This window comes from Pinus tabuliformis, chromosome 1_1, assembly GCF_031772625.1.
Source record: "Pinus tabuliformis cultivar Carrire ecotype Pingquan chromosome 1_1, CPIR1, whole genome shotgun sequence".
Classification (NCBI taxonomy): Eukaryota; Viridiplantae; Streptophyta; class Pinopsida; order Pinales; family Pinaceae; genus Pinus; species Pinus tabuliformis.
In genome coordinates this window covers 190932345-191004433 of record NC_142297.1, presented here as the reverse complement: position 1 = coordinate 191004433, position 72089 = coordinate 190932345, and positions in this window count along the sequence as shown.

Here is a 72089-nt window from a genome sequence, read left to right as displayed (position 1 = left end):
TAAGGTAGAACTTTTGAATACCCTTTCCTCAATCAATACTGACAAGTCTCATCTGCTCTGGATCAATGGGGGTGACTTCAACATGATAACGAAAATGGAAGAAAAGTGAGGAGGAAGGAATAAGCTAGACAAGGAAAGTAACAATCTAAAAGATTACATTCAAAGCAATTGGCTTATTGACATTCCATTCAACAATGGCCTTTTTATCTGGAATAACAAAAGAGCTGGTTCACACCAAATTGCGTCTCGCCTAGACAGATTCCTAATCTCTGACAACGCAATCCACTTAGGGGGAGACCTTTCAGCTTCAATCCTGCTGTTGACAGGCTCAGACCATTGGCCAATTTCTCTCCAATGGTCTCGACCAGGCAATGCTACCTGCAGGCTATTTCGCTTCGAGGCTTTTTGGATGACACATTCGGATTTTTTCAATCTGGTAAATTCGGAATGGATCAACTTCTCTTCACCAAATGGTACAAGCATGTTCAAATTTCAGTAGAAGCTTAAATACCTCAAGAGTAAAATAAAACAATGGAACCATTCTTCATTTGGTAACATTTTCCAGGCTCAGACTGCTCTAGATCAAGATATGAAACAGTTGCAGCAATGGATCATCACAGAGGGAAGATCAGAGGAACTTTCGGAACAGGAAAAGTCTCTTGAAACTCAGATCTCAGAGAGGGCCAAACAAGAAGAAACACTCTGGAGGCAAAAATCAAGAATCAGGTGGCTAAAGGAAGGGGAAAAAATACAAAAAAATTTCACCGTTCCACTATTCAACGCCGAATGAATAACAATATTACTCACATCCAAAATGAGCAGGGGGTAAAAGTGGAAAAACATGAAGAAATCGAGCTCGAACTTCTCAACTACTTTAAGCAAGCTCATCAAGAACCACAGGTGGACAGAATGCAAGCTATAGGAAAAATCACAGAGAACATCCCCAAACTCGTCACAGAAGAGCACAACCAGCTCTTACTCAGACCGGTCGACTTACAGGAAGTGGAAAATGCAGTTCATCAACTGAAAGAAGGCAAGGCGCCGGGGCCAGACGGATTTACCTCCAACTTTTTCCATAATTTCTGGGAGCTAATTAAATTGGAAGTCTGGCAGATTGTTGAGGAATCAAGAACCATGAGGTGGATGCTTCCAGCTATGAATGCCACATTCATAGCCCTTATCCCAAAGGAAGCTCATTCTAACACCCCTGACAAATTTCGGCCCATTGCCCTGTGCAACGTTATCTACAAGATAGTTTCCAAAATCGTAGCTTCAAGACTCAAATCGCTGCTACCACTTCTCATTTTACCGGAGCAGTCAGGATATGTAGAAGGCAGGCAGATTACAGACGGCATAATCCTCACTCATGAAATCATCCACTCCCTGAAGCACTCCAAGAAATCAGGTATGCTACTTAAAATCGACCTCTCAAAAGCCTTTGACAGTTTAAGTTGGATGTATATTCAAAAGACCCTATCTGCCTTTGGTTTCTCCCCAACTTGGATTCGCTGGGTCATGAGTCTCATCTCTTCCTCTTTTTTCTCAATTTTGATCAATGGTATCCCCTCATCTCCTTTCCAGCCTTCCCGGGGTATCAGACAGGGGGACCCTCTTTCCCCCTTCCTCTTTGTGTTAATGGCGGAAGGTCTTGGCCGCAGTATTAAAGCTGCTCTGTCTTCTCAGAAACTAAGAGGCCTGTCATTTCCTAACACTCCAGCCTTCACTCATCAGCAATTTGTGGATGATAATATGCTTTTTGGTCACCCTTCAGTCCAGGAAGCTCAACAATTCAATTCACTATTGACGGACTTTTCAGAGGCCTCTGGCGCAAAGATAAACAAGGCCAAATCTCAAATCTTCTTTTTTCATACCCCCGCTATCACCCAAGCTTCTATAGCTCGTATTCTTGGATTCTCAATTGTTGTTCTCCCTTCCAAGTATCTTGGCACTCCTATGACTGACTCAGCTCTGAAACACTCCTCTTGGAGAATGCTCTTAGAAAAACTGGAGGCTCGATTATCTTCCTGGACTCATAGGGCTCTCAATATGGCCAGTCGCCTTGTCTTAATCAAGGCGGTTCTGCAATCCATGCCGTTGTATCTCTTCTCGATCCTAGCAGCACCCAAATGGGTTCTCAAAGAGATCAAACGCCTACAGAGATCCTTCCTGTGGGGCAACTCAGATCAAAAACGCAAATGGGCCCTAGTCAAATGGGACACAGTTTGCCTGCCAAAGCTTGCTGGTGGAATGGGTCTGCGTGATCCTTATCACAACAATATGGTTATGGGTGCCTGCATCTGGTGGAAATGGCTTACTATGCCATCCACCCCTTGGGCATCCCTATGGACTGCAAAGTATGCCAACAATCGACCCACAGAAGAATTAATCTGAATTTCAGAAGTCAACCCAAGTTCCCTAATCTGGAATGCAGCCAAGCAACACAAGCTCTTAATTCAGCAACACAACTTCTGGGAAGTGAAAGATGGCAATATAGCAAGATTCTGGGACGACTCTTGGCAGCAGCAACCCAAACTAAAGGATTTGATCTTACCTCAGCAAATCCCGGAACAAGAAATGCAAACCTATAATACTATCAAGCACTTCTGGCTTCCTTCCACATTGCAAGGGCACATGCAATGGTGTAGCATGGACCACATAATAAGACAAGGAACGGACTCAACTCAACAGATTCTCAGTACTGAATTAGCAAAGAGAAGAATACAATACTCAGAGGAAAAAGATATTCTTAGATGGGGCTATGAAGAAAAAGGATCCTTCACAACTAGGGAGGCCTATCACATCATCATGAAGGAACACATTGTCAAGGACCCTCTCTGGAATAAAATATGGGACCCCAAGATTTGGCTGAAAGTCTCGACCTTTCTTTGGCTTTTATGTCACAATAAAATCCTTACTTGGGACAAGCTCAGGAAGAGGAGCTTCCAAGGCCCCTCCATCTGTCCCAACTGCAAGCAAGAAGAGGAAACCACTCAACATCTTATGAACTCTTGTCCATTAGCGCACAAGCTCTGGGAAAAGGTCATCTTTAGATGCCAAAAGGATGGAAGGACACAAGGAGATATAGTTTCCATTGTTCGCAACTGGACAAGGAACCCATTCAAAAGCAAGCTGTTAAACTCCTTATGGAAGCTTATACCAGGTTTCCTCATGTGGACACTTTGGAAGGAGAGAAACCAGCAAATCTTCAAGGATCAAGCTATGCCCTTGGATTCTCTATGGAATATAGTATGTCAAAATATCAGGGAAACAATACTTCTTCAAACATGGTCTAAGGAAGACTTTCCCTCTCTCTCGTTGGAACGAACCATCTGGACAAATTGGAATCTGCAGTGGAACCAAGAAATGATAATCAACGGAAAAACTCAAGCAAGAAGCAGGACACCAGATAAGTGGATTCCTCCTCCCTGTCACATGTTCCAGCTAAACTTTGATGGAGCCTCGAAAGGAAATCTAGGAAAGTCTGGATTTGGAGGAATATTCAGAGATCATAAGGGAACTCCTATTCTAACCTACTTAGGCTCAACTAGATGGGACACCAACAACTCGGCAGAGTTAGAAGGGTTATGGCAGGGACTCATTATAGCCCAAAAACAGGGTATATTCCCACTTGTTATAGAGGGAGATTCGCAAATTCTCATAAATATGGTCACCAAAATGCTGCAGGGAACAACCTCAAGTAAGGTGAGCAACAGCTGGAGAATGGAGAGTCGACTAAAACTTATCAAAATCTGGCTCTCCTCCCACAAAGCGATCAATCTCAAGCACATACGCCGGGAGGGAAACAAAGTAGCTGACCTATTGGCAAATATAGGAGTGGAAAGCGGAACAGATCTCCATACAGGTATACTCTCTACTCTAGCCACTGAACAACAGATGCTGGATTATCAGGAATTGGTAAAGAATGAAATGGCTCAGGAGGAAGAAGCGCACCCAGAGGCGGGTGATCTCCAAGAACATTAATGGCCACCCAACGGACCGTCGACGGTCGCAGAATGGGGGGACCAAAGGGCAAGACCTTTACATATAGCAATATGCTATTGCGATCAAATCACATCGCAATTTTGCATCGGTGGAACCAAGGGGCGGAACCTTTACATATAGCAATTTGCGATTACGACCGGATCGCATCGCAATATCGCATCGGTGGAAACCAAGGGGTGAAGCATTTACTTATAACAATATGCGATTGCAATCAGATCGCATCACAATATCGCATCTGCGGAATCCAAGGGGCGGAGCCTTTACCCTTCATATGTGTGATGCGATAATGCGGACCCGACGATATTCTAAATATTATTTGATAATATTTTTTTTTGCTGTTTGTATGATTGACCAGCGGGTCTGTCGTTTTGTTGTCGATTCTAGTGGTGTTGTGTTGAATCTTTTTCGGGGTTTTGCTTCAAAACATGGATCTGAGTCCTATGTATGGGTTTCCTTTGATGACAGTCCCAGGATATTTGATTGGTCTTTTCGCCATGACAAACTGGTTTCCCCAATCTGGGGCAGTTTAGACCTTCTTGATGAACTCTAGCAACAATGGTTGAGGCGGGGCCTCGGTGTAATTATATTTTTGTTTTTATTAATAGAATTAGCCTTACATAGAAATATATATATATATATATATATATATATATATATATATATATATATATATATATATATATATATATATATATATATATATATATATATATATATATATATATATGTAATATGAAATATTGTTAATTAATTATAAACAATAAAAATATTTAAAATAATTTAATTATTTAATTTATATGAGTTTTGAAGGATAATTTATTAATTTATCTCTGATACTACAAAACATCAATGAAAAGATAGTGTATGGCTTATCCGTCACATCAATCACATAAAGGAGCATAGGAGGCCAACCCACGCCATCTAAATCACCAATCTCACACTGAATTCCACCCTCAGGATGATACTTGCCCATTCCAAGGCAAGGAGGATGGTCTTGCCTCCAAATACATTGTTGAGCTTTTCTGCTAGCCTGTTGTCACCTTAGTTGGCATGTTTGCATGCTGAATTGAATCTACGTTTTGCCAAGACTTTTCTTCGTTGTGAAGGTGGCTTCCCTCACCTCTCATGAGGAGGTTCCTAGTCATCCTCGGGGCATTCATGCAAAGAACCATTAAATGACCCATCATGTGTCGAGGTTTGAGAATGTCCTTGGAAAAATCAAGGTCTAGTCTCTATAGGAGAGCCATAAGCTTTGATTGATGTCTCAGCGTCCAGTTAACCCGCTACGGTCTATCTTACATATTTTTTGGGGGGCACATCTTAGCTTGTTTCTTTAGTTCTATATGTCTATTAGTCAACTAAGTTTTTCTTTTGAATGCATTTGGATTTCCAAACCATCTTAGCTAGATATACTTTTGCAACTTGTATTTTTTGCTATGTGGTCTATTTTGGCTTGAAAAAAAGTTCTTCTGTTGCTAGTCTGGTTTCCCTAGTGACAAACAATGGTAGGAAAGAACTATGATGTACTTTGACCTCTAGTTTATGAATGGAAAGTTCATTAAAAAAAACCCAAACTTAAAAGTGTTTTTGTTTAGTTAAAGAAATATTTTTCTCATATATAAAGAAATAAAGTAATGGTCCAAGATATCCACTCAAGTGAAAGCTTATCCTTTTATGAATCATTAAGTTATCTAAAATAGTTTTATGAATAATAGTGATAAGTCAACTTACATTTTAATAATGCAAGATATTTGACAAAGTAAAAATTTACAACTTTATGAATCATTAACTTATTATTTTAAATAACTTAATTTTATTTACTGACTTGATTCCATTTTTTAATAATAATAATGAATCCATTTAAATTTGTAAAAATAACTAATAATAATTATCCTATTATCAATTTTATATATATATATATATATAGATATATTTTTCCATAATTCTTTTGGATATGGCTATGGATACTGTGAATCAATGATGAGAGCCCTGATTCAGTGATGGAAATCCTTATCAAGATTCTATATCCTCCTTTCACGTGGCAATAATTGATTCCCTATGAGATAAAGAGCCATAATTTTGTAATTAATGAAACCATATCGCATTAAGAGTTGCTTTATCCTCCACCGATTGGATTATCGATTTCAATGCTCGGTGAGTTGTCCTTATTAAAAGCAATGAACAGAATCTAAATTCAAGAAGCGACGTATATGAATAGACAACTCAGCCTCTGATGCTTTCGCACCCATTCCACTATTTTGGTATCTGTTTTTTCCCGTCTGAGGTATCTGATCGGCGAATCAATTCTTAAATGTGCTTCACTTTGCAATTCTTTTAAACAGTGATCATAACATAACATCACTGATTGCACATGACGTGCATGATGTAATGGCTGGGGCAGATGGCTTTCGCACCCTCCAACCATGTTTGATTGCTGTGGAGGCACATATTTGATGGCCTCCACGCTATGGAGATGTTTGAACGATATTTGTAACGGCTATGCCGTAAAAAATTCTGCTGGCTTCGGCCATATTGATTGTAAAAATCTGCGAGCTTCGGCCATATGATGATTTCTCATAAGAGGGCCCATGATGCTTCTGTAGGGAACTAGCCCCGCCTATTTTAAAAAAAACATAACATCACTGATCACTGTTAATATCATAACATTAACATAAATTTTTAAAAGTCCCAAAAAATAACTTATTAAATATTTCATTTATTAAAAATGCACTGAATCAAATGTCTTCTATACCCTTGAGATAAATCATATTAAATCCACAAATCTCAATTACATTGAAATTCCATCAAGTTTGGAGAATCTGCTAGAATCCGTGCAAAGCCTAAGATCATTCTGGAAATGAAGTAGATGCAAAAGAAGTGCAATCCATGAAAAGAAGATATGACAAACATAAAGGTAAGCTACCATTTTGTTGTACTTGTGGTAGAATAGGTCATCTTGCTTCTAGATGTCCAAATGTGATTTTAGAAAATAGTTGTAGCAATAAAGAAGAACACAAAGATAACATAATATTTTATAAGCATAAAAAGGAAATATGCCTAAGGAAGAAAAGCTTTTATTCAAAATAATGTGGTGTCTCATTAGAATAAAGTAATGAATATGCATATAATAACGACAAAGAATAATTCTTACTTGTGACCATGGAGGCTCAATATTATACTGATCAAGAAGATAAAGACAATTAGAAAGAGATATCCGATTTGAAGGAAGAAGATGTTAATGGAGAGGTAGATCTTGACGGAGTACTTATTAGTACCTTAGAACAAACAAAAAGAGTTAGAAGAAAGTTAGAAAAGTAGAAGGATCTATTGCAGAAATATGAGAAAGAAAACAATCGTGATAATGATGAATCATCAATCTCTCTCATGAAGTTACAACTAGAAGAGGCAAAGAAAACGAAAGAAATGTTGTGAAGACAACTCGTAGAAAATGAAGGACATTGTGAGAAACTAGAAGTTGAGATTGTTGCCTTGAGAAAGGATTTAGAAAAACCCAATGATTAGTTGAATCAAAATTTGATGTTTGGAAAGAGTACTGAAATATTATATGATATTCTTAATTTTCATAATATCCTTTTATTAAAACATGTCTTGGTTATCATGGAACTGTTAAGGGAGAATCAAACTCAATAACATTATAAAAGAAATGAAAAGAAGATTTTGAAAGCTATGCTAATGTGCTCAAAGGATTTAGAAGCAATGGACGCAGAGTGAGAAATAAAGTCAGGGATGAACAAGAACATGACCCTATCATCAATACTAACAACACCAAAAATGAGGTAAAGAATCATTAGAGATCTCATTTTCCTCACAAAAAGAGTCAGAATGGGTTCAAAAGAATTCCCCCCCCCCCGCCCCCCCCAAGAAGGTCCTTCTCATCCAGGTATCAAAATTTATTTTATGGCTATTTCTTTTCATGTAATAATTTTGGTCATAAGGCAATAGATTGGAAATCCTATCCAATGAATGACTATATGAGGAAAAGAAACAAGGGATCATATAAAATCTCAAAGATTGGTTGTGTGAGCAACAATATTAGAAGTTTTAATGAGAATACTATCAAAAATTACAATTAATTTTCCCCCTTATTAGATCATGTTGAATGTTTCAAATCAAAGAAAATCAAAATTATAAGAAATAGAAATCAAAGAACAAATGTATGGATAAGGAAGCAAGAAAAGCAAGAAGAATGTAGTGTAGCTCTATATGTTCAAAGCAAATAAATCCAATGGTGTATAGACAATGGATGTTCAAGTCATATGACAAGAGATAAAAGAAAAATTATCTCTCTAAAGGAAGTCAAATGAATTAGTGCCATTCTTGGAAATAATAATTGGAAAAGGCACAATCAGCCTTGTTGATGGAAGAATGAAAACACATAATGTTCTGCGTGTTGAAGGTTTAAAGAACAATCTATTCAGTGTAAGTCTAATGGTTGAACAACTGTATGATCTCACATTCCATTCGAAAGGATGTGAAATAAGAAAAGCAGGGTCACAAAGATTTGTAAAATACAACCAGGTCTCTAAAGAATGTATATGTCCTTAATAACATTAAAAGAAACACAAACTTCTCTATGGAAGTAATATCACTAACAACTCATCAATAAAAGAGAGTATAACTTCAAATGAAACAAGAGGTGACAAGGCTTATCAAGAAAATGGATGCATTATAATGTACGGTTGTAAGAGAAGAATGGTGATATGAAAAGTTTGCAAGATGTGGACAATAGATAACATTTGAATAAAGTGAAGTAAATGATGTATTTTGATTAATATCAATGCATAAGTTTAGGGGGAGCAACACCTTTCCCTTGATATCAAAAGGGGGGGAAGTTTCAAATAGAGGAAGAGTTGTGGAAAATAAGGAAATTTGTAGACAAAAGAAGAGTTACATATAAAGAGAAGCATCAATTAAGGGGGAGCACCCATTTACAAAAAAAGAGAAGTACATATGAGAATAATTGTAAGGTCAAAGGATGCAACCATTTGATGTCAAAGGAGAGTTAAATTGTAAGAAAAGGAGAAGTTGTAGATATGGGGAGTAGTCTTAAAAGGAGAAGAATTTCAAAAGAGGAATAATTGCAGACAAGGATAACATTTGTAGCAAAAAAAAAATTGCTAACAGGGGGAGTCAAGTTGTGGTCAAAGGAGCTACATACAAATGCATACTTGCAAACAAAATGAAGAATTATAGAAATTGCAGACATAGCGAATAGTTGTTGGCAATGGAGGAATTGTAGAAAAAGTAAAGAATTGATACTAGTTAGATAGGGGGAGTTAGAAGTATAAAAAATCTCAGCCATCCAAGGGAAGTTCTACAATAGTGGTAGATAGAGTGTGATTGATCTAATAATCACCCTATGAGTGACATCAGTTGAAGATTTATTAAACAAAGGTATTACAGACTCATGTGCTGGTGTGTGTTCTGTGTTATTTAAGCAACAGATCGATCAGATTGCCAACACACAAACATTTAAATGGAAAGACAACAGAGAAATACAGTAAGCAAACACAAAGACACAAGAAATTTTAATAAGGAGTTCACCCTATTCTCCAGGGCTACATCTCCGGTCCAGCTTTCAATGGTGGCCTTGTTTTATTGTGCCTTTAAGCAGAGAATTACAATGCAGGGACTCAATGTGAGTTCCCTTGAAGCAGGTTTCACTAGGCAGTGTGGTTCTTAGATTCCCCAAGCCACGAGAGTGCACAGACTCTTTTTCTTCCTACCCACTCTGTGACCTTCTGGTCTACAGTGGAAAGAGCCAAATGTGGTGCTCAGTTTGGATAGATCCTCTATGGGATGGCTTGAGGTTTCAAGCTCTCTAGTGCTAGATGCTGCCACTGGTCAGCTCGGCCCTCTGTCTCTTTCCGCTTTGCTTTATTGTCTTCTTCTCTGGTTTCTGTCTCTCAGTGTTCAGTCCTCCTCTTGGGATTCACTCTGACTGACTCTCATTGTGTATTCTGTCTTTGTTCATGGCTTTTAGCCCTTTGTTCCCGTGCCTGTTTGGTTCCTCTTCTGCCACTGTCGATTCACCTTCTGCAGTTGCACTTGGAGTTCCCTGTTCGGCGTTATTATGAACGCTCAAGGAGTGGCCACATGTCCTCCTCTAAACAGCGCCGACCTGCTTCGTCGGCTCATTTCTTCAGTTATGTCGTGGATGAAGTCTTTCCTCCACCGTGGCGGTCAAACGGATTCCAAATCCTTCTATAACGCGGCTCATTCTTTTGTCGATTCCGCTTCCCCCCATCAGGTGCGATCTTAGTCGTCCGATCTGGGGCCTTCAGATCCGACGCCATACACATGTCCTGCGCAGTTGACTTGCTCGTCCAATAGCACGCGATCAACGGTGGTTTTCTCTCACCTACACTTGCCACGCATCGATCGATGTATGGGATCGCTCCAATTTCTCTAGAACCGCTTACCGTTTGAGGGCACCCCGATCAATACCGCCGGTTTTTCAAAGCGCGGGTCCCGCCTTTGTACTTTTAGTGCTTTTTCCTTTTCACCAACGGTTCTCTGGCTCACCATGCGTCCGTGTGCTCGAGGCTCCTCCATTTTGGCCCTGTTCGCGCAACGATGCGCGATTAGCGCTTAGAAAATCCACCCCCTTTTCCTGATCCGGGGCTCCTAGTGGCTACTTTGACCTCCTATGCAGTCTCCATGGGCCTCGGTCAGCGCGCTTTGACTGAGGTCCTTGTCGTTCCACGCTGGCTTCCATGGCCACTGGTTCAGGGGTGTTTTTGATCATTGTTTTGGAATTTTTTAGAGATTTGTCCCAACCTGATACAGTCATGGTTCTTTGACAGTTCTTGATGGATCCAATTCGGATCACGACCTTCCCACTAAAAAGCCTTTGGACCACCAAAAGTTGGTTTTCTTTTAAGCATCGACTAAGTGAGGATATTGTTGTCTCACTTGTCCGATCTCAATCCGCTTTGCACTGCTCGGCTTCGAACCTTTGAGTCCAATTTTGAGGTACTCACCATCTCCTTTGTGCGTCGTCCCCATCTTCCTGTCCAAGACTGTGTCTTCCTGCAATTCATTAAGATATTCAGGTAGCAGGTCATCAATAGAAGGCAATTGACTTTACTCTTCAGGGTCCTCAATCATTGAAGGTTCAAACAATCTCAAGCAATCCGCATTTATGACTGAGTAGATGTGCATGTAAGCTGGTAGATCAAGGCGAAAAGCATTTTCACCAATCTTCTCAAGTATCCTAAAGGGTCCATACCTGATAGGTTTTAGCTTTTTACCTTCACCTTGCATCCTATCCTTGTTGATATATAGCCAGACTTGGTCTCCAACTTGAAAACTATGCTCCATCCGATGCTTATCATGCCTAGCCTTGTACTTGGCCTGGCTCCTTTCCAGCTGTTCCTGTACTACCTGGTGGATATTCTGGATCTGTTCAATGAACCTAGTTGCCTTGTCCACATCACTGTGTCTATCAACCGTGGTATCTTTACCAAAGACAAAATCCAAAGGTGACCTTGGTGTGAAACCGAAACAGGTCTCAAAAGGAGATCTCTGTGTAGAAGAGTGTTTGGCTCTATTGTAAGCATGCTGCACATAACACAAGTGTTCATCCCAAAGCTTAGGATGTTTGCTGCAATATCTTCTCAGTAACTGGATCACTGTCCTGTTGACTACTTCTGTCTGACCATGTGTTTGTGGATGAAAAGTTGTGCTTTTCTTCAGTTGGGTCTCCATCAGTTCCCACAGACTTGACCAAAACTTCCCCATGAATCGGGTGTCTCGATTAGATACAATAGAAGTGGGTAATCCAAAATGAACCCATACATGTTCAAAGAATAATTTTGCAGTTTGTCTAGCTGTAATCTGTTTATTACAAGGTATCAAAATACACATTTTTATGAACCTATCCACAACCACATATAGATAATCATGACATTTCCTAGATTTAGGTAGTCCTCCAACAAAATCCATGGAAAAACTTTCCCAAGGGTGAGAAGGAACTAGTAAAGGAGTGTACAAGCCTAGTTTTCTATTGTTGGGCTTGCTTTTAGCACACATAGTACACCCTCTTACATATCTAGAAACTGTCTCATTCATTTTCGGCCCATAACAAAATCTTTACAGTTGTGCAACTGTTTTACTTACCCCAAAGTGACCTGATATCAGAGAAGTGTGTGCCTCCCTAATTATCTTTACTCTCTCTGTTTTTGGAATGCAGAGTTTCCCACAATGATATAAGATTCGGTCCTTCACATTATAGTACAATTCTTCTACCTTCTTTCCTTGACTCAAAGTTGCATATACATCTTTAAAGTCTATATCTTGATCATATTGTTCAATGTAACTTTCATGTAGTACAGAATTATGCTTAAGTATAGTAGATGCATTTATAATGGGTCTAGATAACATGTCTACAACTTTGTTATGTATGCCCTTTTTATATCTGATGACTAGATGAAACTGTTGTAGAAAACCCATCCATCTGTAATGCCTTGATTGCTGCAACTTAGTTTGGGAGTGTAGATATTGAAGTGGTTGATGATCAGTATGTATTACTATCTCTTTGTCCATTAAGTAATGTTTCCACTTTTTCACACTCTAAACTAATGCATACAATTCTTTATCATATGTAGGATAGTTAACTACTGCATGATTAAAAGTCTCAAAATGATAACATATGGGTTTACCGTGCTATGTCAACACTGCTCCCATGGCATAGTCACTGGAATCAGTTTGGATCTCAAATGGTCTCTGTAGATCTGGCAGTGCTAATACAGGTGTTGTACTAATCTTTTCTTTCAAGGTGTCGAAGGCTTTTTGATGTTTGCCTCCCCACTGAAACACCTTACGATCTTGTCAAAGCATGTAAGGGAGCTACAATTGAGGAAAAATTAGAAATGAACCTCCTCCAATATTGTGCTACTCCTAATAAGCTTCTCACTTTTGTAGCAGACTTGGGTTTAGGCCAGTTTACAATGACTGCCACTTTAGAGGGATCTATTTTCAATTCACCTCCCCCTACTATATGACCCAATTAGTTTAGAGATGTTTTGCCAAATTCACATTTTGAGAGTTTAACATAAAAAAAATTGTCTTTTCAAAACATCTAATGTCTGCTTAACATGCTTTAAATGTTCTTCCCACATTTTACTAAAAATCAGAATGTCAACTAGATACACAATAACAAAATCATCAAGAAAAGGCCTGAGTACATCATTCATTAATCTCATGAAAGTAGCAGGAGCATTGGTCAAGCCAAAAGGCATAACTAGCCGCTCATACAATCCCTGCTTTGTTTTGAAAGAAGTCTTCCATGCATCTTTCTCTACAACTCTGACTTGATGGTATCCATTGTGCAAATCCAGCTTGGTGAAATAAACAGCTTCCTTCAATTGATCCAAAAGATCATCTATGCGAGGAAGGGGATAATGATTTTTGATTGTTATCTTATTCAGTGCTCAATAGTCAATGCACATTCTCCACGAGCCATCTTTCTTTCTCACTAAAAAAATTGGTGACCCACTTGGTGATGTGCTAGGCCTGATCAATCCCTTCTCGAGCAACTCCTGCACCTACTTCTTGATTTCAGCATTCTCTAAAGTAGACAACCTATACATCCCAATGTTAGGAAATGGAACATCTTGTTGCAAAATAATATCATGTACTATTTCCTTTTTGGGTGGTAGACCTTTAGGTTCCTAAAATAGGACATCATACTCTGAAACAATGTTTTCTATATCAGCTTGCTACTGAGCATTACAACCCTCAAGTACAGTGGTTTTATCAGGTTTCTTTTCCTTTACAACCATTAGTAAGAATTGTTTGCATGAATTTATCATTCTTTTCATCTGCCTAGAATTTATGAGAGTATAATTATTCTTGAGCTTGTGAGCTCTTACAAAGTATTTGATTCCATCTTTAACAAGTAGATACTTGTTCTCAGCCCTATAGAAAATAGCCTTTCTATCATACAAGTAAGGACTTCCTAAAACAATTCCACATATATCCAAAGGAATTATGTCTAACTCAACCTCATCTACAAATGCTAACCCAAAAGAAAACTTGAGTTTGCACTGTCTAGTCACTTGTATTTGTGCTTTATCATTCAACCATCCTAATGGGTATGGTTTCTTGTGAGGTGTAGTTGCTAATCCAAATTTCTTTACAATTGCTTCAGAAATCAAATTTACTTGTGAGCCAATATCAAACAAAGTATCAATCTTTTGATTTTTGGAAATAACTCGAATATGGAAAAGCTCATGTCTTTTTCTCTCATGTTCTTCATCAATAACAGATTGAGCAGAATTACTAGTAGATGCTTCAGAATTCTTACCTTTTATACTTGTGGCTGCAATGATTGTTTCATCTCCCGAGTTTGACCTCAAATCTTTCTGAATAGTTGTAGCAGTCTTCTTCTTCTTTCCCTCGGACTTCTTAGGTCTCAGCTCTGGATGCAAAATCCAATAGTGTTCATCAACATGCCCCTCCTTTTTACAATGAGTGCATGAAGATTTGCCTTTCTATGCAGTGTTAGCCTTCCTTGCTTTCCACTCTTGCTTTCTTTTCTCCTTGCTCTTGCTTGCAGTGGGTTTGGATGGTTCCCCAACTTCTGGATTTCCATTCTTTCCTCTAGCTTCTAGATGAGTAGCTTGTACAGATACCTCATCTATACTAGTGGGATTAAACATGAGGATGGTATGCCTCATGTAGCTGTGTAGACCACCAATGTACTTCAAAAGAGTCTTTGGTGAGTCTAATGAGATACCCAACATCAATGCTCTCTTTCTGAATTCTTGAGTATACCCTTGCACACTTTGCCCTTTCAACTGCCGAAGAGTTTGCCAACTCATCATGGCTTGTTGCATGTAGGCAAACGGATAGAACTGCTTTTTGATTGCAGCAACAAATTCACTCCAGACAGATATGGTCTTACCATGTCTTTTCATATCAGCTTGGGTTCTGCCTTCCCACCAAACCAAGGCAGTGCCTCCTAGGCATAGGCTTGCCAGCTGAATCTTACTCTTATATGAGTCTATGTTTTTTACTCTGCAATACACATCAATTTGTCTAATCCAATTGTCCATCTTTTTAGCATTTAACTCTCCACATATATAGGAAAATCAAATTTAACATCTAGCTTAATCAAAGATGCTTTCTTATTATGCACAAGGCTATTAGGAGGTTTGAGAAAGCTTTCCTCTTTCCCTTTTTCTTTTGAGTGGTCATGGGAATGAGACTCATCTTCTTCTTTATCTTGTTTAGAACCTAATGAATCTTCATCCTTGTGCTTTCTAAAGTCCTTATACATTTCTTCTACCATATAATTTATAGCTAGGAAACTCTTTATGAATTGAGGGTCCGACCCCATAGAACCTTCCTTTGACATTGTCTTCCGAGGATAGACTCTCCCAATTTTAGGATTAGTTTCGACCAACTCTCCTTCTCCTAATTTGAGCTTTGATCTAGTGAGCATTCAATAGCTAAACAACACAAGCTTGTCTAACCTTACAGCCTAGAGCTCTGATACCACTTGATTTGATAATCACCCTATGAGTGACATCAATTGAAGATTTATTAAACAAAGGTATTACAGACTCATGTGTTGGTGTGTGTTCTATGTTATTACAGAGAATTACAATGCAGGGACTTAATGTGAGTTCTCCTGAAGCAGGTTTCACTAGGCAAGGTGGTTCTCGGATTCCCCAAGCCACGGGAGTGCACATACTCTTCTTCTTCCTACCCGCTCTGTGACCTTTTGGTCTACAATGGAAAGAGCCAAATGTGGTGCTCAGTCCGGACAGATCCTCTATGGGATGGCTTGAGGTTTCAAGCTCTCTAGTGCTCGATGCTGCCGCTAGTCAGCTCGACCCTTTGTCTCTTTCTACTTTTGCTTTACTATCTTCTTCTCTGGTTTCTGTCTCTCAGTGTTCAGTCCTCCTCTCGGGGTTCACTCTAAATAACTCTCACTGTGTATTCTATCTCTATTCATGGCTTTTATCCCTTCGTTCCCATGCCTGTTCGGTTCCTCTTCTACCACTGTCGATTCACCTTCTGCAGCTGTGCTTGGAGTTCCCTGTTTGGCATCATCATGAACGCTCAAGGAGTGGCCACATGTCCTCCTATAAACAGGTCGGTTCATTTCTTTAGTTACATTGTGGATGAAGTCTTTCCTCCACCGTGGTAGTCAAACAGATTCCAGATCCTTCTAAAACGCGGCTCATTCTTTCGTCGATTCCACTTCCCCCTGTCGGGCGCGATCTCAACCGTCCAATCTGGGGCCTCCAGATCCGACGCCATATGCATGTCCCACGCGGTTGACTTGCTCGACCGATAGCACGTGATCAATGGCAGTTTTCTCTCACCTTCGCTTGCCATGTGTCGATAGATGTATGGGATCACTTCAATTTCTCTAGAATCGCCTACCCTTTGAGGGCACCCCAATCAATACCGCTAGTTTTTTCGAGCGCAGGTCCCGCCTTTGTACTTTTAGCACTTTTTCCTTTTTGCCCACGGTTCTTCGGCTCAGCATGCATCCGTGTGCTCGAGGCTCCTCCATTTTGGCCCTATTCGCCTAGCGATGCATCAAAATCCACCTCCTTTTCCTGATGCGGGGCTCCCAGGGGCTACTTTAACCTCTTGCACAGTCTCCATGGGCCTTGGTCAGTGCGCTTTGACCAAGGTCCTCCTCGTTCCACGCTGGCTGCCATGGCCATTGGTTCAGGGGTGTAGTTGATCGCTGTTTTGGAATTTTTTAGAGATTTTTCCTGACCTGATATAGTCATGGTTCTTTGATAGTTCTTGATGGATCCAATTCGGATCAGTGATTCATTGAAGAAAATATTATATTGAAAATTAATTGTAGATAGACATGTGAATTTATGATCGTGGATGGATAGGAAGCATCTCATCCTTAGTATATATAACAATTTTCCATTGATGTCAAAGGGGGAGAGATTACATATAGGGCAAGCCCTTTTTCATTCAACAAAAAATCCCAAATGTCGGGGATTTCTGTCAATGAAAAAATGGGAGATTGTTGGAAAATGTGTTGTCATTGATGTTGATTCCAGGGGGAGCATAATTGGATGCATAAAGCAAGTAGCTTGGATTGGTCAATCACAAGAGTGTGTAAATTGTTTTTTCAATGATGATTCCTAAGTGGATACATTCCCAAGTTAAGAGGAAAGGGTTCAAGCCACAAGAGAAAAGAATAGATGTGAGGTCAAGTAGCAGAGGAGTGATGAAGGTGTGATAAGAGGAAAGCAAATAGTGTTGAAAAGTGTAACTAGGTTCGGTATTCATAGTGACATGTAAATATGATTTTATGAATTGAGATGTAAATAAAGAAAAATGAAATTATTTTAATGACTTGCTTCATGGGTTTCTTGAACAAAGGTTTTTGTTTTTTAGTCAAGACTCAAATTGAGAGTCTTTAGGATATATTTGTCATCTAGTCATAAATTGTAAGATTCATTGTCATGTAAATGAAGTCATGTTGCACTTTGTAAAAGGTCAATGTTATCTATGTAAAGTATCCTCCAAGAACTTGTCTCCAAACCTCTTCAAGTCGGCCTACAAATGATAAGGAAGCTGCTAGATCAAGTCAGCCTAACTCCAACTGTCAAGTCGGGCTAGGGAAGCGAAGGATGTGTATATATATCCTAACTCATTCTGCATTTGAATACAATAAACTAGACTTACTTGAGATAAGAAAAGGTGCGAAGATAGTGTTAAAAGGAAGAGCGAAGAAGGAGCTCAAAGAGGAGTACAAAATAAAGAAAAGCAAAGTCTCTTTTGGGCTATATGAAGACAAGAAGGGTTTCTTCTGGGTAGCAGAATCTTCTGGGACAATTAAATTTCTTCTAGGCAATAAAATATTTTGGGGGAGTGCGAAGTCTGGGCATCAAAATCTTCTTGGAACTGCAAAGTTAGGGCAGCTAGAGAAAGACCCTTCTGGGAGGTCGAAGTATAGACCTAGATACCAAAGTTCTCTAGGGAAGCTGAGGAGAAGCAATAAGAAGGATAGAGACCAATTTTCTCTAGAAGAAGCTGAGGAAAGGAGTGTGAGAAAGGTAGAACGAAGGAAGAAGTAGAGTATCAAGGTTGGTGACAAGGTTCTTGGAAGGATACTAGAGTCAAGGGTTTGTGTAATGGTCTTGTTACTTCTCAATTAAATATCTAGAAGAAGAATTTTGATCGGGGATTTCTCTCAAGAGGTGAGAGGTTTTGGCCCAGGTTGGAGAAGCCTTTATACTATGTCACTTGTCTCTTTTGTTATTGCATATTGGTAATTGTCTTGATGAAAGAACACATTAATAAGATAACGAATAATTTATTATAAGATTAAGAAGAAAAAGAGCATCACGTGCAATTATCAAGAAGATAAATTGTTATTTATTGAATTCCCTAGATCTCTCAACATGGTATCAGAGCTTAGGTGTTGAAGACAAGAAAGGGAAGTCAAGGAAAGTGAGCACACAAGAGACAAAATCAAAGCAAGTCAAAGTACTCCAAGAAAGAAATCTAGATCTTCATCAATCTGAACCCTAGATCTACATCTACTATATTGAAGTCATCTTCAAGAAGGAAGATCAAAAACCCTAGAAGCACTTCAGAGATCATCACTTATACTTCATCAAAGAAGTAGAAGCTCTTCAAGAAAGAAGGAAATCTAAAAAATTTAAGAAAGATCACGAATCAAGATCCCCATCATCAATCACTCAAGAAGCAGATCCTCTATCAACATCAAGATTAAAGAGGAAGTAAGAAACAATCACTCAAGTAAGTATATGACTATATCTGATAATATCAAAATGTCCTTTTGCAAGGAAAGCAATAAATTAGTTGGGTTTCTAAATTACTTTGCATGGAAGAAAAGGACATATCTAAATCTGATTGAAAATGAGGTCATGATCGCATCAAGGGATCAATAAACCAACCTCCAAAGGAATATACTCAAGCACATGATAGATACATTAACAGAGAAGTGAGAGCCCAAAAGATTCTTATAGAATCTATAAAAGACTCTAATCCCATATGTATCAAAGTTGGAAACTGCAAAATCTATATATGAGAAATTGGTAGAGTTGTTTTCCGTGAGTACTTGTTGATGCCCCGAAAATCGTTGCAACAACATTGGGGAAACCACCCGGTCCGGACCTTAGTGCAGCTCCTTTTCCGTTTGGAATAGTGGTTCCGACTGGGGATAATGGGACCAGTTTCCCAAGAATTATAAGTAAACGGGATGGATGAGTGACTTATGACATAAGATGGTAATAAGCGGACAGCTAAACTATAAGTGAAATGTAATAACTATAATCTAATCCCGGGACTTATCACTTGGTAAAGCGTAGCGTTTGATGATATGTGCTTTAAGGCAGGCATATAGATGACTCTAACACTTTAAGCATAGATGTTTAAACCATTTAAAATTGCTCTGCATAATTAGTTATGCAGAGCGATTATAGCGAATTACTACACTTAATCATTTATATCATTGATACATGCATGGGTGAAAGAGATAAAAAATCACCAAAACATTCAATAGTGAAACGAAATGAAGATTCGATGTTATATCACATACATGCATTCAACAATAGCAAAGATAATAACACAGTAATTCATATAATAAGAAAGAACACAGATACAGATAATAGTACCATGTAAGCTGCTCGATCAATCCAGTATATTAATCACTATGTCGCAGTCCTTCCTTCAAATCAGAAAGCATTCCAAACAACAGACAGTCGTGCGCAATTGTGTAAAACAACCTTCTAATCAAAATTAAGAACCGTTGGTCGAGTTTCACAAAAGAATATAGACTGAAGCACAATAGTGCAAACTTCAGCCTTTAAGTCTATTACAAAATTTTACGACCCCTTCCAAAACAATGAAAGGGTCTATAAATACTATACTAAAATATCTAAACAACTGAAAAGCTATTAAATTGGCATCAATAAATGTTTTTTCCATCTTTCTTGGTGATCTGGCAGTTGGCGGCAATGCTTCATTCGGTGGGTTCTTTGCCTTTACTCCTTAGCTGACATATCGCCAGCATTGGCTCTACTTCTGGTGGAGTGTTGAGACGCGAAGTTAGCTGGGCATCATATGTAGCATCCTGAATGTCAGGGATCAGGCATCCGAGGGCATCTGTTAAACATTTGAGAGCAGACCTTTGAGTATGTGGCTTGACTAGAAAGAGCCAATATGCTTCAGAGGTTAAAGTATTTACTCCGGTAATTAACTTCCTCTGTTCCTCCAAGCCATGATAACTTGCTTGTTCAAGCATATCCGCTGTTGTTATGCTTCCAGGTGTGCACTTGGAGATCATGTTTGCCAAATAAAGTGTATCATTGACTAGGTCGATCATATTGCTGGCAATTATTTTACACCTGGAAGCCGCCCTTTTTGCTTTCATTACCTGAATGTTCCATTCCGTGAAGAGTATGTCCTTGTACGCTTCATGGATTTGGGACAAATTCGCCACTTTCCCTTCTTCAGTGTCTTGCCACTCAAGATAATCGGATATGGCATCTTCGGCCTGATCTAGCTCATTTCTGGCCTTCTCTATTTGCTCACACACTGTTGTAGATATTTCGCATAATGGCTCAGCCTTAGCAAGTTGTTGACATAGAAGTCTGATCTGAGACAGTAATGCGCTATTTATTTGAGTTGCCTCTACTCTGAAATTTTTTACATTCTGTGTGCTCTTGATACCTTCGAGCTGTGCTGATAGTTGAGCTATTCGCTCATCTTTCGATTTCATCATCAGCTCATTTGATGCTTTCAACTGTGACAATGCCTCCGACAATTCTTTTGCCTTCTGCGTTTCACTTTGGTTTATCCTTTGTCTTTCAATTTGCAGTTGCTGGGTTAACAAATTGTTTTCCTGCTGTTGAGCCAGCAACTGCTCTTCCACCTGTGCTGCTTTGTTTTTCGCTTCAATTACCTCTGCCTGTAATGCATATATTTCATGGTCCTTAGTCTTCAACAGAAGACTTACCTCTGATGCTTTGTCGATAGTTGCTGCGGAATAAGCTCCCGCGAATTGAGACAGCTTTGTTAGATCATCGGAGGGATCCAAATCCTCCTTCCAGACCATATTGCCCGTGACTGTTTGCTCAGGCAAGATAGAAGGTTGATCAAGCCTTCGTCTTTTCTTAGAGCGCTTAATAACGGCTCTATGCTTTGGGCTGTAGAAAATATCCAGGGGAGGAATTTCTTCCACCTGGAGAACAATTTGATCGGAAGGGTCCTTATTGATTACCTCGACATCCTGTGAAATGGGTGGGCCGTTGGTTCCTCCTAGAACCTGAGAAGAAGTGGTATCGGGCGCATCGCTTGTTTTAGAGGCGTCTGTGTCTTTGGAGCCTTCTTTACCACTGATAATGGAATCGAATTGGTTCCATTGTTTAATCAATTCAGGATCGATGGAGGTTTGCTTATGTTGCTCTGTATGGGCTTTGCTCCGTTCTTTTTCTTGTTCTAACTTCTGCTGTTCTTCAAGTGCTTTTCGCTGTTGCTCCTCTTGCGTTTTCCGCTGCTGCTCCTCCTGCGTTTTCCGCTGCTGCTCCTCCAATTCCTTTTTCTGCCTATCTGCTAGTTCTTTCTTCAGTTTTTCTTCTTCCTTATTCTTCCTCCGCTCTTCTTCCTTCTGTGCCTTTTGCTGTCGTTCTATCTGCTCCTTTTTCTACCTCTCTGCTTGCTCTTTTCTTTGCTTCTCAGCCTGCAGCTTCTTCTGCCTTTCCTCCTATTGTTTATCCTGTTCTTTAGTTGTAACAGGAGGTGAATGTATCTGTTGCCGACCAGGCTCGCTTGAGGAAGACGCTGGGGATGTGGATAATAAATCTAGAGGCAGAGTTTGCAACCTCTGCTCCCTAAGTTTATTAAACTCTGTCAATGCCTCATCATTGTATTTCATTCTGGCAAGCTGTTTGGTTTGGCTTATTGTATCGGCACCTACGAACAGGTCATCAAACATATCCTCTTGATGATCAACTTTTGTTAATTTTGCTTGTTCTATGGCAGTGTAGGCAGTTTGCTTTGGATCATAGAGTCTGTTTGGGATAGTGGCCAGGGATAAAGTTTGGAGTTTTGTCGCTTCTTTTTCTACATGCTTGTAATTAAGCAGAGTAAAAACCCCAATTCTTAAAGGAAAAGAGGGCCAACCTTTCTTCTTCTCCTCTTTGAGAGTTTGTGTGACACTCTCGGCCATAATCTAGTAGCAGATTTCCCGGGCTAACAGCTTGTCTGGGATATATAAAGGGAGGACATGTGGCCTAGCCTTACTCCCAAAAACTCTGATATAGGTGAAATTCTCTTCCCCGAACCAACTCGCTACGGCTGGTAAGTCAAAAGAAGCTTCATAGGAAATTCTGGAAATGGGTTTGTCATAAATAGAATAGTAAATGGGCACCATGAAACCATTACAAATTTGGTACAAATGGTCCTTGTAAGAGGACTTCCACAATTTCTGATGGTATAAATGAATGGGTGTTGGATCTTGGGTGGTCCATCTCCAACCGAGGACAGGAAACTCAGAATTAAAACACAGGGTATCCATAATGTAAGCAGTATAATAAAATGGCGGGATTTTCCTTTCGGTGACTATAGTTTTGGCTCTAAATTCACGAACAGCTACAACCAACTTATCAGAAAGAATAGTGGCCCAATCCATAATTATACTATTGATAGCCGCTTCCATTAGGGGAACCATGTCAATATTGATATTAACGGAGTCATGTAATCCCCACAATCTACACATCATAATCCCCGCATAGCAATAGGGAGAAGCCAAAGAAACGTTGGAGTACTTACCCGAACTTTCATGCTTGTGTTTGGCTGGGTTCTGCCTCCAATCTCGGAGGGGTTCGGATGGTGATTCATTTTCTTTTGCGAATTTCTCCATGAAGGCTCTGTTATAGACTAGCTCCGGTTCAGGCAGATGATACATTTGCCTCAGGTCATCAGGCTTGAATGACCCGAAAATCCTTCCATCCCTTGTATGAAAAGTTCTATCAGTGATGGGGATTTCTTCAATTGCCCAGCACACCACATCTGTGTAAGGGAGAACCTGCTCTCTGGCCGCTATTCTGTGTAAAAAGGAGTCGGCCAAGTCTTTGAGAGTTGCATCAGACTTCCTTAGTACATCTACACTAGCCGTTCTCACTGTCACTTTTGGTTGCTCGGCCTCCAACAGATTATATGTGCCCTGCCATGTGGTCCTAGCAAGACCAGTGCACGTAGTGTCCGAGATTAGGCCTTTCTTCGAAATTGTAGCAGCTTGACCTGCAACAGGTGTTGTAGTGGAACCAGAAGACCTCTTATTTTTCTTCCCCATCATGTTCAGGCTTTTCTCAACAAACGAACTCTACACAAATGCAAGAGAAATCGTAACACGAGGAATAATGAAGACAAAGCATAATGGGAAAGATATATATCACTTGAAGCGTGGCGCTATTAATTTTCAAAAAGTGGCTGCGGATCCAATCACTGGTAAGAGATCGCATATGCATTAATGGTGTTTTTAAGGCCTGCTACCCATTAAATGACCTTTACACTGTTATTCAGTTGAATGACCTCCTAACGCATGCAACAGATATGATAATGCCTTAGACGCAAGTATTCGTTAATCGAAGGGGCAAAGTTATTAAATATGCATGTATTACCTTATCCATGCATTTAACGACATTTTGAAATCTGCGCTTTATCAACCGGATTTAAATATAACTTTAAAGCTTAAAGCAATCACTTTTTGAAAATGCCGATTACCGATGAACAATGTCGCATCGCATCGGGGGAAAGAGTTACACTATCGTTTGAAAGTAGTCCTGGCGAACGCCGATTGCGATATCGCATCGGACTAGCATGTGAACACATTACCAGATGCATATTAAGTGATTTGCCGACTTCCGATAGCGATATCACATCGCATCGGGGAAAGACCTGAGCGCCTTATGAGAGTGCATGGGATACCGCCGACGGCCGATAGCGATATCGCATCGGGTCGGGGTTTATAACTTAAAGCGTTTTCCCACAAGAGGCAGTGCCGATAGCCGATCGCCGATATAGCGTCGCATCGGGGTATAAGATATGTGCTCTTTTTGTGTATGCATTGAATACCGCCGATCGCCGATAGCGATATCGCATCGGCAAAGACCGAAGTGCCGTTTAAATGCGTCTCTGTTGTTATTGCGATATGCGATCTTGCGATCGCTTTATTGCAATAACAAAAGATTGTTTTATTTTGGGAACATTGTTATTCGAAAAAGGCTTCAATTCACAAACACATTTGATTATCATACCTTTTTCGAACAAATTCATTAATACCAATTAATTTTTTAAAAGGGACCCATTTCATATGTTGATTGTTTATAAATACAGATGATATGAAATGGGGGGTTGTTGTAGGGCACAACAGTACTACAGGAGAATTAATCTCATTAAGGTAGGAACTATACAAAATAAAAATGTCCAAGGAATATGGAATAACCTCATACTTCATGAGGATATCAGAAATTTGAGATCAACTACAAGAACTAGGAGAATCCATGTTTGATAGAGAGATGACCACAGTGGTACTAAATGCACTACTGGAAGAATGGGGTAACTTCACTTCAAGCTTATATGGGAAGAAAGAGACTACTCCTTTTCAAGATATATGGTCACTCTGTAAAATCGAAGAAATCAAACTAAAGGAAAAGGAAGATGTTGGACCAAATGAGCAGAATCAAGCATATGTTGCTATGACAAGAAGAAAAGGGAAATTTGGAAGGTTAGGTCCTCAAAAGAAAAATAGGAACATGGATAAAGTAAGATGCTATGGATGTCAATAACTTGGGAACTATAGAAGAGATTGTCCTAAATGAAGTAAGGACAAGAGAAATAGGGAAGAATCCCACATCACTGAAGAAGTGAAAGAGCTTGAGTCAAAGAAATGTAAGAATGAAGAAGTAAAATATCTCTACTGTGATTGGGATGATCTTCTTCATTGAAAGATACTTTTCACTTGTAAATTTATAGATAGAAAACAACGTATATAGTATAGGATGCATCTAATTAGAAGGTAGAATCATAATAGAAGAATTAGAAGTAAGAGCTCATGACATGGGAAGCAGAAAGTATGTCTGGTACAAATTATAATTATTATAAAGAATAGGAAGCTCTTAAAAAACCTCATTCGGGAAGTAGAGGTCATTATTGACTAGGATCATCATGGTCAATAAGGAAACATCTATCGGGTGAGGATATGAAAGATCCTGAATTCTATCTTATGGAATCCTCATAAAAGGATTCACCGATCAAGAAAGGAAGCAAAGGTTTTCATCAGGAATTCCAACTCATGGGATTTAAGGAATGATGGTATGATGAAAGAACAAGAAAGAAGGTATGAAGGATAAAGTCTATAGGAAGTCTGGATGACCGAAAGGAAGATGAGGTATGTATGCTTACATACATTATTATGAAAGTCATGTCATATGGTTGCAGATAATATGGATCACTATTTCCATCTTGGGAAATATGATCAAAAGAAGAAATAATGTCCTCCTCCGAAAGATTGCAGCAAAGCATAAGTCACACTAGATGAAACCAACATAATAATGAAGATGACTACAATTAAGGAAATTTGATTGGAAGCTCTTGGGGAATGAAGTGTGTGAGAAAAGATAGGAATAGATCGTGATAATATGCAATGAAGGTAAAAGGCACTCAACATCTGAAGTCCAAGAAAATTTGACTAGAAGATCTCCAAGAAGGATGTGAAGACTCTGATGGAAGATGAAAAAATATAGAGACCCTTGACAATGAATATCAGTGAGATATGTGTCAATATGAATGTAGGATTTTGATACCTATAGGAAGATGTCATGGTGAAATATCATCACGAAGGTAATTTTGATTTAAAAGTGTTCATTAATATTTTAACTAATATCTCGATGGGCTTATGTAGGACTACCAAAGGGAAATCTGTGGATGACTTTCAAGAATACCATATAGAAGGATGTAATGTCCTTCCTTGAAATATAGCATGAAAGTAGAATGACATGAAGCAAAGCCAGATGGAAAATCTGATGGATCACTTGAGTTGAGGACATTACTAACTCACGGATAAAAGTTATGGATGATCTGTGCCCTATGTAGAATTTCCCAAAAGATGAAGACTCCCTGAAGAAGAAGAAATTCATGACATCAAAGGAAGGAGTTCTTCAAGCAGCTGATTGTTCCAGGATCTCCATATGAGGAGCTGTGGTTGGTCCCTAGCTAAGAGGGAGCCTGAAAAGAAGTTTCTTACTTGTAATAAACTTGAAAAAATCCTAAGAAAGGAACTTAGGTACATTCTTGTATGATAGGAATGAGTAAATTCATTTAATGGAATATGTCCTCTTGGTTTGAAAAGGAGAGATAGAAATGTCATTCTGGTCTTCATCTGGGAAGACAGAATAGAAGATTGTGTAATCATATGGAATATGATACTCTTTTGGGATGAGATAGGGCATCCCATGAAAGAGAAGTCAAGGAGGACCGATATTCTTCGAGGACTGGGGAGTCCAAGATAAGAATAGTCCTCATGGAGCATACCCGGAGAGAACCCGGGTGGGGTATGTTCTGAGAGAGACAATGATGAGTATGTCTATAAATCATTGGTCTCGCCAGCATTGAGCTCATATCTTGTGGAGAGATGGAGTTTTTAGTCAAGGTCTTGCTATGTAACAATGTTGGTTGATATGATGCTATACAAATGAGATACAAATTCAAATTATTCTTAAGAGATTCTTCAGATTGAGAAAGTCCAAGGTACCATTATGAATACCTCCCTAGTTAAGAGGAGTGTTGAAAAGTGCAACTAGGTTCGATCTTCATAATGACATGTAAATATGATTTTATGAATTACGATGTAAATAAAGAAAAATAAGATTATTTTATTGACTTGCTTCAAGGGTTTCATGAGCAAGGGTTTTTTTTTTTGAGTCAAGACTCCAATTGAGAGTCTTTAGTATTTATTTTTAATCTATTCATAAAATGTAAGAGTCATTTTCATGTAAATGAAGTCATGTTACACTTTGTAAAAGGTCAATATTATCTGTGTAAAGTATCCTCCAAGAACTTGTCACCAAACCTCTTGAAGTCGGCCTACAAACGATAAGGAAACTGCTAGATCAAGTCGGCCTACAAACGATAAGGAAACTGCTAAATCAAGTCGGCCTAACTCTAGCTATGTTGGCCTAAAGGGTAGTGAAGGATGTGTATATATAGCCTAACTCGTCCTCCATTTTAAGACAAGAAACTTGACTTACTTGAGATAAGAAGAAGTCTGAAGATAGGGTAAAAAGGAAGAGTGAAGAAGGAGCTGAAAGACGAGTACGAAAGAAAGAAAAGCAAAGTTTATTCTGGGCTATACGAAGACAAGAAGGGTTTCTTCTGGGACAACAAAGTTTATTCTTGGTAGCAGAATCTTCTGGGACAACAAAATTTCTTCTGGGCAGAAGAATCTTATGGGACGACGAAATTTCTTATGGGCAGCGAAATCTTATAGGGCAGTGCGAAGTCTGGGTAGCAGAATATTCTGGGATGTGCGAAGATAGGGCAGCTAGAGATAAACCCTTATGGGAGGTCAAAGTAAATACGTAGAGATCGAGATTCTCTAGGGAACCTGAGGAGAAGCAGTGATCTGATATTGATCATAAACTAAACTGAAGTAGAATTGATTATTTGCCAACAATATATGTTGAATGTGGAAGACCGAAGGAAAGATGTTGATTCAGGACTTAATCAAGAACTTAAGAAACATAATTAAACATGAATTTGCAGCAAAAACATAGATAGAAGACAATAAACATTGATTACGGAGTTCGTCCCTGATGAACTACATCTCCGGGTCTACTTTCAAGATGGGCGTTTGCTTTATTAGGATTGATCAAAAGAGGTATTTTTACACAACAAAAACACCAGACTAAATGTGTACGCAAGAAATTTTGGTCTCTATCAATAGCTATCTCTCTCTCCTAACTTTCCAACGCCTATCTTGGTTTCCAATTCCACCTCCGAAAAGCCAAGATACACTGAAAACAACAACCGCCTCTCTGGCTCAACATCTGTATACAAGTCTCAAAATTAATCTCTCCCTCTCTCTATGTGAATAAAAGGATGAATTTATAAGCTTTTAAGGTTCACTCGAACTCCCTGATGTCAAATTTAGGCATGAATGTGCTTCTTTTAGTGTGGAATGTCTCGGTCTTGTTACAAGAGGAAACATTAGGATAAGGTTACATGGTGATCCAAATTGGATCCTTAAACTCTCTTAAAGTTACCCGAAGTCTGTAAAAACTCATGCTAAAGTTTCAAAGTCTTATGGACATCAAGCTTATCAGAAATAACCTCTAAACAATGGCAATTTGTGGTCAGCACGGAGCAACGAGGACCTTCGGTCAAAGTGTGCAGACCGTTGGCCCATGGTAACCGCGCGCTGGCACAAATTGACAAACGGGAGGTCAAATCCAGAAACAAAGGTAGTTTCTGATATGCGATTAGTGCTAAATCGCGTACCGCAAGGCGTCCCCCTCAGTGAAGGAAAGCCCCCAAGTGCTCGGTCACGGGTGAAGCATAAAACCATACGGAAATTGCTGATTCCATCAGAAGGTAGGTCCCACACTAAAGCTAGCAGGATATCGAAAGGGCTTCAAGCTTTAAGCGGGTTCGACCGAGTCTCGCCTGATGCCATACACTGGGTGACATGCGTCCGGTGGATGAGAGAGAAAACTGCTCACATTGAACGGGTAAAGGTCATGTTACTTACCCGCCCGATATGGACAGAGACCACAAGATCTGGAGGCTCCAGATCAATGGTGGAGAAATGATCCAATGGATGACCAGATTCGACGGGGAAATAGGCTGAGTCACGTGAGATTTGAGGTCTAGTATGACCGATGAGTTGGCAGAGGAATCAGTTTTGCGAGCAATCTTGGAGCAATGGAAATAACGACTGTTCAAAGAGAACTGACACTTAGCTCATGAGGAAACAGGTGGCCACCTCTCTGTGAAGTGTTACACAGTGATGATGACGTAGAGCAAGGGAATTCAAGCGGACAGATGCAGGAGATCTAGGGAGCCGGGAAGCGAAAACGAACAGTCAGGGAGCGGATTGTCTTTAAGCCATGAACAGATAGAGAGTAAGAGAAGCAGGTAGAAAGAGAGAGAAGCAAAAAGTCGAGAGGCAAGAGAGAAGAAAATTGCAGAGAACAGAGAAGCTAAGCTGACCTGTAGAGCAAAGGTAGCATCGAGAAGACAAAGACAGAGAGAGTCTAAGAGTCTGTGAACTCCAGAGAAGGCTTGGAGGTTCAAGCAACTCTTATGTGTATACCTGTCAGGTATTGAGTACCAGATTGGACTCATACCACTGAGACCAATTAAGGGCGAGATTCAGTAAGGGGAGTCTATGTACTCTAGAGACTTGGGGGATCCAAGTACAATCCTGCTGATCATCATCTATTAAGTGGGACTCAAATTGAGCTCATTATTGTAAAAACTCTACTTTTAAGACACAATAGAAAGGCCACCACTGAAGGCTAGACCAAGAGACGTAGCCGAGGAGGATTGGGTGAACTCCTTATTAAGCTTGTTGTGTTTTATGTGTTTGCTTACTATGTTTCTCTTACTATTTCAGTGTCTGTGTATTTCGCAATCTTATCGCTTTGTTGCATAAAATAACATAGGCACACCCCAACACATGAGTCTGTAATACCTTCATTAATTCTCTAAGGTCATTTACGAGTGATTTCAGATCAAGTGGTATCAGAGCTCCTAGGTTATTAAGGTTAGAAATACTTGTGTTGGAATTTGTTGTTGAATGCTAACTAGATCAAAGCTTAAATTAGGAGAAGGAGAGTTGGTTGAAACTAACCTAGAAATTTGAAGAGTCTATTCCAAGAAGAAAATGTCATAAGAAAATCCCTTGGAATCAAATTCCCAGTTCATGGATAGTTTTATGACCCTGAAGTCAATGGTGGACGAAATGTATAGAGACTTTAGGAAACATAAAGATGAAGATTCATCAAGCTCCAAATAGACAAAGGAGTAGAAGAATCTCTCCTCCATGACAACTCTAAAGGCAAAGGGAAAGAAGAAAAATTTCTCACACCTCCTAATAGCCCTGAAAGTAAAAAGAAGACATCTTTGATTAAATTAGATGTTAAATTTGATTTACCAATATATGATGGAGAGTTGAATGCAGAGAAGCTGGATAATTAGATCAGATGGATTGATGTTTATTGCAGAGTGCCAAACATTTACTCAGACAAAAGTAAGATTCAACTGGCTAGCCTATGCCTTGGAGGCACTACCTTGGTATGGTGGGAAGGCAGGACGCAAGCTGACATGAAGAAACATGGTAAGATTCTTTCTGTCTGGAGTGAATTTGTTTTTGCAATCAAAAAGAAGTTCTATCCACTAGCTTACATGCAACAAGCCATGATGAGCTGGCAAACTCTTTGCCAATTGAAAGGGAAAAGTGTACAAGGTTACACCCAAGAATTTAGGAAAAGAGCTTTGATTCTAGGAATTTCATTAGACTCACTTGAGACTCTGTTGAAGTACATAGGTGGTCTACATAGCTACATGAGGCACACCATCCTCATGTTTAATCCCACTAGTATAGATGAGGTGTCCGTTCAGGCTACACATATAGAAGCTAAAGGTAAGAATGGGAACCCAGAAGTTGGGGGATCATCCCAACCCACTACAAGCAAAAATAAGAAGAAAATAAAACAGAAATGGAAAGAGAGGAAGACAAACACTGTACAGAAAAGCAAGTCTTCATGCAGTCATTGTAAGAAGGACGGGCATGATGATGAGCACTACTGGATTCTACATCCGGAGCTGAGACCTAAGAAGTTCGAGGGCAAGAAGAAGAAGACTACTGCATCCATTCAAAAGGATTTGGGGTCAGACTAAGGAGATGAAGAAACAATCACAACCACAGATATAAAAGGTAAAAATTCCAAAGCATCTACTAGTAATTCTACACAATCTACTGATAATGAAGAAAATGAGAGAAAAAGACATGAGCTTTTCCATATTCGAGTTACTTCCAAGCATCAAAACATTGATACTTTGTTTGATAGTGGCTCACAAATAAATTTAATTTCTGAAGCAATTGTAAAGAAGTTGGGATTACTGACTACACCTCACAAGAAGCCATACCCATTAGGTTGGTTATGTGATAAAGCACAACTACAAGTGACTAGACAATGTAAACTTAAGTTTTCTTTTGGGTTAGCATTTGTAGATGAGGTTGAGTTAGATATAGTTCATTTGGATATATGTGGAATTGTTTTAGGAAGTCCTTCCTTTTATGATAGAAAAGCTATTTTCTATAGAGCTGAGAACAAGTATCTACTCGTTAAAGATGGAATCGAATATATTGTAAGGGCTCATAAGCTCAAGAATAATTATACTCTCATAAACTCAGGGCAGATGAAACGAATTGTAAATTCATGCAAACAATTTTTGCTGATGGTTGTAAAGGAAAAGAAACCTGATAAAACCAATGTATTTGAGGGTTGTGATGCTAAACAACAAGCTGATTTAGAAAAAGTTGTTTCAGAATATGATATCTTGTTTCAAGAACCTAGAGGTCCGCCACCCAAAAAGGAAATAGTGCATGATATTAATTTGCAACAAGATGCTCCATTGCCTAACATCGGAATGTATAGGTTATCCACTTTAGAGAATGTAGAAATCAAGAAGCAGGTGTAGGAGTTGCTCGAGAAGGGGTTCATCAGACCTAGCACATCACCATGTGGGTCTCCAATTGTCTTGGTGAGAAAGAAAGATGGCTCGTGGAGAATGTGCATTGATTACCAAGCACTGAATAAGATAACGATAAAAAATCGTTATCCCCTTCCTCGTAGAGATGATCCATTAGATCAATTGAAAGAAGTTGTTTATTTTTCCAAGTTAGACTTGCATAGTGGATATCATCAAGTTAGAGTTGCAGAGCAAGATGCATGGAAGATTTCTTTCAAACCAAAGCAGGGATTGTATGAGTGGCTAGTTATGCCTTTTGGCTTAACTAATTCTCTTGATACTTTCATGAGAGTAATGAATGATGTACTCAGACCTTTTCTTGATGATTTTGTTATTGTATATTTGGATGACATTCTTATACTCAGCAAAATGTGGGAAGAACATTTAAAGCATGTTAAGCAGACCCTAGATTTTTTGAAAAGAGAAAATCTTTATGTTAAAATCTCAAAATTTGAATTTGGAAAAACATCTTTGAATTATTTGGGACATATAGTAGGGGGTGGTGAATTGAAGATAGATCCCTCTAAGGTTACAGTCATTGTAAACTGGCCTAAACCCAAATCTGCTATAGAGGTTAGAAGCTTCTTAGGAGCAGCACAATATTGGAGAAAGTTTATTTATAACTTTTCCTTAATTGCAGCTCCCTTTCATGCTTTAACAGGATTGAACAAGGTGTTTCAGTGGGGAGGCAAATAGCAGAAAGCCTTCGACACCTTGAAAGAAAAGATTAGTACAACACCAATACTAGCATTGCCCGATCTTCAAAGACCATTTGAGATTCAAACAGATGCCAGTGACTATGCCATGGGAGTAGTGTTGATACAACACGGTAAACCCATATGTTATCATTCCGAGACATTTAATTTTGCAGTAGTTAACTATCCCACATATGATAAAGAATTGTATGCATTAGTACAGAGTGTGAAAAAGTGGAAACATTATTTAATGGGAAAAGAGACAGTTATACATATTGATCATCGACCACTTCAATATCTACACTCCCAAACTAAGTTGCAGTTATAGATGTATGGGTTTTCTACAACAGTTTCATTTAGTCATCATATATAAAAAGGGCATACACAATAAAGTTGCAGATATGTTATCTAGACCAATTATAAATGCATCCACTATACTTAAGCATAATTCAGTATTGCATGAGATCTACATTGAACAATATGCTCAATATATAGATTTTAAAGATGTATATGCAACTTTAAGTCAAGGAAAACGAGTAGAAGAATTGGATTATCATGTTAAGGATCGACTCTTGTATCATTTTGGGAAGCTATGCATGCCACAAACTGAAAGAGTAAAGATAATTCGAGAAGCACACACTTCTCTAATACATTGAGGGTGTCAGCTCAGCTAGACCTAGATCTCAGCCATGCTCAACATAAAAGATTATTGCAGTTGAATGGATTAGATGAACACAAAATGCACGCCCTCCTCCACTCAGAAGTAGTTCAACTTCAGAGGAAGATATGGCATGACAGGCACCTTAATGTAAAGAAATTCTAGCCGGGAGATTGGGCGCTGCTGTATGACTCCAGATACAAGGATTTCAAGGGGAAGCTGAGGACAAGACAGTTAGGACCATATACAGTGGAGAAATGCAATGAAAATGGTTCAGTCCTTATCAGGACCATTGATGAGGAAGCCATCCCCATGCTTGTCAATTGGCATCGACTGAAAATCTATAAGAAACCCCTCTCGAGGCAGGAGTTCATTGAAACTGTGGAAAAATCAGTGCTGGTAGTAGAGCAGGGTTATGCCTCTATTCCCACCACACCTTGATCATCAAACAAAAAAAAGGGAATAAAAAAGATCCCTGGGTGAAAACCTCTCTGAGGCGCCCAAGGCAGACAGTGAGGGTGAAAACCTCATCGAGGCGCCCCAACTGTCTCTCAAAAAATAAAGAAATGGAATAAAAGAAAGGATCCTTGGGTGAAAACCTCTTTTAGGCGCCTAGGGCAGATAATGGGGGTGAAAACATCATAAAGGAACCCTTGCTGTCTCTCTCTCTCAAAAAAAAAAAAAAAAAAGAGAAAAGAAAAAAACAAGTTTGATCTCTGAAATTATTGCAGGTTGCAGGGCATATAATGCAGATAAAGAAGGTCGTGCAAATCAAGGACAAGGGTCCATCCCAAGCTACCAGACCTCCTCACCGACACTCCCTCCATGGCCACTCACTTTTTCCAAGATTTGAACACATTTGGGCCAAGATTCAACCTCCTATAGGAAGTTCGGGGCTTTCTACAGGAAACATCCTATAGAATCTTCAGGCAGGAAAAAATCGATTATGGAAAGGGATTTAAAGCTTGAAGTTTGTTGATGAGGCCTCCAGCCACCCCTCTCTTCCATCCATCACCGGTTTCATCACTTTCCACTGCCATGCAGCAATCTGGTCATGTCTTCCTGCACAGTCATGCAAAGAGTCCTGTTTTCCTCAGAGTGATTTTTTTTTTCCAAGAGACAAATCAAGCGTTCAAAAGCTCGCACACTCTACTTGTCAAAAGCTCCAATAGGACCCTTTATCCATGACTATAGCCTTGCCCGTTTCAGCATGCATCCCAGGAGGAGAAGTAGCTACAGGATGTCGTACAGGAATCCTGTTGCGGTTGATCCGTCTGGAGCACACACTATGGAGTCAGGAGCAGTTGAAATCAACAAAGGAGGCATGCAACCAACTCTACGTGAATGTGAACACCTCCTCGACAGATGAGAAAAGACAGAGTCATGCATGCAATGTTCACCACCGGAGGATCGGGTCCTGAAGCCTTGCATCCTACATCAGCCAATGGACGAAGGAATTCCAACGCCTGTGCACGAAGCAGCAGCGAGCAAAGCCATTATTTCATGTCCAGAAACCTACGAAACACGTCCATGACCACACAGGTAAGTGTCTAACCTTATTTCGTCAAATTCCATAAACTATACTATGAACACTGCATATCTGTGAATGGTGCGGATTGAACGAATGCAGTGGCCAGTAAACTAGCCACCCATAGCAAGTAGAATTTCCTCGTGGGATCTGAACGATCTTGGTTACACTCGAATTGGATAGAAGGACGTCGAGCCGATGTGGGAAGTGTCCAGTCGGGGAAAATCAGCAGATTTGTAGTGAAATCGGTGGACTGACGGGGATGACGGCAGGTAATGGCGGAGATAGACATTGGCGGTCAGAGGCACGCCGAGGAATGATGGTCGTGACGTTGGCTAACAGATCGGGCTGGACACCTCACCCCCGCACCATGAATTGCACCATAATTCAAAATCATTCGGCCAGAGCACTCACATTAACCACTGTCATTTACGCCTACAACTAGTTTTCAGCAACGTGAACGTCCTCCTCCTCTACAGTTCGTTAGCCTGAGTTTCTCGGCCCGGTTCAAAATCTTCCTGCGTCCTAGGCTTCCTCAGAAGTGTCGTGACATCCTCCAGAAGCAGGAAAAGCTCTCTATAGGAAGGAGCTCTACAGGAAGCACAGCGTAACCTCCCGGAGTAGAGAAACCCATATCTTCTGCGTTGGAATTGGAAATTTCGAAGAGAGGTAGGCTTGAACACGCCATTCCCATGCTTGATATTTTGAAAGGTGGTGAATTAACTTGTTTGGAGTAGGGAAAATTAAAACCAGTCTGCCTATAGGTCAAGAATGGTGGTTTTCTTGTATGATACATAGAATTTCTTTCAAATGATGCTGTGTCATATTCTCCTCCACGGTTCCTATTAACGAATTCCTCTTATAGAATTGATAAACCCCTATAAGGATTGATCTGTGCATAAAAGAATGTGACTTGTATATGGTTGGTGTGAAAATTAAGCTCTGCACTCTGTCTGTGAGAGCCTAATTTCCTTTTGACAAGTCGAGTTTTGGGAAGTAGCAGTATTATAACCAGGGAATTGGTGAAAGGGGAGATACAAACATTTGAGAAACCCTGTCTTGAGAATCAAAGGAGGAAACCATAAACAGAATTCCCTTTCTGATCAGAGCACAAGCCAAAACAGAGTATTTTTCACCATGCCAGGAGGGTTTATCAGAAAGGAACCCTCATATTCCAAGAAGTTGCAAGAAACTCCTGAGGTGGTCGACCTATTTACCCGTGCAAATTGGATGACCTTCTGTGACAAAAGTCAAGGTCACGATGATGAGATAACATAGGAGTTCCTAAGGTCCCTGTAGCCCAAATCAAAGGCACTGGCCACTGTAAATTTCAGAGGATTGACCTTAAAACTCACCCCACAACTCATTAGTCAGGTCACTGATTTGCCATTGGGGATACCCTGGGATAAAGAGGAAAGGAAATTGGGCCAGAATGCCAAAAAGGAATTCTTCCTACCAGAAGAAGAGTTTTTAGAGGATATGAATGGGGTCAAGAGAGCCAGCCTTCAGCCATTTTGGAGCGAGGTCAGCCTTCAAATTATGAAATATATTACCTGTGAGGGGCAATTCAGTATTGTGTATGGTTATCACTTCCGCTTGTTAACTGAGCTCAGGCATAAGATGGATTTGCCCTTAGAACAAAAATTGAGCATCCCATACTTCCTCCTATAGTCATTGATTGAGTGTGGCACAAAAATGAAGGAGGGGACACCAGACCAGCTGGCTTATCATGGGCTTATCAAGCTCCTAGTAGAAGATGCCCTCCATACTCATACTGTCCCTCTCTCCTGGGAGATTTTCCGCAATATGTCCAAGGATGATGATATCTAGATTCTAGCCGAAGAACTCACTTCACCTAGCAATGAGGAAAAGGAGCATATTGAGGCAGAGAGGAAAACTAAGGGTAAGGAAGCTAAGGGTAAGAAAACCCAGGGCAAACCACCACAGGAAACGCAAGAGGAAAAGCAAGAAAAATGACAAGCTGCTGAGGCCAAAGTTGTGGGTGGAGTAAAAGCACAAACGCCAAGGGATAAGTGGTTGCAAACCCAAGCAGAGAGGACTGAAAAAGTCCAAACAAGTGAGGGCACACCCAAAGCAACCATAGCACAAGTCAAAGTGAAGGCACCCCTGGTCAAGCAAGCCAAATCAATAAAAACCGATTCTACAGGAAGTCGGCAGACTGCTTCTACAAGAAGCGAGCAAATGGTTAGTACAGGACTTTCTATAGGAAGTCTGGGGAAAGGGCAGCAAAAGGAGAAATCGCCCGAGATTTCAGCTATGGAGGCAGTGGCTGTGCTAGCCACCCTAAGCACATCTTCCAAGTAGAAGGGGAAGTGAAAGAGGGAGCCTTCACTATATTTTAAGGCGAGGAGGAGCATGAGGATTAAAACTGGCAGACCCCAGCCACCGTCCAAAGAACCAATCACCATTATAGACACCCCTACCACACAAAAGGAGAGGTCCCCCTCCAAGGCAACCATCACTTATGAACGGGGAAGCCCGAAGACATCCACCTGGAGGGAGAGAATGAAAATGTTGGACACAAAGGCCTCTCTACAGGATGCTGAGACTATTCTACAAGAAACACTGGCTAGACTGAAGGAGACCGAAGCAATGGAGGGTGAGGCAGCTAAATCACCTCAGAGGGAAGAAAAGGTAGAACACATTATGGAGCCGAGCCCCTAGCCTAGCTTGGGCTCCTACTATAACTTCTTGGAGGCTGGAAAGATCATTCCTCAGAAATTCACAGTGCCACTTTTCCTTGCACTAGAGGAAGAGAGAGTGAGGACCCACAGTTGGATGAAAATCGCTAAGTCCATGGGAGTGGCAGATATAGATCTCTAGAGGAGCAGCTCAAGGAGGCCAGAGTAGAATTGGCTATGGTACGACATGTGGAGAGCAGCCAGTGGGTCAAGCTATAGGAAGAAATTGAGCTACTCAAACGACAACTACAGTCACAGGGGCAAGGGAAGGAAGACAGGCCTCATATCTTGGGAGAGCAACAGCAACAGGAGGGGCCCACAACAGCCAAAGATACCCCTTATGAACAGTAGAGCCGACTGAAATTGAGACACTGAACCAATAGCTACAAGAACAAGAATTGCAAATAATTCTATGAAACAGCGGGTGCAAGAAAAGGAGGCCCAACTGGCCTGCATGGCCAGCTAGGCAATGGAAGCTCTGCAGTGTAGGCAGCCTACCAAATTATGCCCTATACCTCAAGGACAAATGGTTAAAATTTCAAATCAATACCTTGGCTCAAAGGGGCATCACCCCTTTCCAAAATTATCATCAGTTTGCAGCTCTATGTGGTAGTAGTTCATCTAAGGATAGGGCCAAATTGTTAGAGTTCTACTTGCACAAATTCGCCCTTCCGGACATGAACGCATGGGATCCCAACACAGTGATAGGAGATGTCCAGCTTATGGCCATGGCCTCCTGGATGAACCATGAGGAAAAGAGAGCAGCAGAGGTCCGGAATCTCATAGGCAGAGAGCTCAGTGAACCACTCATGATCAGAGCAGAGCCACATAACCCCTTAGCTGTGATAAGTGCCCACCAACACTTGGCCAACAGTCCTCAGGATCTACCAAAATACATTGAGCAATAGGCTCAAGCCATTTCCCACTTTGAGGACATGGAGAGAATGTTGGGAGAGAGATGCATGCATGTCGGTACAAGGCGGTGGAACACACTGCCTCACAGCTTGAAGATAAGGGAATACCACTCTCCCACCAGGATGAGGGAGGCCTTGGCAAGGGTACCTCAATACAAACAGCTGATGCAGAATCTACAGGTCAATTGGATTGGCCTGAAATTCAGTCCTGCTTTGCTTTTAGTATTGCTAAAAGGAGTTAAGGTGGAGGAGGAAGGCAAACAGTGGGAGGAAGTGGAAAGGAAAGAAAGATTCCATGACTGGGAAGAGGATATCACCGCAGAGACCTGGGATGTGAGGGAGGCGGTCAAAGCCATCAAGGATGATGAGCTGGACTAGTTGCTCAGAGGATGAGCAACCCTTTTAGCAGGGGGTGATGATGAGCCCCCAAATTGGGTAACTTATTGGGCTCATTTTTCCTAGTTGTCCTTGTTCAATCCTCCATTTTTCATAGATTATGCATGTTTTCTTAGTATGTTTGTGTTATTTGAACGAATAAGGGTGGTCACTCTACCTAGGAGGCTAATACGTGGTTATTTCAGGATTTTTGGACAAATTTTGGAGAAAAACCAAGAAATCATGGGTCAGATGATAGCCAAGCTTGAGGGGAGGATTCGTAGGGAGGTTGTCTCTTGCATTAAATGGCCTTCCTCAAAATCTCCACCCTCAACTTCAAGCTCCACAGGCCACCAAAACGAGTTTTAAAGGTAGCCAAGCAGCTTTCGGAAGAGTGAGTGTTTACTAGTAGTTGGGACAGCCGAGTCCCTTGAATCTAGGAGGGCTGCTAGCCCCCTTGTATTGTATAAGTAGGAAGGCCTTAGCCTTCGTAGTTTACTTTTGGAAATGTTGGTAATTTTTCACTATAGTGCTGTCATTTTGCGCAGCCTGTTTTCTTGTAGCTACTACTGTACAACTTTCATATGATGATTATTTTTTAATAATGAGAAGCAGCTTTACTTGGCACTAGATCTGAGTTCTTTATAGGAGCCTGCAGCTCTTGGGGTTGAGCCCAACCTGAGTGCTAAGGCCTCCTTTATGTATTGTTATTTTCTCTTTACGCATTTGCAAAATCATTTCTGTTAAGTAGATTAAATTTTGTTGATTAACTAGGTCACTGTTAATGGTTAGAAATACTTTTGATGCTCAGATTTAGTTGATAGGTTGTTAACAGGGACAAGCTTCAAAAAAGGGCCATTGAACATCTCTGGTTTCACCTCTCCCTCAGTGGGATCAAGAGCTGGGATCAGGGTGACCTTGCTACCCACAAAAAAACTGATTTTGCTTTGCCATGCAATCACTAGTGTTTGATTTTCATGTGTAGAAGTTGGTTACAAGTTCATACTTTTGTTTGTTTAGTTGCATAGGTTAGCATACATGGTTTCATTATAGGTCAAACTTCTGTTCATTCTCTTTACTGACAACTAGCAGATTAGGTAAACGTAACTAGGTTTTTGAATTTACAAGTCTTCGTTGGATCAGTTGGAAAAATTCCTTGCAGAGCACCTGTACTACTCCTTCATCTGCTTATTCTCCATCAACACCATCCACTCCACCCTATACTTAGAATCCTTGCCTCATGTTTTCCATTTGCTCCCATAACCCTAGTTTTGTGTAACATTGCTTCAGTCTTCCTTGAACCAAATCTAGCCATCTACAGTTGTCCACAACTCCATCCACCAATTCCTAGACCATCTCCAACCGTCACCCTACCTCCACACTCACTCCTTCACCTTTTCCTCTCCATCCATCCACCAAAATCTCATTTCTGAACATCCTGTAGAAAATTATAGACATCCTGTAGAAAATCACATACATCCTGTAGAACCCCTGCAGACTTCTTGTAGAGGTTCACGAATGAGGTTTCTTCATAGCCAAAATTGGTGAAACTCTATGGAAGGGTGTTAGGGACCCCTTAGGCCCTCTCTAAATCTTCTTGACCTCCTCCAAGCATTTCCTCTCGCCCATTCACCTATGAATATCCAAAAAAAGTCAAATCGCATGCATAATAACTCTAGCAACTTATTCAAAAAAATACAAAAAGATGTTTTTTTAGATGTTACTGTAGAAGTAACTTAGATACATGTATTTACCTTCCTAGAAGTCAATGGCATTTCTTTCATTAGCTTGCATCCTCTTTCTTGCATCGGTAGGGATAGCTGGTAAAATTAGGGTTTGCTAGGGTTTACGTTTCTTTTTAGCTTTCCAGTTTCTTTCTGCAAGTAGATCAGCCTTCTTTAAGTTAGCTTTCGTCCATCAGTTAAAAAGATTCTTCTCAGAGCTCATAGAAGTTGGCTTAAACCCCTAGCGGACTTGTGCCAGCTGACCAAGTGACAGCTGCGGAAAGAGCTAGTACTTGTGCATACAACACCATCGCTTCCAAGTTTGTTACGAACTACCGGGTTGATAAAAGTAAAGAAGGGAGTCCCAGGAGTTGCAGCATTATTGCTGCAATACTGGAGCTCACCAGCAAGATCTCCAATCTAAGAACTGGACAGCAGTAGTAAATGTTCGTTATATTCATAGATATTTCTATTCACACCAAAGCAAATACTGGAAATAACAATTCAATTAACAGAAAAGGAACAGGAACTAATCTGTTGAATAAATCGAACAGCGAAGCTTAATCTACAGGAATGAATTAAGCAGCAATCTTAACCAAAATGAAATGAACTTTAACTAATAAAGGAATTTGAGCAACGATCTAAGAAAGGAACAACAAATCTAACTAAGTCTATGGAAATTGAACAGCAGACTTAATCAAATGTAAACACACAGCAACTATAGAATCAGTAATCTTATTCTAGCATAATGGGCATTAACCACAGTTATAAAGGAACGGCAATTGCAATGATAATGGGATAGTAATCTAATGAATATCCATCACAATTGTAAGTCAACTTTAGCTAAATGAACAACAATGTCAATATGTAAATGAATAGCAATATCAATATGTAAATGAACAACAATGTCAATCTGTAAATGAACAACAATATCCGAATTAGACAGTGCGATATTATTTTAGAATGAACAACATAACATTTTCAGTTTCAAATAATAATCTTGTTATTTCAATTACGAATTCGATATAACAGAGCAAGTCAATGAAATGTCTAGGAACAGAAGATTACTGAATAAAGCGAATTTAAAGGAATGCAAAGGAAATCAAACCACACACGACTGTAATCGGAAAATAATGATACAGAAAGCAAGTGATCCACTAGGAATGGGCCCTTAGCCACTAGGGAAGCAATGTTGCGGTTACTCTAGAATCAGATAACGGAATGGCGACGAAGTTATATATTAATCATAAAAGTAGAGTTACAAATATCGCTCTTTAAAGAGAGTTGGTGATCAAAGTTCAGATTACAATAGTAAATTCTGCAAATCAACAATAATAATCCACCCCTTAGGCTAGTAGCACTGTCCCTTTTTATAATGGCCAGGCGGAAGTATCAAAAATATAAATATGTCTTGAGGCAGTGATCCCTTAGGATCAAAGGATACTAAGGGATTCTCCATATCTTTAATCTTCAGTTATCGTTTTGTCCTCTTGCACTAATACCATGTTTCTTCTTCCTTTTCCTGGTCCATGCACTCCGATCTTGATTTCCTCATCTGGATGCAGTTTCTTGTCAAAGGGACATCAATTGGTTCTACTTTGTCTTTTCCTTTGGAATAGTGCTTTTCCATTTTCTTCACTTTTTGCATAGAAAAAGAAAATAATTAATCATTTTACATCAATCATAAATCTCCTTAATTCTATCATAATCTTTTAACAGATTGCCATCTTAGAATGTAAAGAAGTTATGATTTAAAGAAAAAGATAAAGAAATAGATGGTAAAAACATACCTTTTCCAATGCTCAACAAGAGGGTTTGGAGTTCAGTTAAGCATGTGTGATTGCTAATTTGTAGTCAAGATCAATTATTTCAAGTTGTTTTTAGTTAAACTAGTTCTAACAGTTGATAGAACTAGTGGAAGGTCAGTTGTGTAGTGGGACAACAGTATAACTCAGTGATCATCCAGTTAACTGATCAATCAATCCAAACTATCTAGTGCATGCAGATAATTTGAGTTCCCCACTTGTAGTGGAGATTCCAAGATAGTGTAACATCAGTTTTAGACTAGTCTTGAGTGTACAGGTGTTGGATGCGATTAGATGAACAGCCTTGGGAATTTCACAATCAATTGGAGGGAAAATCCTAAATAATAGGGGCCTAATTCCTCAGGATTTTCACAAGGAAATAGGGGCTGAAGCAGAGGTAGAAATTGACCAAGTCTGATTCAGGGCTTCTCATTAAGCAGACAGATAGATTATTCACTTGCAGGTCGAGCTCAGAGAAAGCTAGCAATTGTAATACATTCTCTACATCTGCAGGTTGAGCTCAGAGCAAGCTAGCGATTGTAATACATTATTTATTCATTTGATTAATGCAAGCACGCTTAAGGGGTTTTTAGTAGTTTTTTTCCCCTAAAAAGATATTGTGAATGTGTGTTATTTCTTGTTTCATGTCTGAGATTTTTGTCGTAAATTGTGAATTAATTTTTGTAGAGAAGTAGAGTAGAATTGTGTCTCTTGATTTGGATTAAAATTTTTTGAGCGGTTGCAATTCTACACCATATTTCTACAATAGTTGTTTTTGTGTGTTTGGTTGGATCACTAGCAACCAGTATTTTTGGCACGACATTTTCTTCCAAAATCAAATTAACATGATTCTTGTGGGAGATGAATTTGATTTTTTTATTCCCCATAGAAACATGTATGGAAAATGTCAAGAATCAATAAGTAAAATAAGTTGATAATCGCCTACGATATAAATTGTTTACAAGTGAAAATTTTAAGACATTCAGAGACTAATTTCAATATAACTGTTTTGTCTAATATCATATAGATGTGATTCTAGTTGTCTATATCCACAAGAAATAATATCTAAAATTGTAATACTATGATGCACCAAATACATTATCAAATTGTCAAAATGCAAAATTATGAGAGTGCAGATTTTATTAGGCATAATTTTTTCATACGATATAGAAATGAAGTGATTCAAATTGGCATGTAAACTATATTCCATGTTATATTCCCCTTAGAAATAGGCTTTTAAATTTCCCTGATTTTTTCTCCAAAAAAATGGCTATCACAACTTCATTTAGTTTGTTCATTTCTACAACGTTCTTGTATGTTTCCCACAACCTTCTTGTAGATTTCTTGTATCCTAGAGGCAAGATCCCTGTAGACTTCTTCCAATGAAACTCATGAGATGTATAGTGTAATGAAACACATGTATAGTGTGTACCTTTTAGCTAATGAAAATCAAATTATGCTTAATCCCCTCTTCTTTTGCAATATTGGCATGAAGAAACATGATGCTCCAAAAGTAATCGTATAGTGAGAAAGAGGTCATGTAGTTGCACTAATAAGAGAATGTATATGGATTTGATGGTCCTAAGGCTTGATGAAGGAGAAAAAAAGTTATGGAGAGGCATAGTAGTGCATGAACAACCTAGAGTGTTTGGTCCAAGTTGTAAAGCCTAGCCATAGGTAGGATGTCGTTACCAAGGTTGTTGCAAGAAATGTTACTTAGTCATACATGTTGTAGTGCAAAAGCACATGATGTCATCCCTCTCATGCATAGAAACAATGGAGGATCAAGTTTTGGAATGAACTACTTGAATAGGCATGAGGGTGGTAGGTGTACTCATATGCTATCTTGAGTTTAGTTCGGTGTAAGAATCAATAGTCAACCATACATGTTGTAGTGTGATGCCACATGGAGTTACGTATGATCAAATTTTTGAAAGAACCAACTGAATAGGTATGAGGGTGGTAGGTGTACTTGTTGTTAACATAAATTTCCTCCAGTTGTAGCATCCATCGTCATTTGAGTTTCATTTTTAATATTATCACAAAAATAAAAACAAAATCAAATATTATGTTTTGAAAAAACAAAAGAGAATTTGAAAAACCAAAGTAGTGATTTGATTTATACTATCAGCAGCATTCAAAACAATATAAGGTGGGCCTGGCCCATATGCTAAAACTCGAGCGGTTTTATGAAGTGTGATCACATGATGGCTTAAGTGGCAGACAAATCGCTCTGTGGGGGAACAATGAGCATGAGTTATAACTCAGGCTCAACCCCCGTAGTTGACCATGACGTCGATATGGTTGACTAAGATCTACGGCCTGTGATCGCTGTGGGTATTCAAGCCTGATGAACCTCCCATACACTCCCTAACCCCCCACAGCGGGTCACCCACACTGTTTCACTTCACCTCACCTCCTCCACGTCATTCAACACTCTTTTTCATCACCATCCACCTCACCCATTGTATCTCATCACCTCATCTGCCACTCCATTAATTCATTACATTAATTATAGGTTTCCCTCCATTTTGCTTACCATATATAAAAGAAAAGTAAAAACCCCATTGCATTAGTCATTTGCTTTTAGTACTGAGTAGCCTCACCTCCAATTCAGCATTCCAGGTAAGCAACTGTCACTAGCAACTGTCATCATCAATTTTCATCTACAAACACCATGGCCAAAAAAGTAAGTTCTTCCTCAGTCATCCATACCCCATTAGTGGACATTGAACGTGATATTTCTGATACCCTCTACACAATTAAGCACCTTTCACTATATCAAGAAGTCACTCTGAACCATAAAAACTCCCCTATATTCATGGAAATGGTTAGGTCAGGTGTTTTAGTAGCTTTTGTCCCAAGGACTCATTTTTTCCCTGAATTCATTCAATGGTTAGCCTCAACAATGTTCCCTAAATTCATTCAATGGTTAGCCTCAGTCTGGGGAGAGTGTTTTCCAAGTAACCTCTCAATTAATTCACCAAGATTTGAATTAACCTATATCTGGAACTGACACCACCTTTACTGAAGAGTCTTTGGTCTCATATTACAATAACCTGTCACCCCAGGAGTTTTCTCATGTTACCTCATTCCTAGCTCCTAAATCTGGACAATTCTCTCTAGATGGAAATATGTTCTCTTTAGACATTTTTGCAGTTGATATAAGACCTATCTTGCAAGTAATTTCTCATATTTTGGGAAAGGAAGACTCCAAGCAGGTTGATAAAGCAGTGCTGGGATTTTTCTCTTTAACGATGAAACTAGAAGTAGTACTAGATATTCCATCATTCTGGGTAAACATTATCAATACCCAATTCATGACTTTTCCTCTTACTAGGTCTTTTAATTTCCCTTCAATTATTACTTATTTATTTCTGTACCAGAATGCTGAACATTTTACAGGTTTGGGACTAAATGTTGTTGACATAAATAAAAAGAAGCAATCAGTGGTATTCTGGATAGGCCTGAAAATGGGTGATCCAGGAGATGGTGGTTTATTTGAATTCACTTATTTATTCCTTCCAGTGGCCTACAAGATCTTGAATGGAACCTTGCCCACAACATTTCTTCCTAAAGCCCAATAATTCCTTCAATTGAGTAAAGATGTGAGGTGTGGAGACTGGTTCATATTTGAAGAACATGTAGAGATCAGGCTTTATGGAGCCTCTATAAAACCATACAAGTTGCTAAAATTTGTGCCAATCGGGCTTTTTTCCCTTGAATTTATCAGACAGAGCTTGAATGTAGATCAGATTCATTTTGTTCCTTTGAAGAAAGGATATTTCTTTAAATTTCCCAAAGTAGTAGGACCCTTCATTATGAACACCAGACAGGCTGCCCAAGAGGTCGAGAAATTATTAAATGATATGTGCCTTATATAGGTGGTTGAGTGGGATTATGACCCTCATCAAATTATTTCAAGGAGGAGGTTAGAGAATGGATATTCAGCCTTTGTGCATGAGAGTAGACCAGAAACAGAGAAATTGGAAAATGGAGGTTTACAGAACACCCAGGGGGACAGAGATTGAAACCCCTAGTATTTCATAAAAAGGTGTCAAGAGGGCTAGAGAAGATGTTATTGACTTGGATGAAGAAGAATTAGAAGTAGCAAAAAGGACTAAACTTTTGGATGAAATGTCTTCAGCACAACCTGGTTTAGTAATTTCAATTCGGAGAAACAAAGGGTGTGCCAGCTTCCCCATCTTCTAGAGAACTTGTTCATGATCGGGTTCCTTTAATAAAAGTATGTTTTCTCAAATAGTTGAGAGGAACCAGAAAGTGAAGTTAAATATGGAGGCTCAAGCTGAGTCTCAAGTTGCTCCTGAACAAACTAGATCGTTATCTGCTATGGATTTGGGGAAAAGTCAACTTAAAATTTCTTTCTCTCATCCTACTAAAATGTTAGTTGGTCCACCCGTAATTTCAAAACTATCAATTTGACTGTTGATACTCATAAGCTTCCAATGCTTGACAAGATCAATTTTCACATGAAAACTAGGCAATTGTTGTAAATGATTTACATAAAACAATTGTAGCTGCTATGAAGGCAGAGAAAATGTTAAATAAAGTAATTCAGAAATTGAAGTTAGAGAAAGCCAACTCTAGGGCTTTGAATGCCCAAGTGGATGAACTAAAGAAGATTATTATAAAAATAGGTGTCAACCCTGATGATCAACCTGTAATTCAGAAATTGTTGCAATTTGCTAAGTCAGAGATTTGGGTTTTAAAGAAGAAATTGAATCTACCTAAGGGTGAGCATCCCATTGATGTAGGGATAGCTAAAGTTGAAAATGAAAAGGAAAAGCTCCTACAAGATGTATTGTAGAAAACTGAAGAAGTTTCTTTACTTAAAGAATCTTTCGATAAGCTGCAACAACAGGTAGATACTCATGTTTGTACAATAGTAATCCTAGCTAATACAGAGGATCCAACAGCACAGGTATTACAGCTAGGAACAGAGCTAAAAATGGCTAAGCATGATGTAAAGAAAGCACAAAGGGAATTGGAAACAACCTATAAGCTATTGAATTTGAGTGAAGAAGAAGCAAGAATGGAGAAGGAAAATACAAAAAAGTATAGGAAGATTTTCTAAGGGCTGAAGATGAAATTAGAAGACTGAAGGAAAAAATGAAGGGAAATATGTCCTTAATTCAAGCCAGGGAGATTCTATGGGATGAAATCATTGAAATTGTTAAAAAATGAATCCATACAGGTGAGGATAGTTTTAAATGAAGGAGGAATGACCTGTCATAGATTTTTATGAACCCAACATTTCGAACTACCAAGTGAGTCCATCATGAGGGGATGCGTCAATAGATATTCTAAAGATATTAATGATGTATCCATGAGCTATAATTTAGGGTATATATATAGGTTATGAAAGAATTAATCTAAGAAATTAGGTCGGCCATTATCCAATTAGTTTGTTAATATTCAGATTTTTATTTATTTATTAATTTTTTTAATTAATTAATTAATTATATTTTATTTAATTGATTTGTTTAATTGATTAATTAATTTGTTTAATTAATTAATTAATTGTTTAATTAATTAATTAATTTGTTTAGTTAATTCCTGATTAATTCCCTAATTAATTAATTTGTTTAATTAATTTATTTATTTTGTTATTTTATTTTATTTTTTAGTGTGGTTCACGAACACCCTAGTCAGTGAGTGGTCACTACGTCCATGGAAAAATCTGGGCTAATCGCCCCTCGACCTACTGGCAAGACCTAAGCCCAAGGGCTTTGCGCAGAAGCGACCCTAGGACCTCCCGATGGCAAGGCATGGTTTTTGACCAACTGAGCTAACCTTTGGGGCTAATTAATTAATTATTTATTATTTAATTAATTTGTTTAATTAATTAATTAATTTGTTTATTTGATTAATTTGTTTATTTAATTAATTAATTTGTTTAATTAATTTGCTATACTTTTATATATAATTCCTATTGTTAATTTCTAGTTACTTTAATTTGAGATATTACGACTATATGCTTAATTTAAATTCACATGTTACTATAATATTATAATTAATAAACTATGATTTTAGTTTCTTTTAATATTATCAAATGATTAGTTATGAAATAGCCAATTATTTATTTATATGATTATATTTATTTATTTTTACTATTTAAGGAGGATGTTAGATAATGTTTTCGTGTTGTTTGGATTTACATTTTATTAATTTTAATGAAAGAGGAGGGATTAAAATATTAAAAGGGATATGAGTTGATTATTGATTCTTTAAGGTTTCAAGTAAAGGTTTCCAAGTGTTGCTTAGTTTTAATCCATCGTCTCAGTTCAAGTTGTTCTTCCTTTTTTCTATTTCAATGGCTTCTTTGATTTTCGTTTTAAGATAGTGGTCTTCTTGTCTAACTAGTTTGAATTCTTCCATGCAGATGTAATGAGAAGAAGAGTAAACATGTTCTACTAAGGACGATTTCGAGGTTCTTTCTCTTCTTAAGTCAGCAGTGTGTTCTTTAATTCTGATGTTAAGATATCTACCTGTTTCACCTATGTATTCTTTTCCGCATGAGCAAGGAATAACATACACACCTTTTTGAAGGAAAGGGCTTATGGGATCCTTGACTGAGTTGAATAATTGTCTGATGGTATTGGCAGGGGTGAAGGCTACATTAATGTTGTGTTTATTAAGAATTTTAGTAATTTTATCAGTGGTGCCTTTTATGTACGGAAGGGATACCTTAGGAGTTGATAAATTTTGATCTTTGATCTCATTATTATTCTTGTTTAGGGATAGGTCCATGGCTTTCTTAATGGTATTCCTATTATAGCCATTTAATTCAAACACTTTGTGAAGATGGTTGAGTTCATTATTTAAATGGTCAGGGTCATATATTCTGGCCGCCCTAGTGGTTAAGGTCCTAATGATGCCAGTATTTTGTTTAGGTTGGTGATGGGAATTAGCATGTAGATATCATTCTGTATGGGTTTTCTTTCTATAGATTTGGAAGCCAAGTGACCCTTCTTTTTTGGTTAGAAGGATATCAATAAAGGGAAGCCAGTTGTTGTTTTCAATTTCAATAGTGAATTTTATATGGTCAGAAAGGCTATTTAAGTGATTGAGGAATAGGTCAAGTTTTTCTTTTCCATGACTCCATTTGGAAAATATGTCATCAACAAACCTTTTCCATTCTTCAAGGGTGTATGGAAATGACCTAAGAGCCTTTTGTTCGAAGTGCTCCATAAAGATGTTGGCAACTATGGGGGATAGAGGAGAGCCCATAGCCACACCATGGGTTTGTTCATAAATTTTACCTTTGTGTTGAAAAATGTGCAACAAGAAAAGTCAAATTTAGAATGTGATAAAAATAGCATGTCTAAAAATAACAGTTTGGCCAGTGAGGTCATTGGCCACATTGGGTGAGAGGTGAAACTGCTAAAAATAGCATTTCTGGGTCCCTTCCTATTTTCAGTAGTCCCTAGTCTAAGTATAGGAAGTAAAAACTAATTTGGTCTTAACAGCAGTTTAAAATATTAATTAATTAATCTCTATGAGTTAATTAATTATGGAAAATTAAACTTGAAGTCTTTGTGAGATCATGCAATTATTTTCTCCCTTGATTTAGGAATTTATCCCTTGATTAAAGGAGATAAGGTTTAGCTCTATAATGAGAGAATCAGTTGACTTAGTTTTACTTATTCAAGTCTAGTTAGATTATTTTAACAAGTTGTTAAAATAATGAAATATAGTTCGTTAATGCTTGCATGCATGTGACAACTATTATTTCAGATAACTGAGCATTCCCTCATGGATAACTGATGCATGTCAGTTCAGACAGAGACCCAGTTGAGATTAGATGAGAGACAATGGACTATCATATGCTTGGATATTTCTAGTAAGTATTCCTTACATGGAGAAGGATCTATTTCCAAGAGAAATATGTATTATAGGAGATTGGAGGACTTGTGGCCTATATATTGAGGCCTAGGTAGTCTATGATCTTAATATATTCATATCTTCATAGTTCATTGAGAACTGTATAGCTTGTGAGCTAATTATTTTTGTGTTGTGAAGAGGATTTCCACTTGATTGATAATACATGGTTGGGGTTTTATGTTGGTGCTTCCCCTTGGATATATCTTGTGTTATGTGTGATTAATTCTCTAGATCAGTTATGCATGTTTCTACTTGATGTTCCTCATGAATTCGATTATGCTTCCACTTAATGTTTTGTAGAAGTAGAACAAGTATTATGCTTTAGGACATTGCATATATCGGTTTGTTCTACAAGTGAAATTTCTACATGGTATCAGAGCTAGCTGATTTGTAGAAAAATTCTACAAAATTCTACATGGTACCAGAGCACAGGTGATCAAGCAAGAATAGTATACTAGCAGGATAAACTTGAAGTTTATTATTCGGGATATAGATCTTAAGTTCTTATCACAACTATTTCATCGATGGTGTTCTATGGTTTGAGGCTTGAGTATGCCCTTGATGGAAGCTCAAACTATATAGCTTGGAAGGATCGCATGGAGGCAGTTTTGGTAGATAATGGTCTTAAGGATTTCATTGATCAAGAATCCCTAAGCCTACTAACAAGACTGAGCAGGTGGAATGGAGGAAGTGTGTGGCTAGAGCTAGGAGAATTCACTTGGAAGGAGTGCGAGATCACATTGTCTCGAGCCTCCATGGGAAGAATACTCCACATGCAATGTGGAAAACATTGAAAGATTTATATCAGAATAGTAGTGATTAGAGGAAGTTGGCACTAAAGAACAAACTTCGAAAGATCAAGTGTGAAAGGGATGAGATGATCTTTGTGTATCTAAACAAGCTCATCACATGCAGGGATGAGCTTGCAAGTGTAGGGGTGATGACATCGGATGAGGATATGGTCAGTCTAGCACTCCTTGGCCTTCCTAAGAGCTAGCATAGCTACCAGGACTCAGTGAATGGAAGGGAGAAACTGCGAGATTAGGAACGACTATGGTCAGATTTGATGCAGGAGGAGATCAGATGGAGCACCAGAGACAGTTTTTCATCCATGCATGATGAGGAGAACTATGCCTTAGCGAGTAAGGCGAAGAAGGGGAAGGAGAAGGTTTCTCTTTCCGAATCCAGTTCTTCCAATGATGGGAAGAAGGTTGACAAATCGAAAGTGCGATGCTTTCGTTGTTGTGAGGTGGGCCATTATGTTGCAAATTGTCCACCGAGGAAATCCAAGAAGGGATCCAAGGAAGGATCTGAAGGTGAGGCACTTGCTTCACAGTTTGAGTTGCATTTCACACTCTTCACATGCATGGTTTCATCCATGGTGGGAAGTGGTTGGTTTATTGACAGTGGAGCTTCTTTCCACATGACCGGCGACAAGAGTTTGTTTAGTACTTTGGAGGAGAAATATCTCTAGATACTCATAGCAATGGGTAATGATGAGAAGCATAGTGTCTCAAGTGTAGGCACGGTTATTTTTGAGAGGCAGCATGGATCTCGCCTTACCTTGACCGATGTCAAGTATGTACTAGGACTGAAGAGAAACTTGGTGTCAATCACGATGTAGGAAGACAGAGGCTATGACGTAGTCTTCAGTAAGGGAAAGGTTTTCCTTAGACACATCATCACTAGACAGGTGAATCAGATTGGTTCACGGGTCAAAAACCTGTATGCCCTTGAGGTTCAAGATGCATGCAAAGTCTTGAGCAGCAAGGCAACTGATGGAGACTTGGTGGTTGAGAGGGAGGGTGTAGAAATTTTGAATAATATGACACTTATTCACAGAGATTATTCCAATTATACACTATTTCGGAATACATGCATAATACATAACCTCCTCTACGTAGATCATCAATTTAGCAACATTAAAAACAATGAAACATCAATCGCATGCGCACATTAACACAGTATGTAACCCGAGGAAAGCATACAACTGAAAACCCCACACTATCTGTATATTATAATGATTGAGAACATGTAACAATACATAGTACAATCCTCCTCACAAGTACTCAGTACTATCTCCACCTGTTACACACAAACTAGCTTAGATCTAATGCCTCAAATCTCCTCCACTATTTGCCTGCCTCCACTGCGCAATCCTGCAAGAGAATAATGCTGAATGGCTGAAGAAAACTCATATTTCCTTGGTTGAACCATGCAATCCTCATTGGAATTACTCAGTCCCACTGATTGTGCAAGATCTCATGCACAACTATAGTCACAACTGATAGCAATCTCAACCTCTAACACCTGTTTCCACTTAACTGTACATGCACTGAGTTAATTGATGTATTCTTTAGTTGCTTTATGAGTTAATAATTAATGAATTAATTAATAATTAATTCACATCACTCATCACTAGTGTATTTTGTAGTTAGACTAAATACAACTAGTTTAACCAAGTCAAACTGAACACAATTCCATCAACTCCTCAATCAACTCCACTAAACGCAATCACTCGAGTTCCAACTGAAGTCCCTCATGCAATAGCTTAGCTGACTCATAAGAAAAACATATTTCCTTCTGACAGCTGCATGTGCCACATCTGTAGCTCAAACTGAAGTGCTCCAAGAGGATAAGATAATGTTTATAGTCCAAATATTATTATGAGCTAATAATATTCGACTGTTCTATTTTTAGCCTGGCAGGCTAAAAATAAAAGCCGCCCATATGTTAAAAAATATAAGTCCATCTATTTTTACCAACATGACCAATCATCCACAAATAGCATCCTACAACTCATAGACCATGATCCATATGTCTAAAAATAGACACAGTCTAAAAATAGACTTTGCGCCAAAAATAGCCTGCGAGCCCACTTAGTGAAGGCGACTTCTTTCACTAAGTTCCATCATCTTGTTGCATTCTCAACACTCCCTCTCAACAAGATATGGATTATCAGCAACCCCTATCTTGCCTTGATGGTATTCGAATTTGCTCATAGTGAGCGCCTTCATCAAGATATCAACATCTTGATCCTCCCTTGGAATGTATGAAAGTAACATGATTCTCCACTGCACACAATCTCTGATATGATGGTACCTGATGTCAATGTGCTTGGATCTATCATGAAATACTGGATTAGCCGAGAGTTTAATGCAACTCTGGTTATCAAAATAAATCACTATATGCTCCAAGTGTGAACTGAACAACCTGACCAGGATCTTCCTCATCCATATAGCCTCGCATGCAGTCAAGCTTGCTGCCATATCCTCAGCCTTTGCTGAACTGAGTGCCACGGATCTCTGCTTCCTGTTGTACCAAGAAACTGTTGTCGACCCGATACTGAAGACACCTCCAGATGTGCTCTTTCTATCCATTAGGCTCCCTGCCCAATCTGCATCCGTGAAGCCACATAGCTTCACCTCATCCTCTTGTTTGTACCACAATCCATATCCCAATGTGCCTCTAAGATAACACAATACATGCTTGCCTGCCTTCTAGAAGAGCTAGGTTGGCTTAACCATAGCTTGTGAAAGCTGGTTAACAGCATAGCATATATCGGGTCGTGTATTGACCAGATACATAAGCGACCCCACCAACTGTCAATAAACAGTGGCATCCACTACTTCTGCTGAAGTAGCATCCTCCTTCCTCCAACCTCCAAGAAGAGGAGTATCAACAGGCTTGCAGCCATGCATGTTGAACTTCTCCAGATCTCCCGAGCATACTTACCCTGAGAAACAAATAGTCCATCATTGTGCTACCAAATTTCCAATCCCAAGAAATAATGAAGGAGGCCCAAGTCCTTCATCTCAAACTCCTTAGCAAGATCCTCCATGCATGAAAGTATCAACAGCTCATCACCTGTTAGAATCAAATCATCTACATAAAGTACAATGATAAGCAACTTACCCTCCCCCACAATCTGGTATAGGTTAGGATCCATCTTGCTCTTGGAGAATCCAAGTCCGGTGAAATCACTGTCTATCCATGTGTACCAAGCACGTGGTGCTTGTTTCAATCCATACAGTGCTCTCTTGAGCCTGCACACATGTGACTCGCTGCTGAAGATCTCAAAACTTTCGGGCTGCTCTATGTACACCTCCTCCTCAATGACTCCGTTGAGGAACACAGTCTTCACATCCATCTAATGAATGTGATACCCCATCTGCGCTGAGAGAGCAAGAATCGTCCGTATGGAAGAATACCTTGCGACAGGTGCAAAGGTCTCTTCATAATCGATCCCCTCTATCTGTGAAAAGCCTCGAGAAACAAATATTGCCTTGTACTTCTCCACACTCCCGTCAGCTGCCGGATTAACTTTGTAGATCCATCTCGAACCCACCACTGATTACCCTTCCAGTCTTGGGACAATCTCCCATGCATTGTTTCTAACAATCGAATCATACTCTTCCACGATGGCATCTACCCATGCGGGGTCCTCCACAGCTTCCTCGAAAGAGGATGGCTCAGTCACAACACATTTGCTCACAAGAGCCATGTATCTAGTGTACCGATCAAGTGACTATCTCTGTCTACGTTGAGCTGTAGGTGGTCCTACAACCTTATCTGCATCTTGAGGCAGTCACTCAGCTTCTGTCATGCGTTTTCTCCCTCTGATGGTTGGCATGCATGAGTGGTCTCTTCCACTCCATGAACTTCATCCTGTGGCTGATCCACGTCCTGAAGCTCATCTTTAGGAACTAATAGCTCCTCATCTGCATGCAATTTTGGCTCCCTCTCAAGCAAACACTTCATGGCTTTCTCCTCCTGAAATTTTATATCCCGTGGCACAACAGTCTTGCCACTGTCTGGCAAATACACACGATAGTTGTGAGGTGTATCAGTGTACCCCACAAATATCCCAACCTCTACGGTCAGCTCCAACTTCTTCCTGGCATCCTTCATCACATGCATGTAAACGTTAGAACCAAAAATCCTCAAATGAGAAATATCAGGCCTCTTACAAGAATAAGCCTCGTCAGGTGTACTCATGCCATGTATCTTGTGAGGACAACGGTTCTGAAAATATACTGAAATATTACATGCTTCCTCCCACAAGTGAAGGGGTAGGTCCTAATCATACAACATCGCCCGTGCAGCACCCACGATCGTTCTATTCCTCCGCTCAGCAACCCCGTTCTGTTGTGGGTTATGGGGAGCTATGAGCTCTCTTCAAATCCCTTCTGCGTCGCAGAAGTCCTTGAACTCACCAGAGATGTATTCACCACCATTGTCACTCCTAAGAGCCTTCACCTTCTTCCCTGACTCCTTCTTGACCAGTGATTTGAACTCACAGAACTTTGAGTATGTCTCGCTCTTCTTCTGCATGAAGAAGATCCAGCACTTTCGAGAGAAATCATCAACAAAGATCACATAATACCTGTGCTTTGCTGTCAAAGCTACTGAGAAAGGTCCACACACATCTGTGTGAATTATCTCAAGGATCGTCGTGGCATGACTATCTTTCTCATGAAAGGTGGATTTCACAAACTTTCCCAAAGTACACCCCTTGCACTGATCTGACTGTGCAAGGGTGCCTTTAGGAAGCCCAGTAGTGATCTGCTGCAGTATCTTCAAGGCTCCATGGTGAAGGTGACCCAATCTCTTGTGCCAAAGCTCACCATCATTCTGGCTCACCAATCCTTCTGCCTTGCCTACCATTGTTGCACAACCATCTACATGCAACTGATAAAGGTTCCTGACTCGAACCCCTATCTTCCAGGTTTCTCTAGTTGTCTTACTGCGCAGGAAAGCCTTTCCCTCGCTGAAAACAACATCATATCCCTTGTCTTCTAACATTGCCACAGAGATAAGATTCTTCTTCAATCCTAGAACATGCATCACTTCCTTCAATACGAAGGGTTTACCAGACTCCCTCTCAAAGGAAATGGTATTGATACCAGTCGCACTGTATCTACCATCGTCACCCATCTCAATGTGCATTCCAAGATCTTTCTCCTCCAGATAAAAAAACAAATCTCGATCTCCTGTCATGTGAAAAGATGCACCACTGTCCAAGAACCATACCGATCCCATCACACTTGATACCAAGCATGCGATCAATGAAAAATCAAGCTCAAACTGCGAGGCTAAGGCCTCTCCTACTGCAGATACAGCAGCTTGCTTATTTTTCTTCTTCTGCGGACAATTTGTGGCATAATTTCTGTGCTGGTGATAGTGAAAGCACTTCACCTTGGACATGTCCTGCTTCTTGCCTTTCGCACCGGAATGAGAAGCTTTCTTGTTCTTCCCCTTCTTTGCTTTGGCAGCCAAAGCGCAATTTTCTTCATCAGTTTCCTTTGATGAATATCTGTCCCTGGTATTCCGCCTGATCTCCTCCTGCACAAGATCTGACCAAAGTCTCTCCCATCCTGGCAATTTCTCCTGACCATTGATAGAGTCCTGATAGGAATGCCAACTCTTCAGAATACCAAGGAGATCCAAGCTCACCAAGTCCTCATCATCGACAGTCACCCCCACACTTCCCAACTCATCCTAACATTGAGTGAACTTTGTGAGATACTTGTGCATACTATCTCCATTCTCACATTTGATGTTTCTGAGTTTATCCTTGAGCGCAAGCTTCCTCTGATCACTCTTTCTTTGGAATATATATGTCAATGCTTTCCACATCAAGTATGGAGAAGCATTTCCATGCAAGCTAGACACAATGTCATCCTTCATGCCCTCCAACAGAATCCTTCGATACTTTGCTGTCTTCTTTTTCCAAGCATCAACGTGAGCAACATCAGTAGGCTTTGGGACCTCAGCATCTATGAACTCCTTCAGCCCATTGTCATCTAACACCACCTCCATCCTGTCTTTCTATGTAATATAATCCGAGCTGCCCTCAAGAGAATACTCCAATCGCAATCCGTTGAAAGACATTCCAATGTTGACACCAAGAAAACACTGCTGCAAATTTGAATTCCACTAGCTCAAAGCTCAACCGCTTCTAATCTAAAATTCGTGAGAACAAAGTATTTCTCGTACAGAGATTGACTGTATGGGCTTTTACCGGATATCTCACCTTCCAAAGGAAAGATTAATCCAGAGGCTACCTGGCCCGATTACAGACTCTGCCTGAAGAAATAAATTGTAAACACTTTCTGAATAATAGATCTGATGATCAACAGCTCTGATACCATGTAGAAATTTTGAATAATATGACACTTATTCACAGAGATTATCCTGATTATACACTATTGCGGAATACATGCATAATACATAACCTCCTCTATGTAGATCATCAATTTAGCAGCATTAAAAACAATGAAACATCAATCGCATGCACACATTAACATTGTATGTAACCCGGGGAAAGCATACAGCTGAAAACCCCACACTATCTGTATATTATAATGATTGAGAACATGTAACAATACATAGTACAATAATCCTCACAAGTACTCAGTACTATCTCCACCTGTTACACACAAACTAGCTCAGATCTGATGCCTCAAATCTCCTCCACTGTTTGTTTGCCTCCACTGCGCAATCCTGCAAGAGAATAATGATGAAGGCTGAAGAAAACTCGTATTTCCTTGGCTTTACCACGCAATCCTCATAGGCATTACTCAATCCCACTGATTATGCAAGATCTCATGCACAACTATAGTCACAACTGATAGCAATCTCAACCTCTAACACTTGTCTCCACTGAATTATACATGCACTGAGTTAACTGATGTATTGTTTAGTTGCTTTATGAGTTAATAATTAGTGAATTAATTAACAATTAATTCAAATCACTCATCACTAGTGTATTCTTCAGTTAGACTAAATACAACTAGTTTAACCAAGTCAAACTGAACACAACTCCATCAACTCCTCAATCAACTCCACTAAACTCAATCACTTGAGTTCCAACTAAAGTCCCTCATGCAATAGCTCAACTGGCTCATAAGAAAAACATATTTCCTTCTAACAACTGCATGTGCCACATCTGTAGCTCAAACTAAAGTGCTCCAAGAGGATAAGATAATTTTTATAGTCCAAATATTATTATGAGCTAATAATATTCGACTGTTCTATTTTTAGCCTGGCAGTCTAAACAGAAACTGCCCATATGTATAAAAATAGAAGTCCATATATTTTTACCAACATGACCAATCATCCACAAATAGCATCCTGCAACTCATAGACCATGATCCATATTGTCTAAAAATAGAATTTGCACCAAAAATAGCATGTGGGTTAGTGAAGGCGACTTCTTTCCACTAAGTTCCATCATTTTGTTGCATTCTCAACAGAGAGTATATTACCTCTCAACATGTAGAGCCAGAAGAAGTCTTAGATGATTGTGGAAGAGCCACGATTTGTGTAACAACTTCAGGAGGTTGTGGAGCAGCCACAATAGAGGAATCTGAGAGGAGATCGAATAGAGACATTTACTCATGCAAAGACCTCCAGTAGGGTGAAAGTTCGAGCTAGGTGGGCAGAGTGATCATATGAAACCATACCTCCAGGTATGAGGCACGGCGATATAGAGTGATCGTCCCAAGGAGGAGGGGCAGGATCCTTGAGGTACCCAACCTCTTGGATGAGACCTTGCTTCAAAAGCCCTGATGTGGAGTAGCAGGAACTGACTGATTGGGTAGAGACAAATGCGGACGGAGCAGTAGAGAGAGCGATAGTGTAGGGAATCCTAGGACAACGCATAGCTAGCAGGCTACAACAATGCGAGAGGCACAACTATTTTGCACGGTGCTGGGTGGCACAGAGAGGTGTGCAATGGTGCGAGATGCATGGAGATGTTGTAGTAGCGCAGATGTCAGAGAGGGAGCACTTGTCATCAGCAGGTAGAGCTTCAGCATCAAAGTATGTTCCTAGCCCAACAGAGTGGTCAGTTGGGAGTGTTTTTGTTCCAAGTGGACCAGGTAGATGTGTTACATGGAGAACATTCCAGAGTTACAGTATCGGGTTCGAGAGAAAGCCTTTCTTGTTGAGAGGGAGTGTTGAAAAATGTGCAACAGGAAATGTTAAGTTTAGAATGTGCTAAAAATAGACCTGCTAAAAATAGCATGTCTAAAAATAGCAATTTGGCCAGTGAGGTCATTGGCCACATTGGGTGAGAGGTGAAACTGCTAAAAATAGAAAGTTCTAAAAATAGCATTTCTGGGTCCCTTCCTCTTTTTAGCAGTCCCTGGTCTAACTATAGGAAGTAAAAACGAATTTGGTCTTAACAGCAGTTTAAAATATTAATTAATTAATCTCTATGAGTTAATTAATTATGGAAAAATAAACTTGAAGTCTTTGTGATCATGTAATTATTTTCTCCCTTGATTTAGGAATTTATCCCTTGATTAAAGGAGATAAGGTTCAGTGCTATAATGAGAGAATCAGTTGACTTAGTTTTACTTAGTCAAGTCTAGTTAGATTATTTTAACAAGTTGTTAAAATAATGAAATATAGTTTGTTAATGCTTGCATGCATGTGACAACTAGTATTTCAGATAACTGAGCATTCCCTCATGGATAACTGATGCATGTCAGTTCAAACAGAGACCCAGTTGAGATTAGATGAGGGACAATGGACTATCAAATGCTTGGATATTTCTAGTAAGTATTCCTTGCATGGAGAAGGATCTATTTCCAAGAGAAATATGTATTATAGGAGATTGGAGGACTTGTGGCCTATATATTGAGGCATAGGTAGTCTATGATCCTAATATCTTCATATCTTCATAGTTCATTGAGAACTGAATAGCTTGAGAGCTAATTATTTTTGTTTTGTGAAGAGGATTTCCACTTGATTGATAATACATGGTTGGGGTTTTATGCTGGTGCTTTCCCCTGGATATATCTTGTGTTATGTGTGATTAATTCTCTAGATCAATTATGCATGTTTCTACTTGATGTTGCTCATGAATTTGATTATGCTTCCACTTAATGTTTTGTAGAAGTAGAACAAGTATTATGCTTTAGGACATTGCATATATCAATTTGTTCTACAGATGAAATTTCTACACTTTGAAATTGAAGTAAGAGGATTTTAGGCAAAGCTCCAGAAGATCCACAGTTTCTTTATCCGTGATGTTTCTCATAATATTAATAGCTTCATCAATAGAAATCATAGTATGCAAGGATACAATATCGAAGCTAACCATAAGATCTTTGTCCTTCATTCTATGTTATTAATCCATTGAACAAAAGAATATGAGTCTTTAATATAGGAAGGGGTATCATAGTTTCTTTATCTGTGATGTTTCTCATAATATTAATAGCTTCATCAAAAGGAATCATAGTATACAGGGATACAATATCAAAGCTAACCATAAGATTCTCGTCCTTCATTTCTATGTTATTAATCCATTGAACAAAAGAATATGAGTCTTTAATATAGGAAGGGGTGTCACAGTTTCTTTATCCGTGATGTTTCTCATAATATTAATAGCTTCATCAATAGGAATCATAGTACAGGGATACAATATCAATGCTAACCATAAGATCCTCGTCCTTCATTTCTATGTTATTAATCCATTGAACAAAAGAATATGAGCCTTTAATATAGGAAGGGGTATCATAGTTTCTTTATCCGTGATGTTTCTCATAATATTAATAGCTTCATCAATAGGAATCATAGTATACAGGGATACAATATCAAAGCTAACCATAACATCCTCATCCTTCATTTCTATGTTATTAATCCATTGAACAAAAGTATATGAGTCTTTAATATAGGAAGGGGTATCACAATTTCTTTATCCATGATGTTTCTCATAATATTAATAGCTTCATCAATAGGAATCATAATATACAGGAATACAATATCAAAGCTAACCATAAGATCCCGTCCTTCATTTCTATGTTATTAATCCATTGAACAAAAGAATATGAGTCTTTAATATAGGTTAATCCATTGAACAAAAGAATATGAGTCTTTAATATAGGTTAATCCATTGAACAAAAGAATATGAGTCTTTAATTGTTTAATTAATTAATTAAACATTTAATTCATTAATTAAACAATTTAATTAATTAATTAAACAACTCAATTAATTAATTAAACAAATTAATTAATTAATTAGGGAATTAACTAAACAAATTAACTAATTAATTAAACAAATTAATTAATTAATTAATTAAACAAAACAATTAATTAATTAATTAAAAAATTAATTCATTAATTAAACAAATTAATTGATTAATTAAACAACTTAATTATTTAATTAAACAAATTAATTAATTAAAAATTAACTAATTAAAAATAAATAAATAAAAATCTGAAAATTAACAAACTAATTGGATAATGGCCAACCTAATTTCTTAGATTAATTCTTTCATAACCTATATATATACCCTAAATTATAGCTCATGGATACACCATTAATATCTTTAGAATATCCATTGACACATCCCCTGATGATGGACTCACTTGGTAGTCCGAAACGTTGGGTTCATAAAACTCTATAACAGGTCATTCGTCCTCTATTTAAAATCATTGAAATTATCAGGGACATATGGGAGTTCCTTGTTATTATCTCTGAGGAAAAAACAATTTTTCGAGATATGGAAGGTGTGTGTTGAAAATAGCAACAAGATATACTAAATATAGAATTTCTAAAAATAGCATTGTTATAAATAGCATTTCAAGATACATTCCAATTTTAGTTAGTCCCTGAACTAAAATTGAGAATTAAAATTCGAATTTGATCTTAGCATTTGTTTGAAAAATAATTAATTATTCATCTCGAGTTAATTAGTTGGAGAAAATCAAACATGAAGTCTATGTGAATACATGCAATAGTTTTCCCTTTGATTGAGGAAGTTATCCCTTAATTAAGGAGATCATGATGAGTTGTACTTTGAGTTGTAATTAGTTAGCTCAGTTAACTGAGTTAAGTCTAGTTAGATTAGTTCCAACAATTTGTGGAACTGATTATGAGTTCAGTTAGTTAATGCATGCATGCATGTAACTAGTGTACTTCAGATAACTGAATATTCTCTCACAAATAACTCATGCATGTCAGTTCAGTCAGAGACCCAGTTGAGATCAAAGGATGGGGCAGTTTACTACCAGTTGCAGGAATATTCCATTGAGGATATCTCTTGCGTGCAAAAGGAATTCATTCCTTGAGTATTGTTCAGTTATTTTCTGAGTTTGGTGAGTTGTGTGAGAGGTGAATTCACATAGGTGGTAGCCAGAGGACCCAGGAGAAACTGCACAAGGAAATAGGAGGCTTGGAGGACTGAAGGAAGGCATATGTTGTGTCTATTCAGTCTATGAGCAGCATTGTAGGGATTGTACTGAGAGCTGGATAGCTTGTGAGCCAAAGTTTTGTGTAATCTGGAGATAATTCCACTTGTATGATAATAAGATAGCGGGGTTTTTAGCTAAGGCTTTCCCCAGAGTATTCTTCTGTGTTCATGTCTAATTGATTTTTCTTCATCTATTATATGTGTTTTATTTGATCTTGCTCAAAATTGATTAAGCTTCTGCAAGTTTGTTTGTAGAATTAGATCAAGTATTTTGCTTTAGTATATTGCATTATCAGGTGATATACAGTGATAATTTCTACATGGTACTGAAGCAAAGGTGATCAAAGTAGAGAACAGTATACAAATAAGGGAGAAGTTCGAAGGCTGAAGTTCTTGATTATAGAAATTGAATTCTTATCACATCTCAAATTTCACCAATGGCATTCAACAGTTTGAGACTCGAGTATGCCCTGGATGGTAGCTCAAATTATATAGCCTGGAAGGATCGCATGGAAGTGGTATTAGAGGACAACAGTTTGAAGGATTTCATTGATCAAGAAGTCCCCAAGCCAGCAGCTGCTAATGCCCAAGAATTGGCGGAATGGAAGAAATATGTGGCTAGAGCAAGGAGGATTCTTCTAGAGGGAGTTTACGACCACATTGTCTCGAGTCTCCATGGGAAGGAGACACCGTTTTCAATGTGGAAAACATTGAAGGATGTATATCAGAAGAGCAGCGATCAGAGGAAGCTGGCACTGAAAGACAGCTTCGAAAAATCAAGTGTGAAAAGGGTGACACGATCTCTACATATCTAAACAAGCTCACCACCTACAGGGATGAGCTTGGAAGTGTAGGAATCACGATAGCCGATGATGACATGGTGATTCTTGCTCTCCTCAGTATTCCTGAGAGCTGGCATAGATACCAAGACTTAGTAAATGGAAGAGAGAAATTTCCAGATTAGGAACGACTGTGGTCAAATCTGATGCAGGAGGAGATAAGGAGAAGCACCAGAGATGGATCTTCATCAAAGAATAATGATGAAGAAAATCTAGCCTTAGTGAGTAAGGAGAGGAAAGGGAAAGGGAAGGCTTCCCATTCGAAATCGATTTCTTCCCATGGTGGGAAGAAGATTGACAAATCGAAAGCATGATGCTTTCATTGTCATGAGGTGGGCCATTATGCTACGAATTGTCCACAGAAGAAATCCAAGAAGGGATCCTCAAAAGGATCAGATGGTGAGGCATTGGCCTCATAGTTTGAATTGGATTTCACCCTCATCGCATGCATGGTTTCAGCAATGGTGGGTTGTGTTTAGTACCTGGAAAGTGGAACCTGATTCCACATGACCGGCAATAAGAGTTTATTCAGTACCTTGGAGGAGAAGGACCTTGAGATGTGCATAGAGATGGGCGATGTTGGAAAGTACCATGTTTCAAGTGAAGGCCCAGTTGTGTTTCAGAGGGAGTGTGGAGCTCCTCTCACCCTGACTGATGTAAAGTATGTGCCTTGACTGAAGAAGAACCTGGTGTCCGTCGCTATGTTGGAAGACAAAGGCTATGATGTAGTATTTAGTAAAGGAAAGGCATTCCTGAGGCACATTGGCATGAGACAGACCAAGAGAATTGGAATTCGAGTAAAGAATCTCTACAAGCTAGAGGTAGATGACTGTGCTGCATTGAGTTCCAAAGCAGAGTTGGTGCAAAGCTAAGATATTGGCAAGCTATGGCATAGAAGATTGGCCACTTGCACCATGGGACCTTGAAGATCATGCAACATATTTCTACCAGACTTCCCAAGGGTAAACTTAAGTGGATACATGCAAAGGTTGTACCTTGGGCAAGTATGCAAAATATTCCTTTCAGGATCAAGACAGTCGAGTTGGAACAATCTTGGAGCGAGTTTATACAGATGTGTGTGGACCATTCTCGACAACCTCCACCGCTAAACAAAGGTACTATGTTATTTCCATTGATGATTTTTCTCGTAGAAGTTGGATCTAATTCATGCAAAACAAGGATCAAAACTTCTCAAGGATTTGTGAGTTCAAAGCCTTGGTTGAGAAAGAATCTAGAAATAAAATAAGGACCTTGCAAAGCGACAATGGAGGAGAGTATGTCCCTCAAAAGTTTAAGGACTTCTGTGTAACAGAAGGAACTAAATGGGGGTTGACAACACCTCATAACCCACAACAGAATGGGGTGGCTGAAAGGAAGAACAAAACGATTGTGGGAGCATCTCGGGTGATGCTACATGACCAAGGCCTACCACTTCATTTGTGGGTTGAGGTATGCAATACAACAATATACTTGCAAAATAGAAGCACGCATCATATACTGAGGATGAAGACACCAGAGGAGGATTTCTCTGGGAAGAGACCAAATGTGAGTCACTTCAGGATCTTTGGCTCATTGGTATTTTACCATGTGACCAAAGATGCCCGAAAGAAGCTAGATCCAACAGCTGAGTTGGGGATACTTGTGGGGTACACTGATACACCCCACAACTATCAAGTGTTCTTTCCTACCAATTAGAGGACAGTGGTACACAAAGATCTAAAGTTTGACGAGTAGAAGGCCATGTGAGTATCCCTTGAGATGGAGATCAAGTTGCATGCAGAGGAGGAACTTTTGGTTCCTAAGGAGGAGGAGCCTCAGACTGATGCGAAGCAGCCGCATGCAGAGGATCCAAGCGTGGAGACATCCACTCATACATAGTCTTCAGAAGATAGGCGTGTTATCACCCTAAAATTTTTTCTTCTAAACTTTGGAAAATTCACCTTTTTTATAGTCATAGTATTATAATAGGTTTTGAGTAATCTCATATCAATAGTGTCATTCTCTTTTCTAAATAAATTTTTACAGCCTCATTCCATGTCCTAGAAGCCTCACCATGTGTTTAGAAGTCATATCTTACATCATTTTGAAGAAATTTTGAAATTAGCTACGAATCCATGTTTTCATTACATAGATAGTGTAAAAAGCCTATTTTGTGCTACGAAATCACTAAACTAGGATTTTTTTTAGTTCGCTATGAAACCCCTGAAAAATCCTGTTTCAACATAAAAGACTTTGTTTTCTGCTTTTACTAGTCAACTTCCAGAAGGGTTCCTGAGCAGCTGAGAACTCAATTTTGGAAACTAAAAGTGAATTTTCTTCCTAACATACTAAAATACAAAAAAATCTTTCAGTTTCTTCAAATTCGTTCTGAGGTGGGAGGAATTTATGGTAAAACTTGCGCTACGAAACTGTTGAAAGTCAAGCTTTGTCTTCTGGTTTTAGCTGTCTTTTTCAAGATCAATTTCTGGTCATAGGAAAAGGTATTTTGGAATTTTGAAGGCGTTTCTCTTCATTAACTCTCCAGCTACAATAACATGTCTCACTTTCTTCATAAGTGTTTTCAGTTGGGAGATACTAAGCTTTCTTTGAAACCTTAATTTCAGAGAACGGATTTTTCCTATTTTACACATGTTTTTCAAGGACAGATTCTGGACAGCTCGAGAAGTGTTTTGAAAAACCAAGAGAGGTTTTTGTTCTAGATAGCATGGAAAAAAAAAATTTCTTCAGTTTCATAAAATATGTCATGGATGAGAAGATAAAGGCTCTATCCCACGTGCCAATTTTCAAGGATCCTAAACCTAAAAACAGGGAAACATGTTCCCTAATTTCTAGGGTTTATCATTAACAGTAAGGTGACAACGTGGGAGGCTTCATCAAATTTGACCCCATGAGGTTGCAGCTATCAAAGAATGCATTCAATGTTTTGTTAAGGTGGTTTAGTCATAATAAGGAGTTACACTCCTAGTTGTATTAGGTCACTAGGACTGCTAGTTAACAACTAGTTGTAATTAATAGTTTGTTTAAGGATCGGTAGGTGTTAGGTCAAGTGAAATTCGAATTCCCCTCAAAGAAACAAGAACATTGTGTTATTGTATGTGACTGTATGTTTTCAAGTTAATACAAAGAGTTTCTTTCACTACTCAAGATTCAGAAAGGGTTTTAATGTTTGATTTTCCTCATGGATTCCTTCATATACTTACTTGCAGTGGTATAGACACATGTTACTTAGAATTCATTGATGATGCTCTAACTTCCTTCATGTGTTTGTAGGTTGTGTTCTTTACATTATATCTCTATTTTGCTTTTATGTTAAAACCCTCTATGCCCTGACTTCCATGTGAAATTGATCTTATTGTTGTACTGAAACACACTTTGACTCCATAGCCCAATGGAAGTTTGTTAATTGGTAATTCAACCATTTATACATTGTTTTTTGAATTTTCCATAGAGTTATCCATCTTATTTTCAAAATAAAATCTTTAACCCAGTGAGAGCCCTCTCAGGTTAGGAGGCTAAGCCTCAGCCAAAAGTTTGGTTTGAAATAGTTACACTGAGATAGTATAATCATCAGCATATCAAGGTCCTATTTTTGTGATAATAGGGTGAAAACACTCAAGGGAAGCTGACAGATTGATAATGGATGTGAGAGAGAATGTGGGATAGCCATCTTCTCAGCGCAGATAGAGGAGATCACTCGAGCGATACACTGGTTACATGGCCCTGGTTGGGGAATGTATAGAGACCACACTATCTTCCTTTGAGGAAGCAGTGCAACAACTAGTTTGGGTTGATGCTATGGTGGAGGAGTATGAATCCATAGTTCAGAACATTGTTTGGGATGTTGTTCCAAGACCAGAGAACAAGTCAGTAGTGAGTTCCCGATGGCTTTACAAGGTAAAGCAAGTAGATGATGGGAGTGTGGAGAAACATAAGGGAAGGTTCATTACCCGTGGTTTCTCATAGGTCGAGGGGAGCGACTATTATGAGACTTTTGCTCCTGTAGCAAGGTACTCATCTATCAGATCAATGTTGGCACTATTAGCACAGATGGGTTGGAAGATCCATCAGATGGATGTGAAGACTGTGTTCCTCAGTGGAAAGATTGAGGAAGAGGTGTACATAGAGCAATCGGAAGGATTTGAGACCTTCGATCGTGAGTGGCATGTGTTCCAACTCAAGAGAGATTTGTACAGGTTGAAGCAAGCACCTCATGCTTGGTACACCAGGATCGATAGCCATTTCACCGAGTTGGGATTCACAAAGAGTGAAGAAGATGTGAAGCTATACCACATCATGGTAGAAGGTAATCAGTTGATCGTTGTTCTTTATGTTGATGATCTGATATTGATAGTTGATGATCATTTGATCATGTCTTGCAAGGAGGACCTTGCAAGGGAGTTCAAGATGAAAGACATGCGTCTCATACACTACTTTCTAGGCATGGAAGTGTGGCAGAAGGATGGGGAAGTGTTTGTGTCTCAAGGCAAGTATGCCAATGGGATACTCAGGAGATTCCACATGGAGAATTTCAAGCCCATGTAGACTCCTCTAGCAGGGAACTAGACAAAGGAGGATGCTACTTCAGGTGAGGTAGTAGTTGCTACTGTCTATCAGCAGCTTGGGGGTTCATTGATGTATTTAGTGAACACATGACTAGATTTGTGTTTTGTGGTGAACCAACTGAGTCAAGCTATGGTTCAGCCTACCAAGCTTTTTTGGAAGGTAGCGAAGCATGTGCTGAGATACCTCAGAGGCACATCTCAGTATGGATTATGGTACAAATGGATAGAGGGAGTGAAGCTTCAAGGCTTCACAGATGTAGATTGGGCAGGGAGTCCATTAGATCGGAAGAGAACTTCAAGAGGAATTTTCAACCTTGGTTCAGCTACAGTTTCTTGGTACAACAGGAAATAGAGGTTAGTTGCACTTAGCTCAACAAAGGCTGAATACATGGCTATTAGTCAGGCAACATGTGATGCCATTTGGATGCGGAAAATTCTAGTTGGATTGTTTGATCAGAGGATGGATCCAACTGTGATCTATTGCGATAATCAGAGTTGTATCAAACTCTCTGAGAATCCAGTATTTCATGACAAATCCAAGCACATCGATATCTGGTATCATCATCTTTGAGACTGTGTGGTGAAGAGGATCATGTTGTTGCTGTGTGTTTTAACCAAGGAGCAGGATGTAGATATTTTGACTAAGGCATTGTCAAAATGCAAATTTAAGTTCCACAGAGACAAGATTAGGGTGACAAATAATCCCTTTGTATTGAGGGGGAGTGTTGAAAATATCAACAATAAATGCTAAATATAGAAGTTCTAAAAATAACATTTCTACAAATAGCATTTCGAGATACATTCCAATTTTAGTTAGTCCCTGAACTAAAATTGAAAATTAAAATTTGAATTTGATCTTAGCAGCCCTTTGAAAAATAATTAATTAATTCATCTTGAATTAATTGGTTGGAGAAAATCAAACATGAAGTCTATGTGAAGACATGCAACAGTTTTCCCTCTGATTGAGGAAGTTATCCCTTAATTAAGGAGATTAGGATGAGTTATACTTTGAGTTGTAATTAGTTAGCTCAGTTAACTGAGTAAAGTCCAGTTAGATTAGTTCCAACAATTTGTGGAATTGATTGTGAGTTCAGTTATTTAATGCATGCATGCATGTAACCAGTGTACTTCAGATAACTGAATATTCTCTCATAAATAACTCATGCATGTCAGTTCAGTCAGAGACCCAGTTAAGATCAGAGGATGGGACCATGTACTATCAGTTGCAGGAATATTCCATAGAGGATATCTCTTGCATGCAGAAGGAATTCATTCCTTGAGGATTGCACAGTTATTTTCTGAGTTTGGTGAGTTTTGTGAGAGGTGAATTCACACATGTGGCAGCCAAAGGACCCAAGAGAAACTGTGCAAGGAAATAGGAGGCTTGGAGGACTGAAGGGAGGCATATTTTGTGTCTATTCAGTCTATGAGCAGCATTTGAGGGATTTTACTAAGAGTTGGATAGCTTGTGAGCTAAAGCTTTGTGTAATCTAGATATATTTCCACTTGTATGCTAATACAAATAGCGGGGTTTTTAACTGAGGATTTCCCCAGAGTATTCTTCTGTGTTCATGTATGATTGCATTCTCTTCATCTGTTATATGTGTTCTATTTGATCTTTCTCAAAATCAGTTCAGCTTCCACAAGTTTGTTTGTAGAAGTAGATCAAGTATTGTTGTTTAGTATATTTCATTATCAGGTGATCTACAATGGGAATTTCTATAGTGTGGTTATGCAAAACCAGCAAAAAGATTCAGATATATCAAAGTTTGAAAAGAGAATGATAGATTTCATTAATTCTATATCTACTTCAGAATTAAAGGAGCATGACATTCCAGACAGAATACTATGTGCTATAGATTTTAACAAGATGATTGTCAGTAATATTTACAGAAATACTGCTGAGAAGAAGATAAATGAGATGAAGGAAGCAGTTTCCAAGTTTAACATCCTATTAGATAAAAGGGTTAGAGCTAGACTTCCCACTTGCTGGGCTCTACAAGGACACTTGCTGCCATGGAAGACATATGAGACTTTGCTAGTTGAGGCAAAAAGCAAAGTTTGCAACACTCATGAAAAGACAATAGCATTGAAGGGAGCCTCTATTGTGAATTTCCTTAATAAAGATTTTAAGCTTCTATGGATGGTGAAGACTCTGCTTACAGATAAGCCTACTTATAGTAGGATTACATCATGCAGGATAGCACTTGAAAAATTGGAAGAAGCACCAAATTCAAATCTACCATTGTGGAGAAAATGCAAGGAATGGATGATAGAGCATAACAAAGACACACCAGTAGACAACCTACTCAAACCACAGATTCAAACAGCAATCAACAATCACCAATCATACTTTAATTTCTTTTACTTTATGTTATCTTATTTCTTGAGAAAAATGAGGTTCATTTTACCCTCTAATGTTTTGTAATGACTTTTACTTTAGACAGTTAGAAAGTAGTTAAGCAGTTTGACAGTTTTGGTAGTTACCAATTGTCTCGTGATGTATAAAAAGAGGGAAAATTATAGAAGAAAGGTTGGAATTTTGAAGAATATGAAGACTATACTATTTTTTAATTGATAGACTAATGATTAATGAAAGAATCAGGAGTTTTCCATACAATGTTGGGTATGATTTTGTAATTTCTCTCTTATATGTCATTATGTCTCTTCCTCTCTTTAAATATGGTAATGAAGCCACAGGTCTTTGTTTGCTTATGTGAATAAAGTTAAAATTACTTAAAACAGCGCTCCCATATTTAAAACTCTTTTCTCTATATTTCTTCTAAGTTACAGATAATAGTTTTTGTCAAACACAACATATTGTCTTTAATTTCTCAAGATATTCTTCACACAACATTTATATTCAACATCACATGGAATTTTGATATTTTCATATCAGAAAAATATTAAGGGTTTAAGGTCAGTTCCTTGAGGTCCTTCAAATGAAGATACATTATACAAATAAGTGACATGCATAATAAAATTTAATGTCTTAAGCACAATTTCTCCACAGCCAAGAAATTGGTTTCTTATGGGACAACACCTCTTATGGCCAATAGTTCACACTCTACCTATTTTCCCAAGATCTATACAAATAGAGGGGAGGAACATTCAAAAAATTTCCTTAGATATACAATCTATTTTTCCTTGAGAGATTGAGATGAAGGAGAAGTAATTTACATACATTTTATCTCTAAAGTTTGAATTAAATCATGACTAGTGTAGCTAATGAGAATCCTACTCCAACTCTTAGAGATCGTGTCTCTACTTCTCCCACCTAATCTTGAACACATCATAACTAAAGAACATCGATATGCATTCACACCAAATATCTATTAGAGTAATACACTAGATATATGTTATATTATCTAAGTCAATCCAAATCCAATCTAATGCATTCAAAAGATGGCAAATATTGGGGGAAAACAATGATATCCAAATTAGAAATGATAGAGTTGCTTACAATAGATACCTTGGATGCAAGCACTCCCTTCCAATCCATGTTTGCTGCATGGGGCCTGACCCAGGTTTAGTGTTAGCTACCCAAACAAATCCCTACACTATTGGCCCTCTCAGCATCATCCCGTGGAGTGCAGACTGAAGTCTCACCTGAGATGCTAAAACCAAATTTTCACACCCTGAGATGGTCGTGATGTCGAGTTATTCCTTCTATTCCTTCTTTTGTGCAGGTCGTTAAGTTCTAGGGCTCTGTCTATCCAGCCCTTTATTCTGCCCTTCAGTACCTCCGCGAAAGGGTACGATTGACCTTCGAGCAACACTAAGCTTTGGTTCAGGTACTTTCGCGCTGCTAGGGCAGCGTATTGTGTAGATTCCCAAGTTAGCTTAAGTGTCTTACTTATCTTATTAAACAATCAGGGTTAGCACCACGTAAACATATATCCTTACTTTCGTTCAATTAACCAACATAGTTACATACATTCACGCATCACATAAGCATTATAAATGAAATTCATACACAATATGACAAGATGCATTAACAGGAAAAAAGACACACAATTTGTAGAATTTTTCTCTTTATTGATATCTTCAAATGATTACAGACTCTACCTGCCCTATGCACATAGCTACAGGGGTCTGTGCACTCAACTGCGGACTTCCACCCTAGGCCTCTACGCACTCAGATGCAGAGCCTCTACCTAAGCTTAGACCTTAAACTCAGACTTTTCTAAAGACTTCCTCCTTATTGCTCAAGACTTCTTACTTCTAAAAGCTACTTAGAGCTTACTTACTTAGCTCTTTTTATACAATCCCATGGTCCATGGACCACAGGTATATCTGTACAGCCGACTTTACACTTTACAAAATAAGGGAGAACAACCCTTTATGACTCATGACTGCTTCGCGCTCCGCGACCA